The sequence below is a fragment of the Rhinatrema bivittatum genome, chromosome 1, assembly GCF_901001135.1.
Source record: "Rhinatrema bivittatum chromosome 1, aRhiBiv1.1, whole genome shotgun sequence".
Classification (NCBI taxonomy): domain Eukaryota; kingdom Metazoa; phylum Chordata; class Amphibia; order Gymnophiona; family Rhinatrematidae; genus Rhinatrema; species Rhinatrema bivittatum.
In genome coordinates this window covers 812901873-812973961 of record NC_042615.1, presented here as the reverse complement: position 1 = coordinate 812973961, position 72089 = coordinate 812901873, and positions in this window count along the sequence as shown.

The window sequence follows — 72089 nt, the reverse complement described above, 5'->3', positions numbered from 1 at the left end:
GCCAATCTGAAGGCCCGTAAAAGAGAAGAAAGAACATTTTTTGATAGTAATAATATTTGTCTGTCTTCCATCACACAATAAAAGAACCCCGCTATGCAACTCGTTCCAGGCTTTCACTCGCATTCCTAACGCTGTATTCCAAGGCTACTCGGTTTTGGTTGCTCACTCAAGCTACGAAGCTACTTCAGCTGCAAGCTAGATCTCTCAATCACATTCGGGTGGCATGAGTTTCTTTCTTCGTTCATTTCTGTGCTGTTGTGAAAATTCATTAAAATAGAAGAGTTACAATATTAGCCCCGGAGAGGCACATGTGGCTCCCAAGCTTCTGGCCGAATATTGCTGCTTTAATCTAGCCTATTATTTATACAGCCCTTTATAACAAAGCACTTTACAGGATAAAAACACAGTGGCGCAAGCAATTCCGATACGATGTCCAGAATATTACAAAGGAGGGAGCACACAGGGATCTGAATAATAAGGAGGTACCAAGGGACTAGACTCAGTGCGGGATACCAATTGCATGTGGATGATATCCAGGTTTTCTTTTTCTTCCTTTGCTGCCTACCTGGACCGAGGCGTTCAAAGCTGTTTGTTTGCTTGTCCGCGGTAAAATGCTGGCTAGCGCGTAACATGCTGGCTCTGAACCTGAAAAAGGCTGAAGTTAACGGTTTTACCGATCTAATCAACTGATTGTTTCCCCTCCTTTGTATTTGAGAGCTTAACTATTCCTGTGGTAAATCAGGCCAAGAGTCTGTGTTTAGATTCAAACCTGCAGATGTCTGCCCAGATCAAGCTCGTTATCAGATCTGGTTACTATAAACTTTGCCTGTTAAAGCCTTTAAAACTGTTACTGAGTGACCATGTTTTCAAAACATTGGGCAGGCACTAATACTACCAACTATGGACTACTGTAATGCATAGGGCTTGGCGTGCCTACCTCTTTATTTGCATTCTCTACAAGGAATGCAAAACTCTGCCGCCCACTTAATATCCAGGACAGGGTAAGAGAGATCATCTCTCCCCAGTGCTGAAGGAGTTGCACTGGCTTCCTACTGAAGAGAGAATTCAACTTAAAGTTGCATTACTGATGCATAAACTGCTAAAGCACTGGCTTCCTACTGAAGAGAGAATTCAACTTAAAGTTGCATTACTGATGCATAAACTGCTAAAACATAGACTCGGCCATTACCCTGGATCAAGCAAATTTTGCATGTTTACAAGCCCTCCAGCGTGCTTTGGTCATCTCAGAGAGGTCTTCTCAATGAGCCCGCTATGCATCTTGCCCTTTTGGCAGAATCACGGGACCGGACTTTTTCTGTGGCCAGTCCCGCGTTATGGAGTTCACTGCCTGTAGAGCTACGCATGATAGAGTGTACAAAGACTTTCAAAAAGCAGGTGAAGATATAACTTATTTAGGCTGGTGTTTTGCCCTTAGCTTTTTGACCTGTGGTTGAGCTTTTTTTTTTGGCAGATTATTTTGTATTGTTTTTTTGTTTTGTTTTATGTTTGTCTTCATTTTTAATATGTACTTTTATCATGAACCATTTAGAGCTGTGTATAAGCAAACTATATAAATACTTGAAATAAATCGTAATGATAAAATATTTCTTCACTGAAAGGACCCGCCTCCCAGTGGAGGCGATGGAAGCATGACCCAGTAATAGAATACCAGAAAGCCTGGCACACGCGCAGAGGATTCCTGGGTGTGACGACATGAAAGGAAAGCCGGAAATCAACTGGGCTCCATGCCACCGTACCAGGAAGTAAATTGGACAGACTAGATGGGCCTTACATAGCAATGACAGCAGAAAAGGACAAAATGGTCCATCCAGTCGGCCCAGCAAGCTTCTTATGGTCGTATCTGCCGCGCCGTGCAGGTTACTTCCATGTTTCTCTTAAGGTTAGCAACTGCTGCTCTCTGCAAATTATCCCCAAGCCTTATGATAACCCATAAAAAAGGTACTGTTAGCAATATTTTTACTGGGTGAGGAGCCTTCATGAAAATTCAGTCGGTGCTGCTTGACGAGCTTTGCTTATGGACTTATTTATTTATTTGCAGCTTTTATATACAGACATTCATTTAGTAACATCACATTGATTTACAATTAACAAAATTTAGCAACGATGCTTTACAAATGAAAAAATTGCTAAATATACTAACAAAACTAGTTACATCTGAAGAAAACGTCAAAGAGGTTAGCAGAGAAAAATTCAATAAGTCATTGATTAAGTCAATGATTAATTTCAACAAAGCAAATTGGACTTGGATGTAGAAGCAGCCCTGTGCTTTTTCTCTTATGTCTGCATATTAGTACCCCAGACCATAAAAGTCAGTGCCCCTTTTGGTTGCCATCTGAATCCAATTCTTCTTCCCGACCCCACCGTCAAAGCAGAGACCAATGTGGTAGTTGCATCAAAAGCATCAAGGCTTATTGGTTAATTTATTTAATTTTTATTTATTTAGAAGTTTTTATATACCGATGAACGTTGGGAACATCTCATCGGTTCACCTAAAACAAAAGTTAGCAACAGAAGCTTTACAGTATAACAAGGAACTAAAGGATAAAATGGATATAAGGCTAAGCAAAATTTTTAACAATTTACAGATATAAGGATAGGCAAAATTTTTAACAATTTACAGATTATATAGGGAGGCATGTATTAATGGATATATGGATAAGCATAACTTCAACAATGTACAGATAATAAAGGAAAGTGTACAGTAGAGGACTAATTTCCTTAACCTGGAAAAAGGTCAACCTTTCCTCCTCGCACGTCTGGATCTCTCCTCAGCGTTAGACACCGTGAACCACACGTTCCTTCTTCAGCGTCTAGCAGACATCGGCATCACAGGTTCGGCGTTCAACTGGTTCAAATCATTCCTTGAAAACAGGATCTACAAAGTCAGGATCAACAACAAAGAGTCACACCCAATCAGATCAAATCTGGGGGTACCCCACGGATCATCCCTATCACCCACACTATTCAATATTTACCTCCTCCCACTCTGCCATCTACTGACCAACCTCAAGCTAACGCACTTCCTATACGCGGATCACATACAGATCCTCATCCCTATAGCTGAATCACTCCACAAAACATGGTCTTACTGGAATAGCTGCCTTACAGCAATCAACAACCTACGCACCAGCCTCAACCTCGTACTAAACACTAACAAAACCGAAATCCTCCTAATAGCACCAGACAACTACATTCCGCTCAACCCTCCAATCTACTCCCAACTCCCCATCACATCTATCGACCACATAATGCATGTAAGAGACCTTGGTGTGCTACTAGACAACCAACTCAACCTAAGCAAATTCGTAAACAATACCACCAAGGAATGCTTTAAATTGCAAGTATTAAAAAAATTAAAACCACTTCTGCACTTCCGAGATTTCCACCTGATACTACAATCTATCATCCTCCCGAAACTGGATTACTGCAACTCACTCCTTCTGGGCCTTCCCGCCAGCACTATCAAACCACTTCAGATGGTCCAGAACGTGACGGCCAGGATCCTCACAAACACCAACAAAAGGGAACACATCACCCCTATCCTCCAGAACCTTCACTGGCTGCCTATTAAATTCAGGATACTCTTTAAAGCCCTCATGATGATACACAAGGCCTTACACAACATCTCCCCCCTCAACCTCACTTTCCAACTTCAACAGCACATTTCCAAGAGACCCATCAGAAGTGCGTACAAGGATATGCTACACACCCAGCTGGTAAAGACCTCACTGAGGAAACACGCCCTTTCCACTGTGTGTCCTCCACTTTGGAATTCGCTCCCTCCGGACCTCCGCCAAGAACCCTGCCTTCTGGTATTCAAAAAGAAGCTAAAGACTTGGCTATTCAGCCAAGCGTTCCCTGAGAGCTAAGATCTGATGAATTGAACTTTATAGACGCTGGTCCACCTATCCCACTGTATATATGTTTTGAATTGTACTTTATTTTAGTTAATCGGGTTTGGAATTGTAGTCCATCTGTTTCACTGTAAGTTCATTTTCTACCTGTTCCAATGTATCCGCCCCAGAGGCGACAGTTCAGTTCTCTGTAAACCAGTGCGATATGTATGCTATACAGGAACATCGGTATATAAAAATTAAAAATAAATAAATAATCAAGATCATTATTAACAATGAAGTCATTTTTACAAAAGAGAAATTATTGGCAGTAGGATCGGGAGTGATGGTGGGGAAGGGTGTCATGGGGAGGAGGTGTGTTGTTCAGGGAATGCTTGTTTAAATAAACAAGTTTTCAGGTCTTGTTTGAATTTTTTTGGGCATGCTTCTTGTTGTAGAGGGGGGGGGGGAGGAGTTTGTTCCACAGGGCGGGGGCAGCTAAGGATAGTGCCCGAGCTTTAGTGGAGCTTAGTTTAGATTCTTTGGGTGAGGGGATATGCAGTGTTGCTGTCTTGTAGGTCTGGTGGCATTGTGAAATGTAATTTGTTCATTAAACCAGTGCATATTTTAGCAGTGTAGAGCTTTGTGGACTAGTGTGAGGATTTTGTAGGTTATCCTTGCAGTGACAGGAAGCCAGTGAAGGTGTTGTAGTAAGGGGGTGATGTGGTCACGTTTGTGGGTGTTGGTTAGGATCCGGGCAGCAGCGTTTTGGAGAAGCTGAAGTGGTTGCAGCGTGTTTTTGGGTAGTCCTAGGAGGAGTGCGTTGCAGTAGTCGATTTTAGATAGAATGAAGGCCTGTAGGATAAGTGCGGAAGTCATTGAGGTGTAAAAGGGGTTTCAGTTTTTTGAGTAAATTTAGCTTGAAGTAACAGGCTTTGATTGTATTATTAATGAATTTTTTTGAGGGTGAAGTGGTTATCAATGGTGATGCAGAGGCTGCGCACCTGTTGATTGGAGGCTGTGGCAGAGAGGGGGATGTTTGATAGAAGGGGTGGGGGCATGTTTTGCGGAGCAATGTAGAGAAGCTCTGTTTTGGCAGCGTTAAGAGCAAGGAAATTGTTTGTCAGAAGAGTGTTAATGATTGGTAATGTGGAGTTCCAGGTCTCAGTGGCTTTGTGAAGTGTGTCATGTATAGGTATGAGAATTTGCACATCATCGGCATAGATGAAGTGTGGAAGGCCAAGTTTGGACAGAAGGTTACAGAGGGGGAGGAGATAGATTTTGAACAGAGTGGAAGAGAGAGAGAAGCCTTGTGGAACGCCTTGGGTAAGGGGGATAGGTTTAGATGTGTGGTTGCCTATTAGGACACTGAATTGTCTGTCCTGTAGGTAGGATTGGAACCATTGGAGAGCTGTATCTGTGATGCCAATGTCAGTAAGGCATTCTATTAGTATTTTGTGGTTGACAGTGTCAAATGCGGAGGAAATGTCAAGGAGAATCAGGATGTGTGATAGACCTTTGTCGAGGCTTTTAAGGATGTAGTCAGATAGGGAGACAAGAAGGGTCTCAGTGCTGTGATGTCGCCGGAAGCCATATTGTGACTGCGATAGTATATTGTTTTCGTCAAGGAATTCAGTTAATTGACGATTGACTGACTTTTCTAAGATTTTGGTTAGTAGGGGAAGGTTCGAGATAGGACGATAGTTGGCAAGGTCTGAGGGATCAAGTATGGGTTTTTTTCAATGTCGGTTTGATAATGGCATGTTTTGAGATTTTTGGGAACGATGCAAAGTGTGATAGATCTGTTGATTATAATTATAGTAATCCCAGGCCTTCTCTTAAGGGTAGTAACTGTGCAGGTTACCCTCATGCTTATCAGTTCCCCAGACCATAAAAGTCAGGGCCCTTGTTGGTTTTATCTAAATCCAATTTCCCTTTTACCCCTGCCGTTGAAGTGAAGAGCAATGTTGCAATTGCATAAAAACATCAAATCTTATTGGTTAAGGATAGAAACTGCTGCACTAGCAAGTTACCCCCATGCATCCTTTTTTTTAATTTCCATCCTCTAGCTTTTAGAATCCACAGTGTTTATCCCATGCCCCTCTGAATTCTTTGACTGCTTTTGTCTTCACCAAGTCCTCCGGAAGGGCATTCCAGGCATCTCTCTGCATGTTCAGTGTTACTATGACAGCAACGCCGGTAGCAAAAACAATGCTGGATGCACCAGGAGCTGGGCAATGGTCCCAAGCTCCTGGCAGTGGCAAGGGGTTTGGGGGGGGGGGGGGGGGGGTGTTTCAGATAAGATTGACAAGGGTGGGGGACCTACCTTACAATTCTAATTGTGAGGGAGGTGGAGGTGGGCAGGGAGGCTCAGCTGGCAGGACCAATATTTCTTTCACTGGGGTGGAGACTGGGAGGCCTGCAAGTTTATTTTTAAAGTTATAATCGCTACTTAACTGGCTATATGTTTTTGAATATATCCGGTTAAGGTTAAAGCTATCTGGGAACATAATCCCACATAACTTTGAAACCGAAGTGGCAATATTCAAACATAACCGGTTTTGTTTTAAAGTTACCCAGCTATGTAAGTATACCCAGATAACGTTATTCGAGGATATTCAGCGAGATGTTTATCCCGCTGAATATCCCCGAGAATGCATCCGGCTAACTTTAGCCAGATAAATTATCTGTTTTATCTTTTATAGATGGACTTCAGTGGCTAAATAAAAAATTAACTTGAAACCTAATGCAGTTTTGTGCTCAGCACGGACTATGCAACCGAGTCATCCGAGGCCACAGACACAGCCAGTGCAATCTGTTGAACGTGACGTTTCCTCTGATCCCTATTTATAATGTTTTCATCCATGCCTATGGGGCTTGCAGATGGGGGAAGGACTGCTCCCAAACCACCTTCCGTGCAGTCTGGAATGCTGAAATGTCACCCCATAGAGGGAGAACAGCTTTTCAGCACCGTTAGGGCATAATGTTTTGAAAACGCCCCATTTGTCAGTAACAACAGAGCAATAAATATTCATTATGGTTGTGCTTATGGTCTGAGGAAGAGCAGTATCTCTTCCCTGAGGTAGGATCATCCATTCTGATTACGCTGCAGGCCCTTGGATCTATCTAAATGTGCCAGTGCTCCAGTGATAAATGGGGCAAGGAGCAGGCTGTTCATAGGCTCATCGAATGCTTTAATTAAGTTAGCATGCAGATTAGGCATAATGCTGGATGGTTTTCCATGTTCTCTTCTGCCCACCCGCCAGCTTTTTCTCCCATTTATTAAACATCTGGTAACAGCTGCACATGTTTTTCTGTCTGGTGTGTGTGCTACCTGCAGGGCTTCTCTCTGACTCTTCAATTACAGGAGTCAAAATGTTATTAAATGTAGATGTATTGCCATTAAAATAACGAGAATTCAGTTTCCAGAGGGAAAATACAGCTTGAAAACTGATTACTTCCCCCGCCTCCCCCGAATATTTGGACGATTTTGTATATATTTGGGAGGTAAAATTCCTCCAGAAAGAGCATACGGCTTGTATACTGGTGGATAAGGGAGTGCTGTGGATTAATTGAAAACACTGCTCTACAGCCAAAATGCTTCCAAAATGAATGGAGTCAAACAACTAAATCTGGGCCACTGAGAATGGAAATGATGCCTAAAATTGATGATTGACTTTAGTTTTCCAGATACGTATGACCTTTGACTTGGGAATTGCAGAGAGTAAGCGAGTTAAGTTGGGTAGGGATCTCAAATTAAACCAGAAATGACTAATATCAATCTATGAATAAATCTATGTCTAGGTATATAAAATACTGCTGTTTCCTCTGCAAATGGGATAGTCGTGCGAGAGATTCCCACTATATCAAGAGAAACCTGCCACTCCAACAGTCACTGGAGCCTGGGAGGAAAAGTGTTCAGCATCAGGCACTTGTTGAATCCAGGGAAATCTTGTTACCACCCTTACACATCAAGCTGGGTTTGATGAAGGACTGTGTCAAGGCCATGGACAAAACTAAAGCAGCCTTCAAGTACCCCCTGGTGGTAAATTTCCAAGGTTAGGTGAAGGTAAGATAAAGGAAGGCATCTTTGGTGGCCCTCAGATTCGTTAACTTAGAGATGATGCATTTAACCATAGATTGCGTGGCAAGGAAAAGATGGCGTAGAGAGCCTTCCAGTTCGTGGTAACAAATTTTCTGGGAAACAAGGCAGACAACTACCAGGAGCTGGTGGAAAACCTCCTGAATGCATACAAAAGCCTTGGCTGCCACATGGCACTGAAGATGCATTTTTGCATTCTCAACTAGATTTTTTTCCACCAAGCTGAGGAGTGATGAGCATGGTGAGGATTTCAGCAGGACATTGCAGCAATGGAAAAACGGTATCAGGGCAAATGGAAAGCAGCAATGCTTGCAGACTATTGCTGAACAGTGGCAAGAGATGTTCCATTTAATGAATATAAAAGATAACCCAAGAGTAGTGTGATGCAGTGCAGCACTGCCGGGGGCAGGGACAGACAAGACACTACAAGGCGGCAGGTAATACTAGAGCCAGACAGCAGGGGGAGCAGGTGAAGGGGAGAAAAACTACAAGTCCCAGGTTCCTAGAATCACCACCTGACCTGGGGGGAGAGCCGGGAGGTGAGCAGCTGGCAGACTTTTAGACTAATGAGTCAGACACAGCTGAACCCATGGAGCTAGAGGAGGAGGGCGTGCCTGCATGGTGGCAATGGCCAGAAAAAGCCAGTGCCAGGAAGCAGGAGGAGGAGGAGATGGAGGTAGTTTCCGGGGGAGAGGAATCCTCGGGCTATCACATGGAAACAGAGTAGCCAGAAACAGAAGAGGTATAACTGATACCTTAAGCGAAGTTAGGGCTTGGGGGGCTCCAAAGAGCACGGTGGGTTTGCTGTGTAAGTAGGGCCGTTTGTGGAGACTTGGAAAGTACCTCTGACCCAGTACGGATTGTAAGGGAACTGGAGTGCTGGGGCGAGGGCAGGCTCATTTGCTCAGGCCTTGGGCTACCAAGGAAGGGCAGAGGCGAATGGGGGAGGTGACGGAGCAAATGTAATACACCCCTCTATTGTTTTATAAACTGCTTTGAAGAAACTCTCTCTCTCTCTCTCTGTGTTGTCTTTGGGGGATTGGGGGCTGTCTCACCCCCAACTCCCTATGAGGGGAACCCAGAAGCCCAGCAAAGCCAGGGCCAGCTGAGAACTGGACCCAGGGAGTTACATGCAGCTGACAGACTCCAAGGGTATCTAGGATTCATGGAAGGCCCGAGCCAGAGGCAGAAGAGCGGCACCCAGGGCAGCACGGGCGGTGAGCCTTCACAGTAGCCAAGTAGCCACTGAATAAGGATTAAACTATGTACATATATACAGTATATGCATAATAGTTTTTGGCTTTTTGTTTCATAGTACATAAGAACATAAGAACATAAGAAATTGCCATGCTGGGACAGACCAAGGGTCCATCAAGCCCAGCATCCTGTTTCCAACAGAGGCCAAAAACCAGGCCACAAGAACCTGGCAATTACCCAAACACTAAGAAGATCCCATGCTACTGATGCAATTAATAGCAGTGGCTATTCCCTAAGTATAATTGATTAATAGCCATTAATGGACTTCTCCTCCAAGAACTTATCCAAACCTTTTTTTAACCCAGCTACACTAACTGCACTAACTACCTTCTCTGGCAACAAATTCCGGAGCTTTATTGTGCGTTGAGTGAAAAAGAACTTTCTCCGATTAGTTTTAAATGTGCCCCATGCTAACTTCATGGAATGCCCCCTAGTCCTTCTATTATTCGAAAGTGTAAATAACCGAGTCACATCTACTCGTTCAAGACCTCTCATGATCTTAAAGACCTCTATCATATCCCCCCTCAGCCGTCTCTTCTCCAAGCTGAACAGCCCTAACCTCTTCAGCCTTTCCTAAATTTTATTTGTATAATCCTTTTGCTGATTTAATTTTTAAAGTGTTACATAAACAGGACAGGTGAAATATTATGCAACCATAAATACACGAAGATACCTAAGTTTAAAATCTATGATTAAAACTCTACTATCTTTGCACTATCTACTAAATCTCATGGAAACTGAAGCCAATCAGCTGGTTAAATTGTCATATTTTAATTCAGCACATCAACATTAAAAATAAATAGCACATTTTACTGCTGAAGCAGATGACTTTAAAAATTTGTATACCAGTGAAATTTATATTGATCTTGTTTTGCAATGCAATGAGCATACTGTCAATCACGGGAGGGATGCCCCTGCTGTCAATCACAGGAGGGAGCAGAGGGCTATCAATAAGATGGGGAGGAGAGAGAGCATTGTAATGCAGGTGTGGAGGAGAGTACTGTCAATTAGATGTGGAGGAGAGTGCTATCAATCAGGGAAGAGGAGAGTATTGTCAATCAGATAGGGAGAAGATCATTGTCAGCCAGAGCAAGAATAAGAATACCACTTTGAGGGAGGTAACATATATGAGTGCTCTCCTCTGTGGAGGTCTGCATGTGCAGTTAAAGGGAGAGAGTGGGTATTTGTGGGTAAGAATTATGGGTGCTCACTGTCCAGAAGTAGGTAATCCCTTTTATTGCTCCTCAAGAAGAACCTGGGATCTAATAAACTCTGGAATCAAGATAAGAACCTGCTAGAACAGGGGTCGGGAACCCATGGCTCGCGAGCCAGATATGGCTCTTTTGAGGGCTGCATCTGGCTCGCAGACAAGTGTCGCCATACTTCGCGGTTCCCCGCTGACCCAGCTCCTCCCCGGTCCTCCGCCGCCCGGGCTTAAAATGCTGTCAGCCCGGGCGGAACGCGGCAGGACAGCTGGAGTCAGCGGCACCGGCGTGCTCTCTTCCCCCCCCCCCCCCCCCCGGCCCGGAAGAGGAAGTGGAGAGCATCGGGTGCCTGCGCGGGAAGAAGAGACCACACTAGCGTGGTCTCTTCTTCCGCGCAGGCACCCGATGCTCACCACTTCCTCTTCCGGGCCGCGGGGGGGAGGAGAAGAGAGCACGCCGACTGGAGTCATCCGGGTGCCTGCGCGGGAGTCATCGGGTGTCAGCCGGGTGCCAGCGCTGGAGTCATCGCGCAGGCACCCGATGCTCTCCACTTCCTCTTCCGGGCCGCGGGGGGGAGGAGAAGAGAGCACGCCGACTGGAGTCATCCGGGTGCCTGCGCGGGAGTCATCGGGTGTCAGCCGGGTGCCAACGCTGGAGTCATCGGGTGCCTGCGCGGGTCTTCCCGCGCAGGCACCCGATGCTCTCCACTTCCTCTTCCAGGCCGCGGGAAGAAGAGAGCACCGGCGTGCTCTCTTCTTCCCGCGGCCCGGAAGAGGAAGTGGAGAGCATCGGGTGCCTGCGCGGGAAGACCCGCGCAGGCACGCTAGTGTCCGACGGGAAGAAGACTGTAGCGCGGCTCGGAGGAAAATGAAAATCTTCAACCGCGGCCGATGGGACTCCGCCTTCGCCTCCGCGAGGGCTGAAAATGAAGGAGGTTAGCGTTGGGAGGTGGCTGCTGCTGCCGCGAGTTCCCGGGGGGGGGGGGGAGAGAGAGAGTGAATGAGCGAGCAAGCATGTGTGTTTGAGATCCTGTGTGTGTGAGTGAGAGATTGCATGTATGTGAATGATTGAGAGCCTGTATATGTGAAAGAGAGTATGTCTGTGATTGAGATCCTGCCTGTGAGAGAGAGAGCATGAATGTAAGTTTACCATTGGGAACCTGTATGTGTAAGTTTGTAATTGAAAACCTGTTTGTTTGAAAGAGTATGTGTGTATGATTGAGATCCTTTGTGTGTGAGAGAGATCATGTGTATGTATGATTAAGAGCCTGTGTGTATAAGTAAGAGAGAGATCATGTGTGTCTGTGTCTGATTGACAGCTGGTTTAGGTGATGGAGCATGTGAGTATGTGATTGAGAGCCTGTGTTTAAATGAGAGAGAGAGACCATGTGTGTCTGTGTGATTGAGAGCTGATTTAGGTGAGGGAGCATGTGAGTATGTGATTGAGAGCCTGTGTTTAAATGAGAGAGAGAGACCATGTGTGTCTGTGTGTGATTGAGAGCTGATTTAGGTGAGGGAGCATGTGAGTATGTGATTGAGAGCCTGTGTGTAAATGAGAGAAAGAGAGGACATGTTTGTAAGCATGTGAATGAGAGTCTGTGTGTGAGAGAAAAAGACAGCATGTATTTATGTGATTGAAAGCCTGTGTGTGTGTAAGCGTGAAAAGATAGACAGCATGTGTGTAAATGTGTAATTAAGAGCCTATATAAGTGAGAGAGAAAAAACATTTGTATATGTGAGTGACTGAGAGCATGTGTGTAAAGGTGTGTCATTGAGAGCCAGTGTGAGAGAGAGCGCTGGTATGTGACTGAGAGAGGAGAAAGTTCCAAGCAAACCACCCCACCTCCTGCTAATTCAGAACAATCTCAGGACACCTGGATATCAAACGTTCCCAGGTATGCAGAGCAAAAAAATTTTTGTATCCTTATTATTTTTCATTACTGGATCTTTGTGTCTGCTATTTTGAAATATTTTGTTGGTATCTGGAAATGTTTTATATGAGTTTTTAATTATTGGATATTCCACTCATCAGCTGTTTCGAAATATGTTCTTTTTGTTAGTACAGTTTTACTGCTGATGATTTTATATTTCTTGATTTGTTTTATAAGGATGTGTGATGTTTCTTTTTTCCTTTGTTACACTGCATACAGAGACTCTGGCTTGTTGCAGTTTCCAATTCAGTTTTTTTCTGCATGCTTCTTGTTATGCGTTTTGGTCTCTTTATTCTATGTTAGGTGAGGGTCAGCACGTGATTCAGGTGAGGTTTTCTGCTGGCGTGTAGTTTCTGTGTAGGACTCTATAGCAGCCTGACTTGGTCCGTTTTCCTAATAGGAGATGTATTGGTGTCTTTAGGCCTGGTGTAATATTTTCAGAGACTTATTGTACTTTAAAAGTGTGATCTTACATAAAATGCACACATTTACTTGTATTTAGTTTTAAACATATTGTATGGCTCTCATGGAATTACATTTTAAAATATGTGGCGTTTATGGCTCTCTCAGCCAAAAAGGTTCCTGACCCCTGTGCTAGAACAACATTAGCAAGGTGTTAAGGCTTATGCTAGTGCAACCCAACCCCTACCTGACCCCTCTTTTCCATACCCCACACCCGTCCACCCTCACTATCATCACCCATGGGCTGAAATGCTAGAGACCATAAAACACCACATGAAGATGAGCATAAAAGGAGCTGTTAATCAAGGTTAGTGAATGATTAATATTGATTATAAATGGCTTCTGACATGTTTGAATTTTGTTTTTTTTTATTCTGGGAAATTATTGGAAAGTAAGTAGTTCTGCTCACCACATCTCAAAAAAGGTATAGCAGAATTAGAAAAGGTACAGCAAAGGGCGACCAAAATGATAAAGGGGATGGATTGATTCCCCTATGAGGAAAGGCAAAAGAGGTTAGGACTCTTCAGCTTAGAGAAGAGACGGCTGAGGGGGGATATGATAGAAGATTATAAAATAATGAGTGGAACAGAACGAGTAAACATTAATTGGTTGTTTACTCTTTCAGAAAATACAAGGCCAGGGGACACACAATAAAGTTACTGGGTAATACATTTAAAACTAATAAGAGAAAATATTCTTTTACTCAATGCATAATTAAGCCCTGGAATTAATTGCCAGAGGATGTGGTGAAAGCTATTAGTGTAGCTGCGTTGAAAAAAGGTTTGGACAAGTTCCTGGAGGAAAAAGTCCATTAACTATTATTAATGTAGATTCGCAGAAATCCACTGTTTATTCCTGGGATAAGCAGCTTGGAATCTGTTTACCCCTTGGGATCCTGCCAGGGACTTGTGACCTGGCTTGGCCACTGTTGGAAACAGGACACTTAGCTTGATGGACCCTTGGTCTGACCCAGTATGGGAAATCTTATATTCTTATGTAACCCTCATGTGTGGCAGAACTCGGTGAAGCAGAATTTGTATGATTTCTTACTTTTTCTTACTTCATTGACCCTTTTTTCTTGGATTAAACTATAAAGACACAGATAAACCTGAGGCATGACTTGCTCAGGATACAGAAATTAATACCAGTTGCGGTTTTGCTCTTTCAGCCTCTGTATTTGGATTCTTGATAAAGCTTAGAATCAACTCTTCCCAGGTTTGCGTGTCACTTATTTCTGTGAGGGATGGAGCGACAGGAACAGACTCTTAGAAAAGTGTCGGAGACTGTAGAAAGACGAAATGCAATGTCTTCTCAAGGAAGGAGGCAGGAGTTAAGAGGTCCCGAGTTGCAGAGAGAAGAGGAGAGTACCATATTAGTATGGCAGTGGCGGCAGTACATTTAAGAAAGGGGATGCCAGTACAGCAAAAATCTATCTGCAATGTCTGAGAAAGAATAAAGGGAGCGTATCTGCCCCGGAGGGGTGATCCGGGGCTCCTGGAGGGGATAAACTCTATGACCGGCATCACCAGAATTCCTCTGCTGAGCTGAGCATTTGAAGCGTTTGTGTACTTGCCTTTCCTCTCACCCCCCGAGAGAAAACAGGGGAGCCAAAATTAAATTAGCATGCCTGGCCAGTGCCGTCTGCCTCTAAAAGAAGGGCCAAGGACAGCAGAAGAAATCTCAGACCCTCTGCTAAAATGTCTGAAATTCCAGCTCCCAGCAGGCGAGCCACTGAGGGATAATAGGATTCTCTGCCAGATTTGCTGTGTTAAATGTGTGTTCGCTTTGCTGGGAGCCATAAAAATGTCCCCACTGTTAATTCTCCGAAAAGCAAATCGTGACAGTACTTGGGTTTGACGCACCCCGTGTGATAGGAAGCAATGAAGTGAGTGGAACGAGTCCCTAGCTATTTAGGTTAAAAGGAGAACGAGGCCAATATTTAAGCAACCCATCTTTCACTAGGGCCACCCTTGGGAGGTTGCAGAGGTGGTGAGCTATCCTGCTGCAGCCTCGGGAATGATCATGGTCCCCCAGGGATCACCGGGTGGGGGACCAGAGAATTCTCTGGGAGGCCCGGGGGGGGGGGGGGGGGGGAGGCTTACTGGGTTCCCACAAAGTCCAAGGTCCACCACACCTGAGCCTGGTTCCAAAACAGAATATTATAAATCCAAAATCTCTAAAAGCAGGAGAGCTCTTAAAATGGCTACAGTCCTAAAAAAAAGAAAACCCCCACACACGCAGCATCCTTACTCTTCAAATCAGCTCCTATAAAAATGAGAGAGATTCGACAAATCAACATTCAGCCACAAGGCCCAGCGTTCTTCAAAGTAAAACTTTTCCCTGGAGCTTCCCCAGCACAGACCTACACCCCTTGACTTCAAAGTTCTTCCCTCTGGTTGGCTATTAGGAATCTTTATCCTGGATTCAGTCTAATTCTTATCTCTAACTCCACCGACGCCTCAGGAGTCCTCAGCAACTCCCCAAGACTCCCTCATAAGCTTCTATTCAGCCCAGCCCCTTTATGGGAACGAAGCTCCTACTATACATAACCCTATTTACCTCAACCCATTGCTCAAATCCCTACAGGACGGATATCTAATCCCCCTTCCACCCCTCCTTAAGAGAGAGAGGATGTTTGCACTCTGCAAGAGCTCTGCCTGACCGAGCTTAAATGACCTCTGGATGACTAGAGAGCAGGAACCCGCTAGAAAAGAATCTTTACTGTCCCTTGGTAAGGTTACATTTAAAAAGATAAAAATGCGGACTATCCCCTTTTAGCCAGATAACGTTAAACTTAACTGCACCTGGAAGATGGAGGCCCTGAGGAAGATGCCAGCAGGTAGCCCAAATATCAGGGCAAGGGCAAGTAACAGATGCTCACTGAGAAACAAGGTATTATCATAGTTTCAGTACAGGAAGTCGACACGGGAAGGTTTCCCCTCTCAGCCGGCCTCTGGATCTCTCTCAGGTAAGGGGTCTGAACACGGCACAGAAGCCTATGGTGCCGGAGAAGGCACCAAGAAGAGTTCCTAAGGGGCCTGGGATTCTCTTTCAAAGCAATCCTCGATGTAGCCAAAGGGCTCCTGTGCAGCAGGCCCCTCCTTGATGCCAAAGTGGCAAGTACTTCTCCTGCTTTCATCATTCATGGCAGACCGAGAGCTCATCAGGGCTCTGTGCATGTCATCGGCATGGAGCGCACTTGGTGTGGGGGCAGACCAAGAGGCTATTAGTGTTGTCAGAGCGAGGTGCTGAGACACAGAAGCTAGAGAGTCCCGGAGATGGATGCTATGGCACAGGAGGAGCTACTGGCACCATGCATGGAGGGAGATGCTAATCTCTGGGAGTCATGGATGAAGGCAATGTAGAACACCTCAGAGCCAGCTGCCTCTAGAGCAGATGAAGCTGCTGTGGCACTCAGTTCTGCATCAGCTTTGCACAGCTTGCCTGAGTGAGGATTAGCTGATCTGAGTGTCTGAAGACAATGTCTCTACTCCAACTCCAGCACAGAGGCGTTTTCAACTAGTGGAAGCCCAGTTATCAGAGCACTTGAAGAATTTCTCTGCTTCCTGAAGCCATGAAGACTGAAGATGGAGAAAATATTCCTCCATATTTATTTATTTGCTTTTCTATACCGATGTTTATCATCCCATCACATCGGTTTAGAGGTATGCATAAAGCACAATATTAGCATAAATTAGAGGGTTACATCTAAAATCAGAAAGCAATTGATTGATTAATACAATAACTATAAAATAGATTAAAACAAACAAGGCTAAAACAAAGTTAAAAATTTAGTGCATGAATAACTATAAAAAAAGAAAAAATAAAAATACTATAAAAGACTCTGCTTTAAGGCTAGCATATTCATGAGGGTAAATATTAAGAATAGGCTTGCTGGAATAGCCATGTCTTTAAAAAAAAAACAAAAACCTAAAGTATATGGATTGGACTCTAGTCTTAAGTCTTGTGGCATGTTCCAAATAAGAGGGCCTGCTAAAGATAGTGCTCGGTCACGAATAGAGATAAGATGGGCTAATTTGGGTGATGGTACTGAGGGTACCATTGCTGGCAGAGCGAGTGATTCTTTTCGGGGTGTGAAAATGCAGAGAGGCATTGAGCCATTTGATATTTTGATTATATAATGTTTTATGAATTCGTGTTAAGCTGTTGTGCGATATTGGAAGCCAGTGGAGATCTTTCAGGATCGGTGTTATGTGATCCTTTCTTCGAGTGTTAGTGAGAACTCTGGCGGTGGCGTTCTGTAGAAGTTGAAGAAGCCTAAGGGTTGATGCTGGGAGTCCTAATAAGATGGTATTACAATAATCAAGTTTAGAGAAGATTAGTGCTTGAAGAACGGTTCTGAAGTCAGTCTGATGAAGAAGAGGTCTTAATTTTTTTAGAACTTGTAATTTATAATAATCATCTTTTATGGTTGTACTTATGAATTTTTTAAAATTTAGCTCGCTGTCAAGTATAATGCCTAGGTCTAGCACCTCTTGTAAAATCGGGTATTTCATTCGATTAATATTGATATCAGATAGGACTTTATCATTTAGTTTGTGACATATTACTAGAAGCTCAGTTTTGGAGGCATTTAGGGATAACCTCATTTGTGTTAAGAGTTGATTAATGGCAGAAAGGTATATTTCCCAAAGTTTGAGTACTTTATTTATGGATTCGGTGACGGGAATTAGTATTTGGACATCATCTGCATAGATGAAGTGTGTGAGTCCTAGGCCGGTGAGTTGTGGCCTCAACAGATTATCCTTCCAGCAGTGTGAGTTGGAGTTCTCCATCCAGACCCTGCCCCTATGTGTGAGGTCAGTGTACTGTGGGTATGTTAATGTAGACCAGAAGATATAATTGCGATGGAGAAGGAACAGAGAAGGGCGACCAAAATGATAAGGGGAATGGAACAGCTCCCCTATGAAGAAAGACCAAAGAGGTTAGGAATTTTCAGCTTGGAGAAGAGACAGCTGAGGGGGGATATGATAGAGGTGTTTAAAATCATGAGAGGTCTAGAACAGGTAGATGTGAATCGGTTATTTAGTCTTTCAGATAATAGAAAGACTAGGGGGGCACTCCATGAAGTTAGCATGTGGCACATTTAAAACTAATCGGAGAAAGTTCTTTTTCGCTCAACGCACAATTAAACTCTGGAATTTGTTGCCAGAGGATGTGGTTAGTGCAGTTAGTATAGCTGTGTTTAAAAAAGGATTGGATAAGTTCTTGGAGGAGAAGTCCATTACCTGCTATTAAGTTCACCTAGAGAATAGCCACTGCCATTAGCAATGGTTACATGGAATAGACTTAGTTTTTGGGTACTTGCCAGGTTCTTATGGCCTGGATTGGCCACTGTTGGAAACACAGTGCTGGGCTTGATGGACTCTTGGTCTGATCCAGTATGGCATGTTCATATGTTCTTGTTACCAGAATATAAGATTGGCCATTATCGATTCCTCTCAGGACAGTGTCTGTGAGAGAAATAAGAAGAGTTTCAGTACTGAAAAATTTGCGGAATCCAAACTGAGATGGGTATAAAATATTGTGTTTTTCTAGGTGCTCTGATAACTGCTGATTGACTACTTTTTCTATTAGTTTAGCCAGAAAAGGGAGAATGGATATAGGCCTAAAATTGGTAAGATCTGAAGGGTTTAGATGTGGTTTTTTTTAGAATGGGTTTGACTATGGCACATTTTATTGAGTCTGGGAAACTTCCGTGTAGCAAAGAAATATTAATGATGTCTGATAGAGGCTCAGCAAGTATGTCTGGTACTAATTTTAAGGCCTTTACAGGAATTGCGTCTGCTGGATGAGCTGCCGGGTTCATTTTTCTTATGAGGGGCTCTATTTCCATAGTGCATCTGCTCTGAATTCCGTGCCAGTACATATTTCTCCGCAGGAACTTCCAGCGTTAGGAGTTAGTTCTCACCAAGAGGTGATGGATTCTCTTCCTCCAGGGGAGTCCCTCCATGAGTTGAACCTGATTCTGATTCAAGACATTCAGTTCATAGGAGCCTGGATAGACTTGATTCAGGAAAATGCATTTCTTCCTGTCAAATGAGTGCATTGCTAATGGGCTTATGTAAGGGGACCCCCAACATCTGCCCCTTACTAGCAGTGCTTGGCCTTTAGTGGAACGGCAGTTGTGGCCTCAACAGATTATCTTTCCAGCAGTGAGAGTTGGAGTTCTCCATCCAGACCCTGCCCCTATGTGTGACGTCAGTATACTGTGGGTATGGGAATGTAGACCAGAAGTTCCTTTGATCATAGCACCACTCTGGCCACATCAGATTTGGTATTCATACTTCATCCATCTGTCAAATTAGTCTCCAGTTTCTCTGGGGATATATCTCTTATCCTCATTACACAGGAGGAAAGCAGGCTCTGCCATCAGAACCTGCCATCACTGGCCCTCATGGAGCGGATGGTGAACATATAATAGCTTCCTTCTTAGATGGAGGAAGTGCTGATTTCAGTGAGAGAGCTGTCATCCAGGAAGTCCTCTAGTTTCAAGTGGAAGAGGTTCTCGATCAGTTGCGGCACCAACCATCTGCATTCCTTATTCTGTGGTCCAAGGAACTTGCTTCAGTATCTATTTTTCCTCCTGTCCTCAGACCATAGCACCTCTTCTGTCAAAGTTCACCTCAGCACCATTGTGGCATATCATCAGCAAGTGGAAGGGGCTTGGATCTCTCTCCATCCTTTGGTATTCAGGTTCATGAAAAGACTTCGACATTCCACATCTCCAGCCAGATAATCTCCAGTGCTCCGGGACCTCAACATAGTCCTAGCTCAACTCGTGAAATCCTTTTTCGAATCACTTAAGTCAGTAGGTTTGAAGGTTCTTACTTCAAAAAAGTTGTTTCTCGCACCAGTCATGATGGAATGATGAATAAGGGAATGGCAGGCTTTGGTTTCATATTCACCTCTAGCAGTTTTTTCGAACAGGGCTGTCCTGTTCACCCTGAGTTCCTTCCCAAAGTGGTATCTGCATTCCACATGAATCAAGCTATTGTGCTGCCAGCATTCCTTCCAAGACTAGAAAGGAGAGCAGGATCTTCATTCGCTCCTTGGACGGCAAAAGGACTCAAGTGCACGATCGAGCATCTGAATCTTTAATGCCCTTTGATCCCAATAGATTGGGAAGGGCAGTTGCCAAACTCTGTCCAGCACAGTAATTCTCAACCCAGTCCTCAGGACACATCTAGCCAGTCAGGTTTTCAGGATATCCGCAAGGACTATGCATGATAAAGGGGAATGGAACACCTCCCCTATGAGGAAAGGCTGAAGAAGTTAGGAGAAGCGACGGCTGAGCAGGGGAAAAGATAGAGGTCTTTTATGAAGTGGTAAGAGAGGGAATTTGGGAGAGGACAGAGAAGAGAAAAGCATGGAAGGCAAGAGGAGGCAGAAGGCAAGGGAAACAGATGAGGGCTTTACAGGAACAGGAAGTTAGAGAGAGGGATCATAGCTGGAGGCAAGGTATTGGGGGATGGGTGAATGACGGAGGGCACTCCATTGGTAAAGATTGAGAACCATGGTACTAGGAGAAAAAAAAAGGAAGGCATTCCAAAACATAAATTGTTTCTCAAATCATTATTGAGTAAACATCAATTACACAAATGGAAAATTCTCTAGCACTGTGTAAATAGGCACAAGGTTCAAGATTTTGCCCCAGCTATGAAATGATGCACTTCGGTTAGCTCTATCTCCCTAAATCCGGCACTGGCTGGTGTTGCTAAGATACTGGAAATCTGCCATGAGCCTGTCCATTTATTCCATGTCTTCCACCTTCTCAGAAAGTGCTGGCATGCTGCACGTTATTATTCCTCTTGTGGAAGGTCTAAGAAAGATGAGATTATATAAATGGTAACATCTTCTTGAATAGCTCGTGTAATTTTCACAGCCAATTAAGTAAAGTGAGAGTCAGTATTGTAGGGCACAACTGTGGGAGGTAGTATTGTACTCATATTTCAAGACAGTGTATAAAGTACAATAGTCTAATAATTAGGGAATCATGTTGGCTTGGAGCTGGTCAGACTAGTTTCTGCACAGCTTCACTACTATTATCTTCTAAGCAAAAAAACCCTCTTCGTTTTTTCTCTTTCCTTTCCTCTTTCTTGGTGGGGAAGGGGTGTTATAAATCTGCTGCTCGGAGTTAGCAATCTGTTATTGAGCTCCTCCCATAGAGGGAGGAGTTAACAATCTGTTATCAATCCCTGCTGCTAGGAGTAGCAATCTGTAGAAACTACTCCCCAGGGCGGAGTTAGAATCTGTAATAAATCACCCCGCCACGGGGAGGCGTTGGCAATCTGTTATAAGTCCACCAGGGAGTTGGCAATCTGTTATGGATCACCCTGCCAAGGGGAAGAGCCAACAACTGTAATACTCCGTAGGCAGAGTTAGTGTTCTGTAGTGGGTTGGCTTCCCTCAGCGTGGCAGTCGTATAATACCACTCTAGTAGTGTAAGGAATGAACACTTGAGGTAAATTGGTGAAGCCCTGGGCTGATGGCAGAGCGCCCAAGAGGATATCCTGAGAGGGACCACCGGCTAGGCTGGAGTATGGAGACAAACACAGATAGTTCTTTATTAGACAGGAAGTAGAACCACCAGAGGTGGCAGTAGTGAGCTGATGTCCCTCAGATACTGAAATTGCGGTCTCTGGGTTGCTGAGCTGTAGAGAGAGACTATAGGTAGTGAGTAACAGGGTATGCAGGATACATAACCAGTAGTAGATGATACACTCACAATGGTAGATATCTGTAGTGGCTTCTATGCAACAGAGAGTCTTCAGTATATTCAGGAACAGGAGCCGTAGGCGAATGCTGGTTCCTAGATGCAGTCTGGAATGAGAACTCACAATATCTGTGTATGAGGTGGCTTCTGTACTAGAAGAGAGTCTTTGGAGGGTTTTAGGAACATAGGCCCTTGTGGAGCGAGTACCGGTTCCTATCTGCAATCTATAATAGTAATGCACAAGATATAGATATATGATAGCTTCTGATATGAAGAGAGTTGAGAAGGGATTTAGGAAACCTGGCTACATCAAAAATCAATAGCGGCAGAGTTCTAGGTCTTAGACCTCTCACAAAACATGGATCTGTGTCAGAGAAAACTAAAAGGAAGATATTTAGAAACGCTTGATCAAGCCAACAGATATTAACCTCAAGAATAGAGCAGTTAGATAATGCCCTGGCTGGTTAGATTTCAGGGACTGGTGCCCTTAGCAGGGCACATTCTTATTTTAAACTACCTGGGCTACACTGTCCACTAGGTAGGAAGAGGGAGAAGAGCAGAGTTGTGGGGACTCCTCTTGATCATGGAGAAGAAAGCCCAGGTTTGGTGGACTGGAAGAGATAAGATCACTGGATGAAGAAACCACTTCCAGCCAGGGAGGACCAGAAGGCAGGGCATAGGCTTAGCAGACCACTAATAGTGCCAGTAGTATTCTGGTGGATTTTGTTGCTTTTTGTTTTAACCAGTAAAATAATTGGATGATTTTGAATAGCAAATGTTAAACTAGGAACAGAACAGTGGTATTATGATAGGTAGGGATGGCCCACCTGATAATATGATGGAATTTGTTTATGGGAATATAAAGATCCCTATTGTTAAGGAAGCACAAAATGTGGGGGTCTTCATTGACTCACAGCTCATTTTAAAATTTCAAATTAAAAAAATTGCAAAATCAGCTTTTATTAAATTTAAGAGGATGAGGCCTCTCAAATTCTATTTGCCATCAAGTGATTTTTATTCCATTTTATAAGCTCTGTTGTTGCTTAAATTAGATTATTACAATTGCAATAATTAGGTTTACCTAATACATTTTTAAGAGTTCTACAACTGGTTCAAAATGCTGAAGCCAGAATGATAACAGGTGCAGAATATCATGATAGTGTCATTCCACTGCTTAGTCTTCTTTAGTTACCAGTTATAGAAAGAATTGTTTAAAGTTTTAACTTTTATGCATAAAGCTGTTTATGAAGATGTACCAAATGGTCTTTCGACAATGGTTACTTCTTATTTTGCCCCTAGACAATTGAGCTCTGCTACTCAAAACTTGATTATGGTCCCTTCCTTTAAACTTTTTAGATTACAGGACATGAGAAACTGGGCATTTTCTTCTGGAGGTCCAACGTTATGGAAAACACTAGAAAAAAATCTGCATAAGGAGACTTTTTATATGACTTTTAGAAAGCAAATAAAATCAATGTTTTACCAACAGATTTATGGTTAGAACACTTTCAGTCACTATGTTTATAGAAACTTTATTGCACTTTTTGTGTTTTATGTTTTTGAATGTCAAAATTTTAGTTTTTTGCCAAATGTGTATTATGTTTTTGGTTTTTTTTAATGTTGCTATGTAATCCACACTGAAAAGCAATACTGGAAGAGAGTACAGAATATAAGATTTTTACATAAGTAAATAATCACTGAGCGAAGGAACACCTCCCAATCAGGGAGGATCAGAAGACAAGCTATGCACCTAGTAGAGCCCTCTGGAAGGGTGTAGATCCATCAGCAGAATTTGGTCTCCCTAGGAGGGGCATTCACCCAGCAGCAAAGGTGCAGTGGAGCTTTGCTCCGTCCTAGGAAAGGTTTGTTTCTCAATGTCTTGGACTTATTTAGGTCAGTGATTACAATCTGCCTGTCATCAGTAGTAAGATCCCCTCTGCTCCCATGAAGGGACAGGCTCTGCAACATACTTCAATGCAATTTCTGTGACAAATACAGTTGTTCTGGTTAGCTGAAGTGAGTGTTATTTCTTTTCCTGTATAATACCTTGCTCCTCACAAACAGAGAATTCCACACTGATCAGCAAATGAGTGTCCAGGTGGCTCGTCTGGGCTTCCTAGACCCCCAAATCTCCTCCTTTGGTCCTGAGTATGTCTCATATCAGGCAGCCTACCTATTGTGCTTCTCAAATGTCCTGTAAAGTCTATCATGGCATATTAGTGAAAATCAAGAGACACAACATAGAAACATAGAAATGATGGCAGAAGAAGACCAAACGGCCCATCCAGTCTGCCCAGCAAGCCTCACACATTTTTTCTCTGATATTTATCTGTTTCTCTTAGCTCTTGGTTCTATTTCCCTTCCACCCCCACCATTAATGTAGAGAGCAGTGATGGAGCTGCATCCAAGTGAAATGTCTAGCTTGATTAGGTAGGGGTAATAGGGGTAGTAACCGCCGCAATAAGCAAGCTACACCCATGCTTATTTGTTTTACCCAGACTATGTTATTCAGCCCTTATTGGTTGTTTTTCTTTTCCCCTGCCGTTGAAGCAGAGAGCTATGCTGAAAATGCGTGATGTATCAGTTTTTCTCCCATGCCGTTGAAGCAGAGAGCCATGCTGGATATGCATCGAAAGTGAAGTATCAGGCACATTTGGTTTGGGGTAGTAACCGCCGTAACAAGCCAGCTACTCCCCGCTTTGTGAGTGCGAACCCTTTTTTCTTCTCCCCTGCCGTTGAAGTAGAGAGCTCTGCTGGATGTGTGAAGTATCAGTTTTTCTTCAGCCCTGCCGTTGAAGCAGAGAACTATGCTGGATATGCATTGAAAGTGAAGTATCAGGCTTATTTGGTTTGGGGTAGTAACCGCCGTAACAAGCCAGCTACTCCCCTCTTTGTGAGTGCAAATCCTTTTTTCCATATTTCCTCTTGCTGTTGAAGCTTAGAGTGATGTTGGAGTCACAGTAACCATGTATATGTTTATTGAATAAGGGTATTGTCTCCAGGCAGTAGCCATCATTCTGGCGAGTCACCCACTCTTCATTGGCGGCCTCTTGAATTTATGGATCCACAGTGTTTATCCCACGCCCCTTTGAAGTCCTTCACAGTTCTGGTCTTCACCACTTCCTTCGGAAGGGCATTCCAGGCATCCACCACCCTCTCCGTGAAGAAATACTTCCTGACGTTGGTTCTGAATCTTCCTCCCTGGAGGGTGTAGGAGAATGACCTCAGAGGGAATTCACAACTCGCCATACATTCTCAACATCACCCTTAATCGCATCCCTTGCTTGGCTGCATATAGCTGTCATATTGTACACTGTAGAGGGACAATACTTTAAACCACCTGTTCCCATTTGCATCCAGTTATTCAGTTGAAAATATCTATGTCAGAGAGTTATTGTCTATTTTAATACTAATTTTGACCTCATACAAATAATCTCTAAATCTGACCACAGCCACCCTATTTATAAGTACTATAAACTCTAATTCATGAGCAAGTTGGTTCCTTTCAGTCTTACGAAGACTATGGCTTGCATAAGTCAAATGTCTCAGTCCTTCTAGGTGTGGCTAGATTATAAATGTCCCCAACCTCTGAGACGAGCATCTATAAGCAACTCATATGGCTTGTCTGATTCAGCAAAAGCCAGTACTGGTGACTTGCAGATATACTGTATAATTCCCTTAACCTCACATTTTTTTTAGTCAGTCTTATACCAAAAGACTGTGATCCCCTAGAATACTTCCTCTTGTACTCTATACTTTTGCTTAGTTCATAGATAACCAAGCATCAAACTCAGCAAATGCTTTACAATTTTTGAATAGTTTTTAATGAATCACCTCTAGTAACACTAAATCCTTTCAATTATCCTCTGAAAAGTGGCTGGGGCCCTGGAAACTCCATGAGGAATGTGGTTGAACTAGTAAAGTTCTAGTGGAAATATAAATGCAGTCGTTTCCTTGTCAGATTCACTTATGGGCATTTGATAACACTCAATTTATAGGTCCAAGATAGAGAACTACTACACCCAGTCAGAAATTCAAGAGCATCCTCATTTCAGAAGGCAGTGGACTGAAGTGGTATGGTCAGAGTATTTTAGTCAACAAATAACCAAACAATTACATCCTTTCTCTTAACAATTACAATGAGGTTGGTATACGATGGTGGCATTCAGAGATAACCATGCCTACATTAGTTCTTCCAGGTGTCTTCTCACATTGGGTAAATTATCTGGCTATACCTTTCTTGGCCTTTGAAAATTCAGCCCAGCATTTCTAAATAAAATCAATCCCCCCAAATTAATCCAGAAATGTTAAAATGTTCTGAATATGACCTTTAGAGAGCTGGAAATTCTTAATGTGATGAACACGTCCAGAATTTCAAAGCCCCAGGACCTGATGGTTTCAGTTCAGAGATTTAAAAAAAATTTTGAAAATCATATTTGAAACGCTTTAGCTTCATTTTAGATAGAATCATTGAATCCTTCCTGTGTCATAGCAATCATAACTTTTCAGAGTTTTCAGATTTCTGCAGGCCAATATCTTTCCATTATCAGGACTATAAAAAATTATACTAAATTGCTTGCAGGAAGTCTTATAAATGTTCTCCTTGTTCTGGTTTACCTGGATTAGATGGGCTTTGTTCAAGGAAAGCATTCTTCACTGAATCCAAGAAAGCTATTGGCAGGACTAGAGCCATTAAATTCACTAAAAGGAATGTGATACGAGTCAGCTTAGATGTTGAAAGGATTGTGAGTATGTATATCACAAACATACCTGTTCAAGATGCTGCATAAATTTTGATCGCAAGGGTTAAAAGTTTCAACATTTCTAACACCAAAATTTTAGTAACCCTTACTTGGTCAGAGGCACACAACAAGAATATTCCCTTGCACCTCTTCTTCTTTTTTTTTTTTAGCATTGTCTGTAGCTCTCTGGGATCTTCATACCTTTAAGAGCATCTTCTTTTGCTTTTGCTATCTGGCCAAGGAACCATGTCATATCATGTGCTGTTTGGAATAATTTAAAATCAATTGCGATAAATTCAAGGCTTTACAAATAGGAATAAATGTTCAATAAGTGTAGAAGGAAAAGCTGTCTTTGATTTGAACCCCAGTAGTGTATATTAAAAAAAATATATTTGTAGACATATGTAGTGTAATTGGCCCTGTTCTCCTAAAATAAGTGGAAAAAAAAATCTGAAAACCTGGAACAATACATCTCTCTCACTGGGCATATCCAAATTATCAAGATGGACATATTGCCAATAATGCTGTATCTTCTTCAGGCTCCTTACCCTCTTTATGTGTAGTAAATTACAGCTAGCTTTCCTGGCTAAACGATTTTCAAATGTATTTTGGCAGGGGAAATAAAGGGTCAGCAAACAAACTGTGGCCAATATCTTTTTATTGGATTAACTTAAGATAATTTGTAAATTGACTTATTCCTACATAAAATATACTAAAAAAAAACTATAACTAATAAATTCTAAATCACCTGCTAAAAAGGGGAGGAAAAACACCTAAGGAAAAGAGCATAAAACTGATTTGCTCTCAATCACAGGTCTAAAAACCTTCTCAAAAAGTTGATTTTTTTTCAATTTTGAATCAAATTCAAATTTTAAGTGTGTCAAAAATAGTTTGAAGACCATGCCGCTTAACTGTATCGGTTGCCACAAAATGTCCAAAAACAGTAAGAAACCTGAAAATATCAATGAAGTTCAAACCTGAAAACTGAAGCTGATGTGGCCATCATCGTGATATACAAGCGGCATCAGGGGCGGTTCTGTGAAAATATAAAACACAGGGTCGGAAACTTTTAAAGAAGCACATGACACATTGTCATGTGAGCATCTGCACGTACCCCAGGGATGCAATTATTTTATAATCTGTGCACAGGTTATAAAATCCACTGAACGTGTGCTCAGTTTTAAGCGCACGTGTGTTCCTAAAGCGTAAATCGGGTTTCTACTGCACAAGTCAGGGTATTTTATAACCTGAATGCTTCCACACCATTGCCAGTTTCACCAGTTTGTCCACCAGCTCACCCAGTCAAGAGCTAGGTCCTCCAAATGCTCTGGTTTAATAGCCTGTGCTCCCCCAGTTACCCCAAACCCTTTAGAGACCCATCAGAAATGGCTGTTGATTTTTTATTTTTTTTTAAAGTTTCACCTCCTCCACAGCAGAAATAAACTTGTGTGTTACTGAACCTGAGCATGTGCTTCTCTTGGCCCCGCCCAGGAATGCCCAGACCCCACCCCTTTTTGAAACCGAGGGAGATGTGTGTGCAGCCAGAGATGTGCGCACAACTCAGGGCTTTGAAAATTTGGTCGGCGCATGTAAACCCGACTAGTGTGCGCGTCCCCTAATTGATGCACTTTAAAACGAGTGACAATGAATGTGGACATCTAAACCATAGGGTTTAATAATTCAGATGATGCTCACTCAAGAAATAGACATTTTCAAATCTTCAGTATAACAAAGCAACCACTAAAGACTCAAAAAAAAAAAATTGGTGTGCAGACTCAAGGCAAAAGAAAGTTATTTATACGCCATCATGGGATACCAGTGATCCAACGTTAGTCAATCAAAGAAGTCTACAAGGGGATTTCAATCAATGTCTAATGCAAAAGCTGGGAAGAATATCAGACACACTCATTGGCTCATTTTAATGTCAAAATTGCAGAAAGCGTCTTTCATTCATAAAAATATACCCCCTTCAAGCATGGCATTTAAACTCAGGGGTTCCGTTGTTTGGAATCGGAAAACACCACTTATGTTTCAAATAACATGTAATGCAGAGCATGGTCGCCTCCTCTCAGATCTCTCTTAACACGATCAATCACAAAAAAAAAAATGTAGCTGCTCAACGGAAGGTCCCTTCCATTTACAATGGGAAAAAAAAAAAAGGTGGTGTTTCGATTTATTGGATGGCACGCAGCTCCTGGGTTCCATCAGTTAAGTCTGTAAAGGTCTGCTCGTTTTTACCTATGTACACGAGACAGCAGGGGCACTTGAAAACACACACTACAAAAGTGAACCAGCAATTAGAAAAAAAAAAATACAGAGACTATGATGAATGATGAACTTGGTAGGGACTTGATGGGGGATATAGGACGTGTAGAAAGTCAATACCTATATGGACTAACACAACATACTGTTATGGTTGAGTGGTGTTTGGGTGGATTCTTGGGTACTGTGGCAGATGACCACGCCCATGGGGAGGAGCCCCGAGAGGCGCCATAGTACTGGGCTAAACGCAGACGCACAAACACAGAGTTTAGTTCTTTTATTAAACAGCTTGTTGTGTACCACCAGAGGTGGCAGTAGTGAGGTGATCCAGAGGAAGCAGTCCAGGGACCCTCGGCAGAGGAGACCCATCTCACCAAGTTGGTATAGGGAGATCCAGATGTAGGTTTTGCAGCCTGGCAAAGCTGTAGATGAGACAGACTGAGAATTAGATTACTCACTAGATGGTAGCTGTAAGGTTGGCGATTCCACCAGGCTGAAGTAGATGGTAACAGGCACTGAGGCAGGGAGAGCAGAGGGCCCCCGAGGAGCGGGTACCCAGGCTAGAGAATACCCCGAAGGGCAGAGAGGGCTTCCAGTGGCAGCACGGAAGCGGCAGAGTAGCTTAGACCGGACGGTAGCCATCTTCCCAAGGCTAGCGGGAGGAGCCGAGAAAAAGGTGAGGCAGAAGGGGCGAAGCCGTCTGACCCCGACGGACACAACACAAGAATCCAAGTTTGCAACTGACAATTTAAAACTCCTATTACAATATGAGGTATGGTGTAACCAAATGCTAAAAAAAATATCACTTTGCCTTTTTCTAAAGCCATGCACGAGATGGCTGTAACGCTATAAAATCTAATAATTAGCTTTGACAGAAATACAAGACATATCCATTAGAGATATGCTGCAAACGTTTATCAGAGAAATTAAAAAGTAATTGCAAGTTTGACACCTTTTGCCTTTGCAGAAAGCTTTGTGAAAAAATGTCTATTTTTGCAAACATTTTCACTGTCAAATAAAATGGGAAACATCTGGATGAAATAGGCCAAATAAAAACTCAAAATTTGCTCTTTTTTTTACAAAAAACTCAGTTTACCTTCTTTTTAAGGCAAAATGCTGTAGTTTTAGAGAATGCGGGAATAGGAATGGCCTAGTGCTCAGATCAATGGGACGAAAACCAGAGGGACCGCCTTCAAATCTCACTTCTCCTATTGACACTCCTTGTGACCCCTTGGGCAAGTCACTTTATCTTCCAATGCCTCAGGTACCCATTTACGAGTACATTTCCAAAGGGGTTCTGTGGAGAAAAATAGCATACACGTGCGTAAGTAGCATATATTTATGATTATGCTATTTAATAAGCATTGAAAGAATGCGCGTATTTCCATTTCATGCATACATTTTACCGGCACATAAGAGAGACAGCCTAGGGGCATTAAGGGGCAGGGGTCAAGGAGTACGCATGGAAGTTATTTTATAAGAGATATGCGGGTATAAATTAACAGACATCCATATAATTTTACACTTGCTAATTGACTTCACAAGCGCTATGCTAGACGCCTACACCTCCAATGTAGGCTCTTGGCAATCCCCAGATGCACTAGGGTCCAGGTCGCAGTAGGCCGCTCCCACAATCCGGGTGAAGAATGAAGAATCTTGAGGGCCCTGGAGCCAATAATTATTTTTAAAATTCGCTGGGAGGAGGGGAGGATCCAGGACTTTAAAATGGAGGGGGTTTGGCGGTGCTGTAGGCTCGGCTCAGTAGGGCTGAGCACTTGGCTTTCGCGTAGGAGGCAAGTGGGCCTGCAAGGTGTTTTTTTTTTTTCTCCTAGATGTGCCATTTAACCAGTTATATCCTTTTGAATTTAAAGTTATCTGACTAACTATACCCGGATGTTACGAGCGCGCGCGGGCGCGGTCGTCTCGGGCGGGTGGTGAGCCCTTGGGCCACGGCAGGACTCAAGGAGGAGCCCCAAGCCACACCGTGGTAGGTGAGCTGGGCAGGCATGGTGAGCCAGGCGGGTACAGAAGCAGGCACAGAGTCTGACCCTCAGCCGGACCTGCACGCCCATGGTAGCCAACACTGGGAAGTTGACTGATGAACGGTCCTCCGAATGTTCCCGGCCCTTTCGGACCTGCCGCAGGGAACGGCAATGGGCAGCAGGCCGGACAGAGGCGAGGGCAGACAGAGTCCTTTACACTGAAGACGTCAGACGGGGGCTGAAGCAGACATCCAAGACAGGCTGAAGCAAGACGTTGAAGAGGAGGGCTGGAAGGAGACATGGCACTGTCCCTCAGGGCGCCCTACTCAGCCCACCCACGGGACTGAGTCGCGGACCACCCCGTCCCAGACGCGCCCTACACAGCCCAGGAAGGCTGGTCGCGGACCACGCTGAGGAAGGAGGGTGCAGGGAAGACAAAGCGGAAGATCCAGGAGAACAGGAACTCCGATGCTGGGATACTGACATCCGAAGCCCTTTCAGCTGGCAGGCAGGGAAGCTCAAGAGCCCGTGGGACGAATCCCTCCTGTTGGCCACTCCAGGGCCCAACAGGACAGAAGGCTCAGGAACCAGACAGGACGTAGGGCAGAAGCGAGCGGAACTGGATCAGGACATCAGGAACACATCAAGGCGAACATCAGGAAGCAGACATCAAAACAGGACATCAAGGCAGAGACACTGGACAGGGACCCATCAAGGCATAGGCGAACACGGGGGACCTGGATCGGCAAGGTTACAGACGCCTGTAGAGCCCGATCCGAAGGCCAGTTGCAAATGACAAGGAAGTCCTTATATACTGGAGGTAGAAGGCAACTCCCTGGGAGGAGCTTGCCAGGACCGCCCACCGCTGGCCCTATAAATAAGGAGAAGAGCTGCGGGCCGGCCCCTAGGGAAGGGCGTCGCCAAACAGGAAGTCCAAACGCTGGCAAGCAAGCCACAGGCACAGCTAGGCCTCTCAGGCCCTGGAGCAAGTCCCGGATGGAACACAGGCCCTGGAGCTGTGTCTGCTGGGCCTCTCAGGCCCTGGAGCTGTGTCTGCTGGGCCTCCCAGGCCCTGGAGCTGTGTCTGCTGGGCCTCTCAGGCCCTGGAGCTGTGTCTGCTGGGCCTCCCAGGCCCTGGAACTGTGTCTGCTAGGCCTCTCAGGCCCTGGAGCTGTGTCTGCTGGGCCTCCCAGGCCCTGGAGCTGTGTCTGCTGGGCCTCTCAGGCCCTGGAACTGTGTCTGCTGGGCCTCTCAGGCCCTGGAGCTGTGTCTGCTAGGCCTCCCAGGCCCTGGAGCTGTGTCTGCTAGGCCTCTCAGGCCCTGGAACTGTGTCTGCTGGGCCTCCCAGGCCCTGGAGCTGTGTCTGCTAGGCCTCTCAGGCCCTGGAGCTGTGTCTGCTAGGCCTCCCAGGCCCTGGAGCTGTGTCTGCTGGGCCTCTCAGGCCCTGGAGCTGTGTCTGCTGGGCCTCTCAGGCCCTGGAGCTGTGTCTGCTGGGCCTCTCAGGCCCTGGAGCTGTGTCTGCTAGGCCTCTCAGGCCCTGGAGCTGTGTCTGCTGGGCCTCTCAGGCCCTGGAGCTGTGTCTGCTAGGCCTCTCAGGCCCTGGAACTGTGTCTGCTGGGCCTCCCAGGCCCTGGAGCTGTGTCTGCTAGGCCTCTCAGGCCCTGGAGCTGTGTCTGCTAGGCCTCCCAGGCCCTGGAGCTGTGTCTGCTAGGCCTCTCAGGCCCTGGAACTGTGTCTGCTGGGCCTCCCAGGCCCTGGAGCTGTGTCTGCTAGGCCTCCCAGGCCCTGGAGCTGTGTCTGCTAGGCCTCCAGTCCTGTAGTGCTGTCTCTCTTGGGCCTCCAGCCCTGTAGTGCTGTCTCTCTTGGGCCTCCAGCCCTGTGACTTTGAGTCTCCTGGGCCTCCAGCCCTGCTGCTACTCCTGAGCCCTGCTGCTGCTGCTGCTGCCTGCTGGTTCCAGCTACTGCTGCTTCCTGCTTCCGGCCTCCTGCTTGCTTTTTCGGCCACGTGTGTCCTAGTGGCCTCTTGTTTTGTCGCCCCTCCTACCTTCCCTTCCTTTGTCCCATGCTAGTAGTCTCCGGCACCCTCGCAAGGGGGCGCTGGGGTGCAATGGATTCTCCTTCCCTTTCTTTAGTTGTCTGTTTCTCCCTGTTTCTTTAGGGGGCGGGGCGGCCTTTGGCCGCCCCCCCCTCCTCCCCACCCACAATAGATGGCAAGCAAGCCACAGGCACAGCTAGGCCTCTCAGGCCCTGGAGCAAGTCCCGGGTGGAACACAGGCGAGTCCCTGGCTTCGGAGCGGCCTCCGGAGGAAGGTGAGAGACCACCTGTAGCGCAGCAACAGGGGGAATCGTAACACCCGGATAACTTTTTAACCGTTGATATTCAAAATCTTGCCAGTTAGGTTTAAAAGTTATGCAGGTGAAGTAGGCCGGATAACTTTAATCAGGCTTATTCAGCAGAATGTTTATCCCGCTGAATATCCAGGATTAAATGGCCTCCTGAATATGGACCTCCCAAATATTTTGAATGTTGCTACTTTCCTCAGTTCATGTGGAATTTCTGCTATTAAAGGATATGGCAAATAGTTTTGTGACGAGGTGGAACTGGCAAGTTATTTGTAAAACATTTTTCAAACATGCACAAAAGCAAGCGTGAGGTACATGCATCAAATTGACTTTGAAATTCGGTTTGTCATGTGAAGAAATATACGCGGAAAGCCTTACCCTTTGCAAAACAGAGTGCGATGTTATTCGTAACTTTTTGAAAACTCAGGTTATGCCCATATATCGTTAACATCTCTCCTCCCCCGGGCATGCCTCCATTTTGAGTTGGTAAATGTACGGATGCAATGTCCATAGTTTTATGCAACTCAAAATCCACATTGAGTGCACAGGGCCAAGTTCCACCCATAAATCCTTATTTTATGCATCTAAGTCTCAGGCAATCTTTTGAAAATTTAGACCTGTAATGTGTTTAATGTGTATAACTCAGATAGACTGACCAGATGGTTCGGGATCATGACATGTAATCAGATGAGCCAAGCCTGTTTAACTTCCCATACCAATTTATTCTGGAAACTACCGTCTTGGAATATACAGCATAGCACCTCCACTTTCCCACAATGACTGCACAGCCAGCAGGGATAAAATATTATGCAACCCTGGATCATTGCTTCTCAGGGATTTTTCCTCCCTGTTTCTTGTCTGGTCATTGCCGAAACAGTCCCGAAGCTAGAAGTGATGCATCAGGGCTCCCTTCTGGAACCCTGTATGACAGGCTCTGAATCCAGCCACCAGGTGTCACCCTCAGCGATGACCACGACTTCCTTCCCGGGGGCTACGAGCACCTCCTCAGCCGAATCCCCAGACCCAGCCGTTCTGAGATGCAGAAGGCCCAATCCGTGAATCAAACCGGAAACCTTCCACATGGCACTGCACCACTTTGCCATCAGGCCAGCCTGTGTTTGATCGTTTTAACTTCAGATGTTTTATGTCCTGTGCAGTTCCGAATCTCTCTTTTTAGTGTCCTGATCACAAGGACATTGATGCAATGAGCTGGTCCTGAAAAAACGTTCCCCCCCCACCGAGGTTCTGCCTTGCTTTTCTTTGTGACGTGTACTCTCTTATCCGTGTAGGTTTACTCTTGTCGTTGACCTCTGGACGCTTTCACCAGTGTGACATCCCTCTTCAGATCTTCTGCACTGAATAACACACACTACACTAGAAGAGGAGCACGAATAGGATCTCCTTGTGCTGAATGTCTTTCCTGTACGGGAAATTGTGGGGCCCTGGGATATGCCCTGGCATAGCTTGCAGGGTGGCACGTTGCAGGGATTTCCTGCATGTTCTTCTTTCTGAGTTTCCATTAGAAGCCTAGGGCCCAATATTCAGTGACGTTTGGCTGGTTAAGTATTTAAAAATCCTGCCGCGATCAGCGGGTTGCCACTTAGCCGGCTGAGTTTTTAGCTGGATTAAGTGAGGGGCGGTGCGGGGGCATTCTGGACCGGGGCCACTTGTCCTTTTAGTCTAGGCCTAAATCATTAAAACGCTATGTTCTTTCGCAGGAGAGGTCCCAATCTCGTGAGGGGGTGTAGCCGCGATAGTGGGGGCCCCCTCTCTGGAGAACACATTGCGGCTCGAAAACCTGTTCTTTTGTGTCGCGGCCAAACAAGTGCGATACAAAATACTGCGGCGAGCAGCCCTGTAACATGACGGCGGCTCCAACCTCATGGGACCGCCATCGTCTTAATGGGCTGCTGGCTGCCCCCCCCCCAAAAAAAACGCGACCAAATGAGAGGTAGAGCGGGGGCAGCCCAGACTCTCCGAAAATAAAAATAAAGTTACAGGATGCATGTGGCAGCCGCCCCCCCCATCTCCCCCGATAGTGGCAGCCCCCTAGCCCACCCGATAGCCAAGCCCCCTTCTCACTGCTCTCCCGGCAGCTAGTTTGCACTCCCCCCACCCCACCTGTTGGCTAGATCCCAGGCCCCCCCAATAGCCAAGCTCCTCTCCCCACCCCCAGCAGCCATATCCCTGCCCCCTCACTAGCCAAGCCTCTCCCCTGCCCCCAGCCCCCCCCCCCCGAATAGCCAAGCTGGAAGTCAGATTCCCAAACCTTACCCTAGTCACATGGTTGGGGCAAGTTGAGGTCGGCACCATTTTGGAAAATGGAGCCAACAGGGCTGTTGCGAGGGTGCATCTGTCCCCGACTTGGGATCCATGATAAGGTAAAGAGGGAATCTGGAGGGGGCCGTGGGGGAGGGGGGGTTTGGCTATCGGGGGGACCAGGAGAGGGGATCTAGCTTTCGGGGGTGCCTAGACTATTGGGGGGAGGGGGAATCTAGCTATCAGGGGGGCTGCCGCCTCCACACACATACTGTAAAAACTTTATTTTGGGGGAGTTGAGGCCACCTCGAAAAGGTGGCCCCAGATTGAGACAGGTGTCAGCACTGATCCCTACTAGACATCCTCGTTTGCCTGCTTTTTTTTTTTTGGCCGTCTCTTTAAATGTGTGGTGGGAGCCTCAGGTTCTGCGTTAAGAGTCCTGAGCCTTCCACCTCACAGTTACCCCTTTTCCCCCAAGAGGTGTTGTTACTTTATCGTGGCTGACCACCTTCTCAGTTGTCCGTGATAACATATTTGCATAGGATTTCCTATGCATAACCTGCTTTGCATCCATTTGCATTATCCATGCATGCAAATCACATGCAAAGAAGGTCATTGTAATAGGGGAGGGAGGCTGGGAGATGCAATATATTGTGCATTATCACATGATACACATGATATAATGGGCGCTAGAGCACTAATGCGGCTTGATGCATCTCCCGGTTAGCTGGATAAGTCTAGGACAGATAAACTTATTTGACTAACTTTAAGCTGGCCGAGTACATTCAATGGCAGCCAGACAGACTAAATATCAGACCCTTACTCCTCACTAGCTGTTGCTTCAGCTAAGTTGGTTGCTGGTCTCCATGAGGCTAATATCAGCCGAGTATTCTACATGGGAATTCTGTAAATTCTGCTGCTGCCGACATGTTTAGAATTTTAATCAAAATCTGGAGTTTCCTTAAAATGCAGGAGCAAGTTTATCAGAATTATGCAGCAGTTCAAACCTGGCACCAGATCTGTCAACTGAACTTGCCCGTAGGAGAAACACCGGTGCAGAGCTGAAGCCGTGTTTGCACCGGAACGAGCCTCTGCTAGATCTGCCCCACGCTCTTTGGATGGTCGCTTTCATCTGGCTTTAAGGCCATCGTTTGCTGGGGACTTTTTAAATAGGTTTTTCTACGTGAGCTGCCTGCAGCAACGTTTTTTGTTTTTTTTTTTTAAGGGTCTTTCATGACTAATAAATCCCTGAAGAGGTTTAGCATATTTGCTACCAAATTTCAGCAGCTGTGCTGATTTGAAGCCTTAAGGAGGCATGAAGACCTTCCAGCTGTCCAGGGAGGGAGGCGGCCGAAGACAAGAGTCCAGCCTGCAGTGACTTCACAGGCAGGGAGCAAAGGAGGCGCACTGGGTGAGGGTCAAGAGGTCTGGCCCGTCTATAACCGCGATGTTGCTGTGTGAGATCGCTGGCTGATCTGCCTGACCTGGGGGCGCTGCACCTGCTTAACTATTTAGCATCCTCCATAGACTGCAGTCTTCAGGAGCAATTTGACAGTCAGCTGAGGCTCAGGGAAGGGGCCTGATCAGGCTTGTTTGGCTTGAAGGAAGGTGCTGTCACTTATCTGCTGCAAATTGTTACTTATTCCCTGCAATCTCAAATCTATTTGAAGACAGATAAAGTGAAGTGTAGGGGGGGTGGGCGGGGGAGCATGGGTAGGCAGGCCTCCTGCACCTATATCCAATTCACAGCAGCTCTAAATTGTTGAAAATTGGAGGTCTTCTTGTCATCGTCTCTTGGAATATGAATTTTAACATCTGCTTTCTTCCTAATTATCACTGCTCCAGAGGAACTGGGAAAAAAAAAAAAGTCTTCGTCTATTCAGATAAAAATTACTTGGATTTCATCTGTGGAATCAGTGCGTGTGTGTGTGTGTGCGTGTGTGCTTGTGCTTTTCTTATTTCATTCCTGTGCTGTCCTCGCACCACATTTCCAGCGCGAACCTCCAAGACACTGCACCTCTACAGACGGGCTCTGCTTAGGCCAGATTAGCTGGGTGCAGACACACAGCGAATTTGACTGGATGAGCTCTCCAATTATTTTGTGCCCAGACCGAGCCGGTGAGAGACCTTGACGAGAAACTGACACAGCGCATCGCTGTCCACACAGCGGAAGTGCGCCCTTAGCCTTGAGTAACACACACACACACACACACAGTGCCTGGGAAATTGCAAGGAGCCCCCCCCCGTGACCGCAATGAATTAAAAGTTACGCACACAGGGTTTCGGCTTCTCTTTCTTCCGGCTGACAGGAATCCCGGTGCCCTCTCACCTGCCGGCATCACCTTCACCCGCTCGTGGGCTGAACGCCCTTCAATTTCGCACCTCTTCGGCTGCGCAAAGGGCTCAGACATGTTCATTTGAATGCTACGAGTAGTCCACATCCGGTGAAAGACTCGGCCCGGTTACTGAGTGTTTAATGCTGGTATATTCCCTCATCTGCGGTACTAGAGGTGGAAGACAGGGAAATGTGGCTGTAGTTTATGGGGTCCTGACCCGGCCTGAAGACATTAAAAAAAACAAAAACGTATTCGTTTCCTTTGGGACGTACCTGCTCCTTGGAAAGCATTTTAAACGCACCTCGAAATGTGCGCCTGCTCTTCCAAGGTCTACATAACAGAAGCCTGCCCATCCGTTCCAAAAACGGGCGTCAGAGTGTAAGCTCAGGGGCCACAAGGGGTGTTATTAAATGGGTCCAGAATCCAGGCCGGGTTAAGGGTTTGTGGGTTCTAGGTTTGGTAAGCAAAGGAGATGTGACTGATTTGAAACCAGATGTTTATCTGTGAAGAAATTTCTGTGCAATCAGCAGAGATTGAGGGGGGGGGGGGGGGGGAGGGAGGGATAGTTTTGCTTTCAAACCTTACAAGTCAAGAAAACAGCTTTATTTTCCTTAGCTCTGTTCCAGCCTGTGAGAGCATATTTTTACTAGTAATAGGAATACTCAGCTGCACGCAGGGAAGGCATTACACCTGGAGAAAACAGTCACAAAATGTTGAGGCTCTAATAGAGAGTAGGGATGTGAATCGTTTGACGATTTAAAATATCGTCCGATATATTTTAAATCGTCAAAAATCGTTAGCGGCGATATATAATAGGAATTCCCCCGATTTATCGTCAAAAATCGTAAATCGGGGGAAGGCGGGAAAACCGGCACGCCAAAACAACCCTAAAACCCACCCCAACCCTTTAAAATAAATCCCCCACCCTCCCGAACCCCCCCAAAATGTCTTAAATTACCTGGGGTCCAGTGGGGGGGGGTCCCGGTGTAATCTTCCACTCTCGGGCCACGGGTACGTTGATATTGCAAAATGGCTCCGGCCGTATGGCCATTTTGCAATACGGCAACACGATTCGAGTGCAGGAGGTCGTTCCCGGACCCCCGCTGGACTTTTGGCAAGTCTTGTGGGGGTCAGGAGGCCCCCCAAGCTGGCCAAAAGTCCCTGGGGGTCCAGCGGGGGTCCGGGAGCGATCTCCTATGCTCGTGACGTCGGGGGACAGGAACCAAAATGGCGCCGGCGCTACTTCTATCAACGCACCCGTGGCCCGAGAGTGGAAGATCACACCGGGACCCCCCCACTGGACCCCAGGTAATTTAAGACATTTTGGGGGGGGTTCGGGAGGGTGGGGGATTTATTTTAAAGGGTCGGGGTGGGTTTCAGGGTTGTTTTAGTGTGCCGGTTTTCCCGCCCTCCCCCGATTTACGATTTACACGATATTTAAAAAAAACAAAACCGCGACGATTCGATTCCCTCCCCCCCAGCCAAAATCGATCGTTAAGACGATCGATCACACGATTCACATCTCTAATAGAGAGTTCAACACTCCAGCAGGGGTCCAGGAGCGATCTTCTGCACTCAGGCCGTCGGCTGGCAGTAATCAAAATGGCGCAGATAGCCTTTGCCCTTACTATGTCACAGGGGCTACCGCTGCCATTAGTCGGCCCTGTCCCATGGTAGGAGCACAAGATGGCACCGGCAGCCAACGGAGGAAGGGGCAGGGAACACTCCGGGACCCCCGCTGGACCACCAGGGATTTTAGGCAAGTCTGGGGGGGGGGGGGGGGGGAAATTGCGATACGTTTCGCGACGCAATGAATACAACGAATCCGGCCATTCGCAATAAGTTGCAAACGAATGCACATCCCTAGTGTTTTCTGCCCCCTTCCAAATCAGCTATAACAACTTTAGAAGCGATATGGGACCTTATTGTGAGCTTTGGTAGCTGAAGGAAAGATTGCCAAAAAATATATATATCAAATGGTTTCCTGGCAACAGACCCTGCTACAAACCCAAGCATGTTAAAGATTTCGGGACTTGTTCGCGGAGACTGGAATATTTGGAAAGCCACAGTAGACACTTGACCCTGCGCTTTTAGAACTTTCCTAGAATTCTGGGTGAGGGAATATATTTCACCCTGAAGGAATATTTCCATGAAAATCTTGGATTTGATATGGATGAGACCCCATCTATAAATAAAGCCTTCTTTCTTCCTAACCTTAGCAAAAAAGTAGTCCTCCTCCTCCTTAAAGAAGGGCATTTGGATGTTATTTCTAAATTTAACACAGTTTCTCGAGGACTCGACTGCCGAGGTTATCGAAAGGTCTACCCTGCTCGTTTCCTTTATAACGGAGCAAGAGTTAAATGAAACAGTGAGGAGATATTTTAAAAAGTATCTCGTCTAATGTTCATGGTCAAACTATTTGAATATACCCTGATTTTGCCAGGGTGACAAGACAGAAGGCGAGATTTCCTTTCTACGAGAGCCCAAGTGATTGCCTCGGGCTCCTCATTTATCCTTAGGTATCCATGTAAATGCGGGATACGGGGTCAAAATGATTGCTGTGCTTTCTTTTTCTTTTCCTGAGCAATTAAAACCCTTCTTAAATTCCAGGAGTGTGGTAACAACACTTCCTCCTGGGCGATAGTGCTCCCTGATATGATCTAATAAAAGTGCTTTATCTACAGTCCACGTTAGGCTATTTCTGGATATATTGTGTTTCCTGTATTTCTCCCTAGGATTACAGGCCCTCCCCACCATTGTTTTCTTTTTAAAGAATGATGTATTAGCTCTGTGTTAGACATGAAGATGTTCTTGAGTAATTATTATATTATATAATAGGATATATTTTTCTTCTAATCATCATTCTGTTTTCAGAAGTGAGAGTTGTCTTGCTTGTGTTCAAATTAATAAAAAAAATAAAAAAATAAATAAATTCCCCTAACAGCTCGGGGGCTTTCTACTGTTTGTACAGGGTATCCAGCTCTGGCAGCTCTTCTTGGGTGTTCACGTACCGTGTGCCTTCCCCCCTACTCTCCAGCCTGGCCCTCACAGTGGCCGAGGGGCACGGACTGCGGACCTCTTTGGCGTCCGTCTGTACCGGCCAGCAGGCAGGCATCACTGTAACGTGACAGCCAGGGCTCCTCCTCTCTCCAGCACGCTGTGGTCACTGCCTTGGTAGTGTCCCCATTTCCCCGGCTGGCCCGAGAATCAGGAACCTGATCCAGAACTGAAGTTGGCTCTCCCGTGCAGCAGCACAGAGAGCTGATGCTGGGCCGCTGGGTCTCTGAGCTTGGGGGGGGGGGGGGGGGGGTGTGCAATTTTTTTCTCTTCTGGAATTTGCAGGAAATTAAATATTTGCAAAATTGGTGAAAGCAAAATATCTTTTTATACTCTTTTAACCCAACCCTTAAATCTGGTCCATGATGTGGAAGAAGATGTTGGATATCCTAAAATCTGCTGTTCCTCTGATACCAAAAAATATTCTACGAGAGAATAAATGGACCAATTAATCTGCTGAAAAGAGGTAACAGCCTGATCGCAGGGATGGCGTTTTAACCAATATTTTACAAGCCAAGGGCCTGATTGATTAAGGCTTTTCTCCCATTCTGTGACTGTCACTCTCTGACCACACCAGTCCCCTCTGATCACACCAGTGCCCCCCCCCCTTTCCTTTTTAGCTAGAGAAGGGGCCTAACCTTGGAGAGCCCACCTTCACAACCAAATCTGCACTGCCATACACTACCCCAGGCTAATCCCCCTCCCACCCCCCTTGTGCCTCAGGAGCTGTCCTCTCCAGTCAGTTGTCTGGGGGAGGTGCTGTATCGAATGGGATGTCCCTTTGCAGCTTCTACCCCAAAAGCTGGGAACTAGGGCCATCTGGTGGAGACCCATGGACTATCTACATGCACAAAACTGTTAAGACTCCCCGGAATGCCTCGTCCCTCTTTTTACATATGCAATATTAGTCATGGTCCCCGATATATGTGCACACATTGTGGTTTTCAGAATAGCGTATCCTCACGTGCATATGCTATTGTATGCACACATTTGCTTTTTTTTTTTTTTTTCACATGTGCTATCTTTTGAAAATTCACCTCACAGTGCAAAAAGTGTGTACTATTCAGTTGTTGGTGCCCACCCAGATAGCCTATGCTTTGTTCATCTAGCTGTAGGTTCCTTCCCCAGAGAGCTTATTCTTTTATTTTATTTGCCGTTCCTTGTCAAAATAGCCTAGAATGAGAGAATATACCCACAACACCAACCTCACATGCAATGACATTTTGGCAAGGCATGGCAAGAAAAATCAAAGCATAAGCTCTCTGGGGCAGGCACCTTCAGCTGAACAGTATGCACTTTGGTGCTGTGCATCTGACTTTGGCATCCTGTTCAGCTGCAGGTGCTCCCCTCAGAGAGTTTATGCTTTAAGCTAGCTATAGATGGCCGCCTCAGAAAGCTTGTGTTTGATTTTACTTGTCATTCCTTGTCAAAATGGCCTTGGATGCAAGAATATGCTCTCTGGAATGGGCACTTACAGCTAGCTGAAAGTGTAAGCTCCCTGGGGTGGGCACCTACACTTAAATAGTATGCCTATTGCCAAAGTACTGTTCAGCTGAGGGTTCCCGCCCTGAGAGCTTACACTGGAAATTAAACTCGTGGGTCCGAAGCGGAGTAAAACTAACATTTCTGGTGGCCGAAGTTATTCTATTGCTGTGCCCAGTCTGCTAGAAGCAGCTTGGCACTACCACACTGGGCACAACCATAGTATAGCACGGTCAACAGAAATGTGAGTTTTACCCCTACTGTGACCCAGGAGTTAACAATTCCAGAGTTAAGAAAACGTGCGTTAAACTGTCTTGCCCTTTAACGAACCTCCCTGCATTCCTGGAGAACAGCTAATGCCTTTTTTTTTACATGGGAGTCCTGCACTGTGGTTTCTATCCTCTTTAAGTGAAAGGACGCAACGTGTCCAGTTGGGAGTTCCACGCCCTCCCTGTAAAGATTTAACATCAGGTGTCCCCCGAGGTTCTGCCTTGTCCCCCCTACCCTTCTCAGCTTCTCTCTTGCCCTATTGGGATTAACGCTAAAAAGCATGGGATTGATAGACTACGGTACACGTACGCCAACGACACGCAGATATTCATCCCATGCGAGGCATCGGCTTGCTTTTCTGTTTCATTCTTTCAAGAACGTTTATCTATATAAATAAAAATGTTAAATAGTTTGTACCAAATCGCTAATCTCAGCAACCACTTAACCGATTGCTTTCAAATTTGGACACAAGCTTCACCTCACATACAGCAAGGATCTTCTACACTTACATTACATATATGTCACACCGGGGGCTGGTAAAAAAGTTTTAAAATTTGGTTCCACAAAACAGCGACATCTGGTGGATGTAAGCGGAAGCTCTTACACCTTGCACAAACGCTCACACCCCACACACACGTGACCAATGTTTGGGATTCACACACCCTCCGAGCAGACACAAATCCACCCTCCTCACACACCCCTGCACACATGCTAATTGTACTTATTTCACACATCCACAAAAAACCCCACTAAATACCAGCATGCTTCACCGGGAGGCCACTCACATGCCACATGTTTGCAATTCCCACACCCTACGAACTCACACACAAACACCCTCCTCACACCCCTCACGCACATGACTTTTCTACATACTGCCCTCAACCTCCGAACGCACGGAAAACTGCAGAATAGTTCGGGCTGCTCCAGCGGGGGGGCAACACCGCTCCGGGACACATCGCATACACTACGGCTGTCGGCTGCCAGCAATCAAAATGGCGCCGACGGCTCTTTCCCTTACTAGGACACTCGGGAACGCCAATAGCGGCAGCAGTCCAAGTGACATACAGGTCGATACAGTAAGGTCGAGGTAGAAACAGTGCGGCAGTGTCAGGCGCACCCTTCCTCCCCGCACGCACAGTTCTCTTCACTAACTCCCCGATACTCTCCTCTAATCGCATGCAGATGCATGCCGCGGCTTTAAAGCGTTAGGGAAGGGTTAGGCCCGTGCAACCCATTTTACTGTACAGGCGCTTAATACAGCGCCTATACAGTAACCTGGGTGCGCTGGTACCTGTCATTTCAAATGACATTTGAAATGACAGGCACCAGGAAGTGTAAAAATCAAAATTTTTAAATACCTGTCGGAGGGCCGCGTGGGTCCAGGCGGCCGGCGGGATCCGGGGGGCCGGTGGTCGCGTGTTAAATCTAGGCCGCAGGCGGGTGGACGCGCGTTAGTTTCAGACGGCTGCGTGGGTCCAGGCGGCCGGCGGCAGCGGGAGCCGGGTGGTCACGTGTTAAATCTAGGCCGCGGGCGGGTGGGCGCCTGTTCCAGGCAGCGGCGGCGGGGGGACACGCGTTAGTTCGAGACGGCCGGCGGGCGGCGGGTGGTCACGTGTTAAATCTAGGCCGGGTCCGCACAGGCGCGCATTCATTCAATGCCGGTGGGGGCTGCCACCGGCAGTGAATGAATGCGCGCCTGTGCGACCCCTGCGATTCGGCGCTCAAGGCGTGACGTCACAGCATGTGACTGCCTTGAGCGCCGAATCGCAGGGGTCGCACAGGCGCGCATTCATTCATCCAGGCGGAGGAGCCAGTGGCGAAAGCAGCCGGCTCCTCCGCCTGGATGAATGAATTCATTCACTGCCGGTGGGGGCTGCCTCTCCGGCAGCCCCCACCGGCAGTGCCTGTGCGGACCCGGCCTAGATTTAACACGCGACCACCCGCCGCCCGCCGGCCGTCTCGAACTAACGCGTGTCCCCCCGCCGCCGCTGCCTGGAACAGGCGCCCACCCGCCCGCGGCCTAGATTTAACACGCGACCACCCGGCTCCCGCCGCCGCCGGCCGCCTGGAACCACGCGGCCCTCCGACAGGTATTTAAAAATTTTTATTTTTTCTTCTGACAGGTTTTATGTGTCCCACATCATTACATTTTCTCGATCATCTCTGTATCGCTTTTTTTTTAAATTGTGTTTTATTGTTTTTGAGTGTCTTAAGCGGTGTCGATGGATTTGTTACTAGACTCACAGTCCTAACTCCTACTAGGGGGAGGCGGTAAACTAACACGTTACAGCCGCGGCAAAACAGTGCGTTACTAATGAGATAACCTGAGCGCGCGTTACGGTATCGGAGGGGAATAGCTAATTCCTTCATTATACAGCTAATTCGTTCATTTACATGCCGGGTGCGGGAAGGGTTACGCGTCTGTTTTAAGAAGCGCTACGGACGCGCAAAACTGGAGACTGTATCGCTGGTTTGCCTTACGCGTCCGAATTGTGCGCAGCGAGCTCATTACAGACGAGAAATCTTCAACTGAACTTTACTGTATCGAGCTGATAGTAAGGGCGAGGGCCCGTCGACGCCATTTTCTGAACTGGCAACCGGCGCACCTTCGCCCTTACTATCTGAGCGAGACGACTGCTCCCATTGCATCACCTCGAGGGCCCGGCGCCAATACTTCCATGCCGGAACGAACGCCCGCTCCACAGACTACCATTTTTGAAAGGTATCGTCGGGCCTGCAGGGAGGGGGGGGGGGGGGCGGCCAGGGGGCAGTTCCGAGATTCTGCAACTCTTGTGTGTTAGTCTATTTCGCCGGCCTGGGGGGGGGAAGGGAGGGTGGGGGAGGCTTATATAAACACAACGTTTCTGTGGGGATTACTTTGGGGTGCAAAGGGGGAGGGCACACACAAACACACACACAAAATGTGCACCATCTCCGAAAGGTTACAAAACAGCCCTCACCAGGTGGGGAGTCACTGAGGTGACAGTGAGGGGAGGGAGAATGAGGAGGGAGGTAACTGTCAGGGGAGGGAGAATGAGGGGAGAGGTGAGTGTGAGGGGACAGAGTTAGAGTGGGGACAGGGGAGGGAAGGGGGGGGGAGTAACCAAGGGGGAAGAGGATGAGTGACTGAGCAAGGGGAAGGGGCAGGGAGGGCAAAGAATCTGACTCAGCCACTGCAAAGCGTGGCAGGGGTCCGCTAGTCCAGAATAAGAGTGTGGCTTGCCAATAATGGTTTTGGCCTGAAGTTTTACGAAGACTGGGCTACTTTAGTTTGGAAGAAATCGCCCTGACACCATGATGTTTAAGAACATGCCATACTGGGTCAGACCAAGGGTCCATCAAGCCCAGCATCCTGTTTCCAACAGTGGCCAATCCAGGTTCTCTCTACCTTTGGAGGGATCTTCACTGCCTTTAGTGTTTGATGCTTGAAGTCCGGGCTTCCTATTGGACTTCCAGTAAACTATGCATCCTCACATATGACCCACAGCCCAATCTGCTTTTTATAAGTTAAAACTACTTAAGCCCTTAAGGCAAACAGGGTGATGCTGCAGTCCCTTGTATTCACTCGGCTGGACTATTGAGGTGGTTTATATGTAGGCTTACCTGACAAGATGTTGAGGGTGGTCCAACTGCTCCAGCAGGCCGCAGCACGGGTCTTAATGGGGCTTTAGTAAATCTGATCACATCATTCCGGTGCTTAATACTCTTCACTGGTTACCAGTTAATATCGGGTAGGATTCCGGCTGTTAGTTCTGGCACATGAACTATTGTATTCTGATTCACTGTGCTCTACCAGAAACTTGCCCGAGAAGTGTGAGCCTGCTGGGCCCTTGTGCTCGATGGGCCAGGCTCATCTGCGGGTACCCACCCTTCAAAATTTCAGATTGCAGATGACAAGATTCCTGGCTAAAAGACAGGAAACAGAGTAGGGTTAAATGGACAATTTTCTCAGTGGAAGGGAGTGGGCAATGGAGTGACTCAGGGATCTGTATCCAAAGATAACGACAAACCTTTTCCGTTGGAAAAAAATCAGCAGAACCAGGGGTCAAGATTTAAAACTCCAGGGAGGAAGACTCAGAACCAAGGTCTGGCATGACCTTCTGGAGAAGTGGTGAAGACCAAAACTGTAAAGGACTTCAGAGGGACGTGGGATAAACTCTGTGGATCCATAAAGTCTAGAGGATGTGAATGAAGAGTGGGTGGCTCACGGGAATGATGGCTACTGCCTGGAGATAATACCCTTATTCAATAAACTTACAAACGGTTAATGTGACTCCAACATTGCTGTAAGCTTCAGCGGCAATGAGGAAATGTGGAAAAAAGGATTTGCATTCACAAAAAAGCGGGGAGTAGCTTGCTTGTTACGGTGGTTGCTACCCCAAACCAAATAAGCTGATACTTCACTTTCAATGCATATCCAGCATAGCCCTCTGCTTCAACGGCAGGGGGGATGAATAAAGGTGGATCTATATTCAGGCAACAATCAACAAGGACTGAATTACATAGTCTGGATAAACAGATAAGCATGGGTATAGCTTGCTTATTGCGGTGGTTAATACCCCTAACTAATTAAGCTATTTCACTTAGATGCAGTTCCAACACTGCTCCCTACATTAATGGAAGGGGTGGAAGGGAAATAGAATAAAAAAGGTCACTAAGAGCCAAGAGAAACATAAGTATGTGAGAGAAAAAAAAAGTGTGAAAGCTTGCTGGGCAGACTGGAAGGGCTGTTTGGTAGTCTTCTGCTGTCATTTCTAAGTTTCTATGTATTGGGACCTGTGCTTTTCAATATATTTATAAATGATCTGGAAAGAAATACGACGAGTGAGGTAATCAAATATGCAGATGATTCAAAATTGTTCAGAGAAGTTAAATCACAAGCAGATTGTGATAAACTGCAGGAAGACCTTGTGAGACTGGAAAATTGGGCATCCAAATGGCAGATGAAATTTAATGTGGATAAGTGCAAGGTGATGCATATAGGGAAAAATAACCCATGCTATAGTTACACAATGTTAGGTTCCATATCAGGAGCTACCACCCAAGAAAGAGATCTAGGTGTCATAGTGGATAACACATTGAAATCGTCGGTTCAGTGTGCTGCAGCAGTCAAAAAAGCAAACAGAATGTTGGGAATTATTAGAAAGGGAATGGTGAATAAAACGGAAAATGTCATAATGCCTCTGTATCGCTCCATGGTGAGACCGCACCTTGAATACTGTGTACAATTCTGGTTGCCACATCTCAAAAAAGATATAGCTGCGATGAGAAGGTACAGAGAAGAGCAACCAAAATGATAAAGGGGATGGAACAGCTCCCCTATGAGGAAAGACTAAAGAGGTTAGGACTTTTCAGCTTGAAGAAGAGATGGCTGAGGGGGGATATGATAGAGGTCTTTAAAATCATGAGAAGTCTAGAACGGGTTGATGTAAATTAGTTATTTACTCTTTCGGATAATAGAAAGACTAGGGGGCACTCCATGAAGTTAGCATGTGGCACATTTAAAACTAATTGGATAAAGTTCTTTTTCACTCAACGCACAATTAAACTCTGGAATTTGTTGCCAGAGGATGTGGTTAGTGCAGTTAGTGTAGCTGGGTTTAAAAAAGAATTGGATAAGTTCTTGGAGGAGAAGTCCATTACCTGCTATTAATTAAGTTGACTTAGAAAATAGCCACTGCCATTACTAGCAGCAGTAACATGGAATAGACTTAGTTTTTGGGTACTTGCCAGGTTCTTATGGCCTGGATTGGCCACTGTTGGAGACAGGATGCTGGGCTTGATGCACCCTTGGTCTGATCCAGTATGGCATGTTCTTATGGGCCAGAGCATTCTCGCATGTGGTTCCAGTTCTATGGAACTCTCTCTCCCTCTCTCTCTGCTCCACTCCGCTGCGGGCTGAGGCGGATGTGTGGGTTTTCAGGAAACAATTAAAAGCTATTTCTTTTCCCAGTGAGGCGTGTGGGGCGATGTGGCAGTTTGTCATGTTTGCAATGATTATATATTGCTGCTGTAAGTGTAATCTGTTTTATTGTGCAGTTTTATAATGAATGTTTTTATGTATGTCAATCTGTACTCCCCACCGAACACTGTTATTGTTGGGAGTTGTGGAATATAAGATTTTAGGTAAATAAACCCGCGTTTATTTTAAGGCTGGTTTTCACTCCTAGTTTAATGCACATTTTTTTTTAAGATTTAGCACCTCTGTTACATGCCAGAGTTAACCTACCACAAAAGAGTGCATGATAAATCAGGAGTGAAAACCTCACTAACGTTCGTGCCTCTTATAACATTGGCTCCGTAGCGCCAATTCTCAAGGCCTCAATGGACAGGGACTGATCAGCTATGGGTAACAGAGAACGGGACTACCCATTTACTAGACTCCTTTACTGGACAATTACTAGTCACCCTCCAAACCAGTTCTCCCCTGCAGACAGAGAGTTATATGTGCTGAAACAAATGAGAAATATCGATGTGTCAAGCGGCCCCAAGGTGCCTGGGAACTTACAGCCAGAGTGACCACCACTAGCCTCTCCACTGAGGGCAAGAAAGGTCTGGCTGACCCAGTACACCAAACTGGTTCACATTTTTTTGTTCGAGTTCTCTTTTTGACTATAACAGCCACGCTGGCAGAAAAAAAAAAATAAATTGTACATAAACATCTGAGAAGCGTTTATACACAGTACCATATACTATCACCGTTGTAATTTGGCATTAGAAAAGCCCATTCCAGTGGAATATCAGTGTCTAGATGAGCTAGACACTGTGAAAGATAAAAATCTGACTTTATAACTAAGGCGGTGTTTCTCGGCCTAGCTGTGGCTTTTGGCACTTAAAATTAAGAGGCATTCCTGCTCAGAGTAAAGGGAAATAGATGCCCCTCACTGGTACAATATCTTGATTTGGAGTGTGTTTGCTGAGCAGGGAGCAGCTGAGCATATTAGACAGGATGAGATTCAAGCACGGATGTACTGCAGAACCACTGGCTTTCCGCTGGGCTCCCTTTTCATATGCATCTTGTCTGTTCCTGGAATAAATGTACTTCTGTAGGCAGATGACAGTACTGCTCTGCTCAGAAAAAAAATATATATGACTTCCCCCTTCCCTCTTTACTGGGCCGAAGTCTGAATTTAATAAAAGGAAAAAAAAACAAAAAACTGGCTGATTGCTAGTAGACTGCCTTGTTGTGCCATAAACTTAAAACCTAAAACAAAACCTTATTAAAACTTCTTCTTTCCTAACAGAAATATGCTGGCTGAGTTTTCGAAAGGTTGACGTCAGAGCTCAAGCTCAAAAGAGTTAGAGTTCAAATATCTTGGAATCTACATTAATTAGGACCTAAATTCTAATGACCAACCACCTCTGAAATGGTGAAACAAACTAGCAGTAAGCCAGCAGCCAGATGCACAAAAGGGGTTTTCCCCATGTTGTGTCTATGGTAAAAATGCACAGAGCAAGATTAGACTAAGAAGCTGTGTCAAGATAAAATAATGGCCCTGCAACCCTTAACTTCCAGCAAGTGATTAAGCCCTTGCTTCAAACCAGATATCCATGCAAAAGCCACTTTTAAAGGGTCAATGCTACTTTTCCCCACCAATGATCGCAGCACTTACTTTATAAAAAGTAGGGATGTGCTTTTGTTTGAAACGAAATGGTAAATTTAACGAAATAAAATAAAAGGAAAATTAGTTCTTACCTGATCATTTTCGTTCCTGTAGTACCACGGATCAGTCCAGACCATGGGTTAAGCCCCCATTCCAGCAGGTAGAGCAGACCAGAATTCTGAGGCTGCCCATATAAGGACGGAACCTACCCAGGAACCCTCAGTATAACTATTGTCAAAGCAGAAAAGGAATAAGATCAAGCAAGTACCAGGATAAATAACAAATATAATTAAGCTTGTTGCTGATTTATTGTTTATTGTAAACCGAGGTGATGTTATTAACGTGCCGCGGTATATAAAAAAAAATCACTAAATAAATAAATAAATAAATAAATAAAAAACAAGATAACAATTAAATGAACTGTGTGACTAAACGCTCTTGTATAACTACCCCTGATCATCGCAAAGATGCTTCCGGTGCCTAAACAGTAAATCCCAGAAAAATGATGCAGGAGACAAAATAGAGAAAAAACCTGTAAGAAGGCAAAAACAAGAAAAAAATTCGAGCGGACAGAATAAGAACGGGCGGGTGTCTGGACTGATCCGTGGTACTACAGGAACGAAAATTATCAGGTAAGAACTAATTTTCCTTTCCCTGTAAGTACCCGGATCAGTCCAGACCTATAGAGGGTGGGACCCAGACAGTCCCGCTCGAAGAACCTGTCGACCAAAGGAACCAAACGCTGGAGCCTGAACATCGAGATGGTAGTGACGAGCAAAAGTATGAAGAGATTTCCATGTAGCCACCCTACATATTTCTTGCGGCGACACCGAATGAGACTCCGCCCAAGAAGTCGCTTGAGAACGTAAAGAATGAGCTTTAAGGCCTTCTGGAACTGGACGGCCCTTGCAAATGTAGGCTGAAGAAATCGCCTCCTTCAACCAGCGAGCAATGGTAGCCTTAGAGGCTTGCTTCCCCCTGTTGGGACCACTCCACAGAACGAAAAGATGATTGGAAACTCGAAAATCATTAGTGACCTCAAGATAATGCAACAAGACTCACTTGACGTCAAGACGATGGAGATCACTATTACCAGAAGCCGCGAGATCCTCTGGTGAAAAGGTGGGGAGTTCAATGGACTGGTTAATATGAAAAGATGAGACAACCTTAGGTAAACGCCCGAGTCCGAAAAACACAAGAAGGGGTCTCTACAAGATAGAGCTTGAAGCTCAGACACTCTCCTGGCTGAAGAGATAGCAACCAGGAAAACAGTCTTGAGAGTCAAGTCTTTGAGAGTGGCACGACGAAGAGGCTCAAACGGAGCGGTGCAGAGAGCTCGAAGCACCAAATTCAAATTCCATGAAGGACAAATAAGACCGAACAGGAAGCTTTAAATGCTTAGCGCCTCTGAGGAAACGCACAACATCCGGATGAGAGGCGACCGGCCGATCCTCAATGGTGCCCAGGAGAGAACCAAGGGCAGAGACCTGAACGCGCAGAGAGCTAACTGAAAGACATTTGGAGAGACCACGCTGAAGAAAAGAAAGTAAAACCGCAACAGAAGGCGAGCGAGCCGAAGCACCCAATTCTTCAAAAATTCTCAAAAACTTTCCAGACTCTCACATAAGTAATGGAAGTTGATTGTTTGCGGGCCTTGAGAAGGGTGGCAATAACTTCATCTTTATAACCTCTGCGTCTTAAACGTCTCCGTTCAAAAGCCATGCTGCTAGACAGAAGTGATCCGCCTGGTCGGAAAATACGGGACCCTGCCACAGAAGATGGGGCAGATGACCGAGACGAAGAGGTCCGTCCGCCAAGAGATTCACCAGATCCGCGAACCACGGCCATCGGGGCCACGAGAATGACCGGACCTCGGAGTTCTATTCTCCGAAGAACCTTCCCCACTAACTGCCACGGTGGGAACATATAGAGAAGAACGTCGGAGGGCCAGGGAAGAACCAGCACGTCCACCCCTTCTGAACAATGCTCCCTCCACCGGCTGAAGAACCGGGGAGCCTTGGCGTTGGCTAGCATCGCCATGAGGTCCAGGTGAGGGGGACCCCACCTGTGCATGATTAAGTCCATCGCCTCGGGTGACAGCTCCCACTCGCCGGGGTCGAGATGTTGACGACTGAGGAAGTCGGCTTGAATATTCTCCTTGCCCGCTATGTGGGAAGCTGCCAGGCGATCCAAGTGCTTCTCTGCCCAAAGAAAAAGCTTGCTGGTCTCTAACGCCATTAGACGACTTCGAGTTCCCCCTTTTGTAAGCTACCGTGGTGGAATTGTCTGATAGAACTCTGACAGCTTTGTGAAGGATCAGAGGAAGAAAAAACATGAGGGCTAGGAGAACCGCTCGGGCTTCTAGACGATTGATGTGCCATTGAGATTGAGACAGGGACCAGAACCCTTGTGTCGTTTGAGATTGACAGACAGCTCCCCAACCGGAGAGACTGGCATCTGTCGTTACTATGACCCAAGGAGTCAAAAGAGGCATTCCCCTGAGAAGGTGAGCCAGGGAAAACCACCATTGTATGCTGGCGATGGTAGAGTCGGAGAGAGGGAGGATCTCCTGATACTGCTCGGATATCGGCTTCCAACGGGACAACAATGCTTTCTGTAAAGGACGCATATGAGCAAACGCCCAGGGGACGAGATCGATCGTGGAAGCCATGGTCCCTAGAACCTGGAGGTAATCCCACACTGTGAGAAGCGGTAGAGAGACAAAAGTGTTCAACTGATCCATCAGGTTGATTGTCCGCGAGTCTGAAAGAAAAACTTTCCCTATCCGAGTGTTGAAAAGTGCGCCCAAAAATTCCAGCTCTTGCGAGGGCTGAAGAGTTCTTTTGGAATAATTTATTATCCAACCGAGAGATGTGAGAAGGGCTAAAACTCTGTCTACTGCGAGCGCGCAGAGAGAGACAGGCTTGGCCCTTATCAACCAATCGTCCAGGTAAGGATGGACTAAAATCCCTTCTCGGCGAAGAGCTGCTGCAACAACTACCATGATCTTGGTAAAAGTGCGGGGAGCAGTGGCGAGACCGAACGGGAGAGCCCGAAACTGAAAGTGCTGACCTAGGATCTGAAAACGAAGGAATTTCTGATGTTCCTGACGAATGGGGATGTGAAAATAAGCCTCCTTCAGATCTAGGGAAGCCAGAAATTCTCCGGGACGAACCGCTGCAATTACCGCCCGCAGAGTTTCCTTTTTGAAACGGGGAACCCTGAGGGCCTGGTTGACCCTTTTGAGATCCAGAATGGGATGGAAAGAATCGTCCTTTGGGAACAACGAAGTAAATTGAATATTGGCCAACACCCCTTTCGTGTACCGGAACGATTGCCCCCAGTTCTTGAAGATTCAACAGGGTGTGGCAAACCGCCGGTCGCTTGAAACGGCCGCAAGGGGAAACGATGTAGAGATCTGGTAGGTGACTGGCAAAATCTAATGCGTAACCGTGCTTTATCACATCGAGGATCCAGAGGTCGGAAGTTATTTTGGCCCACTCCTCGAGAAACATAGAAAGACGCCCACCTAAGTTTCGAGCGGAGGAATGGACCGGCCAAATCTCATTGGGGAGCTGACTTAGAGGTGGTGGACTGCTGATGGCCATTTCGGAAACCTCGACGGCCACGAAAAGAATGGGACCAAGACTGTGACCTGGATACCCCTCCCCTGGGAAAGGATCCGGGATCTGTTAACATAACGGCGATTCCCTCTAAAGCGAGAACGAGTCGGGAAAAAAAGACTTCGACTTTTGGGACGGTCCTCTGGCAGCTTATGGACCTTGTTTTCCCCGCAAGGACTGAATAAGCTGTTCTAGGTCCTCACCAAAAAGCAACTTACCCCTAAAAGGAAGATTACCCAACCAAGTCTTAGAAGAAGCATCAGCAGACCAATTGCGCAACCAGAGAAGACGTCTGGCAGAAACCGCAGAAACCATAGCTTTAGCCCAAAGCAAATCATATAGTGCATCCGCACCATAGGCTATGGCACCCTCCAAACGTTCAGCTTGCTCAGCCTCTGCAGATGGGAGGTCCTGGGTGCTAAGTAACTGCTGCATCCACCTAAGACTTGCCTGCTGCATGAGACTGCTGCAAATTGTCGCCCAGACCCCAAGAACCAAGACTTCAAAAATACGTTTTAAATAAAATTCAAGTTTATGGTCCTGTACATCCCGTAATGCTATGGCACCCACCACCGGAATGGTAGTGCGCTTTGTCACCGCGGTGACAGAAGAATCAACTTTGGGAATTTTTAACATGTCCAGGCAGTCCCCAGGGAGCGGGTATATAGTTTATCCATAGCTCTCCCAACACGGAGACCCGTCTCTGGAGATTCCCATTCCCTGAGGAGGAGCAAGCGATGCATAGGATGAAAAGGTAAAGTACGCGGTAAGGCCCTAAGTCTCGCCAGGACCGGGTCCGCGTTTGGCATCATCGCTGCAGCCACAGAATCATCTGGGGGGGCATCAATTCCCAGTTCTTGAAGAACGAAGGGAATAAGAGGCTCCAACTCTTCCCGCCGAAATAAAAGCAGGACACGCGGATCATCACCCTCTAAGGGGGGGGGAATGGAATCATCATCATCATCATCCCCAACATCAAGCGGGTCCAAAGAAGGCGGGGGAGGAGGGTCCGCCGCGGGAGGGGGGGCTCCAGGGACTAAGCGAACTCTAACAGGGCCCTGAGGGTCCAAACCTACCTCAGGGGAAGGCCTGGGAAAATTAGGAGGGATTGGAGTGGGGGGGGAACAACAGGAGGGGGGTCCACTTCCCTTTGCAGACTGGCCAGATAAGACTCATGCATTAAGAGAACAAATTCTGAAGAAAAACAGGCCCGGGCCGAATTTTTTGAGGGGGGGTGGGGAAGGTAAGGGGGGGTCAGAGCCAGCATCCCGAGAGCGAACCGGGCTCAAATCGGGGGGAAAACGTGAAGAAATTGAGTCTCCTGCTCCCGGAGAAGCAGGAGAAGGATCAGAAAAATTCATCCCGGGACGAAAACGGCTTGGCAGCACGGCGGGGAGTCCTTCCCAGAGGTTTATTTAATGGTGGTTCGAGAGAGGGGCCCTCACCCCCCCCGAAAGACACCGAGAACATACCCCCTCACGGGAGAGTCGGGAGACCGACTCTCCACAGGCAGTGCAGCAAAATGGCCACGGCATGAAGCAGGAGCTGCTATGCAATCAAAAAAGCTGAGCTGGGAGCCCCAGAGGAGCTAGGCGGGAGATTGAACCCCGCTCTGTCCTCAAACAAATGTAGTTACATTTGTTTGAGGACAGAGCTGCCTTGTTACTTAAATAACTTTTATAATGTTTCTCCTCTTTATTTTTATTTTTTATTTTTTACCAGAACTTTATAGATAAAAAATTACAATAATAAATCTCTGTGGAATATAAGCAATAAAAAGTCTTTATTTTCTTCACCGAGTCAGGGGCATGTACATCATCCCTGAAAAGCACATCCGAGGAATGGGCATCTCGGGGCACGGCAGCAGTGGGGAGAGGGACTGGCACCACCAGTATCACCCACACAGGTCACCGGGAAGGGAACCTAGGCTGATAATAATCAAAGGGCAAAGCCCCCCTAGGAACCCCAAGAGCGAGGGAGACAGAGGTGTCTGCTCTAAACACAGTCAGTGAGAAAAAGTTCTCAAAACAAATTTTTTATTTTTTTATTAATAAGAAGTAGACAAAAAAGGTACTTGCGTGAGCTTGCCCCAAAGAAAAGAGAAGACAGAGAGGGCAAGCTGAGATGTTCCACCTGCTGGAGACAGACGAATACTGAGGGTTCCTGGGTAGGTTCTGTCCTTATATGGGCAGCCTCAGAATTCTGGTCTGTCTCCACCTGCTGGAGACAGACAAACACTGAGGGTTCCAGGGTGGGTTCTGTCCTTATATGGGCAGCCTCAGAATTCTGGTCTGTCTCCACCTGCTGGAGACAGACAAACACTGAGGGTTCCAGGGTGGGTTCTGTCCTTATATGGGCAGCCTCAGAATTCTGGTCTGTCTCCACCTGCTGGAGACAGACAAACACTGAGGGTTCCTGGGTGGGTTCTGTCCTTATATGGGCAGCCTCAGAATTCTGGTCTGTCTCCACCTGCTGGAGACAGACAAACACTGAGGGTTCCAGGGTGGGTTCTGTCCTTATATGGGCAGCCTCAGAATTCTGGTCTGTCTCCACCTGCTGGAGACAGACAAACACTGAGGGTTCCAGGGTGGGTTCTGTCCTTATATGGGCAGCCTCAGAATTCTGGTCTGTCTCCACCTGCTGGAGACAGACAAACACTGAGGGTTCCAGGGTGGGTTCTGTTCTTATATGGGCAGCCTCAGAATTCTGGTCTGTCTCCACCTGCTGGAGACAGACAAACACTGAGGGTTCCAGGGTAGGTTCTGTCCTTATATGGGCAGCCTCAGAATTCTGGTCTGTCTCCACCTGCTGGAGACAGACAAACACTGAGGGTTCCAGGGTGGGTTCTGTCCTTATATGGGCAGCCTCAGAATTCTGGTCTGTCTCCACCTGCTGGAGACAGACAAACACTGAGGGTTCCAGGGTGGGTTCTGTCCTTATATGGGCAGCCTCAGAATTCTGGTCTGTCTCCACCTGCTGGAGACAGACAAACACTGAGGGTTCCAGGGTGGGTTCTGTTCTTATATGGGCAGCCTCAGAATTCTGGTCTGTCTCCACCTGCTGGAGACAGACAAACACTGAGGGTTCCAGGGTGGGTTCTGTCCTTATATGGGCAGCCTCAGAATTCTGGTCTGTCTCCACCTGCTGGAGACAGACAAACACTGAGGGTTCCAGGGTGGGTTCTGTCCTAATATGGGCAGCCTCAGAATTCTGGTCTGTCTCCACCTGCTGGAACGGGGGCTTAACCCATGGTCTGGACTGATCCGGGTATGTACAGGGAAATGTCATGTGATTTTTTTTCCCCCATGTTTCAAATTTAAGGTTTTGCTGCCATCAGAAACATAAAACGTTCCTGGGCCCTCTTTCTGCCACCTAAGACCCTGTTTTACCATGTCCGCGACTTGAAAAAAATCAGAGCCGAAGTAATGCCCGTTCGCTCCTGCCCCACTGCTGCTACTTGTGAATGATGCCAGCTGACCTGAGGTCATCGCCATTTTGAATGTTTTGTTTTCCATATAAGAAAACGTCATCTGGTGCCATTCACGATCAGCAGCAGCGGGGCAGGGTCAACTGGGGGATCCGTCCTGCCTCGATTTTCAAGCTCCGGATAGGGTAAGACAGATCTGAGGTGATGGGAGGTAATGGGAAGAGGGTCAGGGAGGGGAGGGAGAATTTTACTTGACTGTATTCACAGGGAGAGGAAATTTTGTTTCATTTTACTTTGTTTTTTTTATTTCCCTTTTTAAACAAAAGAAACAAACAAATGAAACAGGCATTAAAAAAAACAAACGAAAAAAAAACGCAAACTAAATGTAACACAAAATGAAATGAAAACATTCCCTATGCACACCACTAATAAAAACCACTTTGCATACCTCATTGGCTAAAATATAATCCACAACTTGCACACCATCTCTCTTCCCATCAACTAAACCTTGAACTTGCACCTTTACTCCCTTTCTCTCAGATTCACTCTTGCTACAAGCAGGAAAATCCATATTATTATTCCAGCATCTTACGTGCTGATAGATACTAGATAATCTAAGGAGCATCCTCAATACTTTAGCTAATACAAATACTCCTATTTCTACTTCTGGTACTGTTATTTCCATATGGGGGTTATTTTGTACAGCCAGCAAAAATTAGATGGCAAATACGCAGAAGGAGGATGTCAGGGAGTGTAAGGATCCTCCTTAAAAAATCTTAACACAGCCACAAAGGAATTCTGGTTGCAGGGTGTTTCCCCTAAGGAAAGAGATGGAACAGGAGGGCCCAGAAAAGGAGGAGGAAGCCTAGGAAAGGCTAGCACTTTCTAGCTGTGAATTGCAGTTCTGACTTTTGCTTTTGAAAACTGCTAAGGTAAGCAATCTGTTTATTTTTTCTGTAAATAAAAACATTTTATGAGAGAATAGCCAGAGTCCAGCCTGAATCTTTCCTCTGGCCACCCAAAGACCGGTCACAGTGTCACAGGGGATAGCTTTCAAACAACTCCGCCTAATGGAGTTCTATGTGCCATATACATACGCACATAGATCTACAATAGTATTTTATAAACTGCATGTATATAAAATCCGCATATCACTGCAACATATATGAGTATGCATGCCTAAATGTGAATACATACAATGCATTGAAAGCAAGAATTTCCATGCATTGAATGTGCATACTTTTCCTACTATTTTAGAAATGTGTGTACTTGTGAAAATAAAGTGGGACTTACTTCATAAAACCTGACTTACGTGCATAAGTTAGCATATTTTAAAACATGTGCGCTAATGTTGTTTAGCCCAGTCCTTCTCCACATCGAGACCTTCCTATCGCGCGCCCCGTCCGCATCTGGCCCGCACACGGGCCTGCTCACCTCTCTGGCTCCTCTGCAGGTCCCGGGTCGGCCTCCCCAGCGGCAGCTGCGAGCGCCTCCAGGCCTCGGCGTCCCGCGGCTGCGGTCGCCGGGCCTTCTACTGCACGCCAGGCCTCACCATCCTCCGTGGCATTGGCCACGCCCCTACACGCGCGTGGACCGCCCCTGGCCTCTTGTAGGGCCAGGGGCGGGTCCTAGCTCCGCGGCGCGTCCTGATTGAAGGAGCTACTTAAGAAAGTTCCTGCCTGCACTTCCTTGCATTGACAATCGGGTCGGCACTGTATTGTGTGCTAGATTGTCACTGCGTTCTAAAGCCTTGTTCCAGTCTTGTTCCAGCGTCCTTCTATTCCAGTATCCTCCTGTTCCAGTGTCAGTCTGTCCAGTCTCCCCAGGTAGTACCCTTGGACTGTCTCTCTGGTACTGACCTCGGCCTGTTCCTTGACTATTCTGTCTGCTGCCTAGATCCTGACCTCTGCCTGCCTTGTGACCTCATCTGACCTCTGGAAACTGACCTCGTCTCCTGATTCTGGCTCTGTCCATTGTCTTGTCATCGCCTACGTTGTTCTGGTCCTCCTTGCTCCATCTGAACCACAGTCTCGAGTCCGACCGCGCTCCCTTGCTGTCCGTGGGCACACCTGTCTACTACCTCTCCCGGAGACCCTGCGAGGCCCGGGTCCCTTCGGGCTCCACCCGGGGGGGGGATCTCGGGCTTCCAGTGGTGAAGCTCATCCTAGCCTCTGTCTCCTCCAGTGCTCCGCCCCCTGAGAACAGGTGCTTCCTGGTCCCTACCAGGGAGCCGTTCTCCACTGCTCCAGGACAAGGGTCCACCCCCGAGCACAACACCTCCTGGTTCTTCAACCTCAACACCTCCCAGTTCACCCAGATCTCCCACCCAGTGAAGAGAAAAAAATCTAAAAATGTTTGCAAAATAATTAGCAGGTGTAAAATTATGTGCATAAGTTGCCAAATGCATGTGCACATTGCACAAATGTCTTTTAGAATAGCAAAATTACGTGTGTAACTCTTGGACCCAGACTGCCCCTACACCCCTCTCCCCTTTTTTACATGTGTACATATGCACATGAAACAAAGTACATGCGGACTTTTGACTTTTATAAAATAGCCATTGCGCAAGTACAGGCTACATCTGCGCATCTATGCTAATTTTTACTTGATATCATATCCCTCCTCAGCCGTCTCTTCTCCAAGCTGAACAGCCCTAACTTCTTCAGCCTTTCCTCATAGGGGAGCTGTTCCATCCCCTTTATCATTTTGGTTGCCCTTCTCTGTACCTTCTCCATCGCAATTATATCTATTTTGAGATGCGGCGACCAGAATTGTACACAGTATTCAAGGTGCGGTCTCACCATGGAGCGATACAGAGGCGTTATGACATTTTCTGTTTTATTAACCATTCCCTTCCTAATAATTCCCAACATTCTGTTTGCTTTTTTGACTGCTGCTGCACACTGAGCTGACGATTTTAAAGTATTATCCACTATGACGCTTAGATCTTTTTCCTGGGTAGTAGCTCCTAATATGGAACCTAACATTGTGTAACTACAGCAAGGGTTATTTTTCCCTATATGCAACACCTTGCACTTGTCCACATTAAATTTCATCTGCCATTTGGATGCCCAATCTTCCAGTCTTGCAAGGTCTTCCTGTAATGTATCACAATCTGCTTGTGATTTACTACTCTGAATAATTTTGTATCATCTGAAAATTTGATAACCTCACTCGTCGTATTCCTTTCCAGATCATTTATAAATATATTGAAAAGTAAGGGTCCCAATACAGATCCCTGAGGCACTCCACTGTTTACCCTTTTCCACTTAGAAAATTGACCATTTAATCCTACTCTGTTTCCTGTCTTTTAACCAATTTGTAATCCACAAAAGGACTTTGCCTCCTATCCCATGACTTTTTAATTTTCTTAGAAGCCTCTCATGAGGGACTTTTTCAAATGCCTGCATACATTATGCCAGTTTTGAAAGCCAAGTTACACACATAAGAAAACACCCGACGAGGGCCTATAACCTTTTCATTTTATTCCTATGGCTCGGGAAGGGATAAACCATGCTCTTCGACAACAGTGGCCTGTGATTGGAGATTGATTGTCATGTGACTTCTTACAAATAATTTAAAATCCATTTCCATGAGACCAGGACTCAGCCACATTTTGAAGGGATAATGGAGGTCCTCATCCGCCGTTTTTGTTCCCAGTTGCTCGACGCTACAGTGTATTTTGGCTTCTCTTTTTATGTATTTGGTGTTCAAGACATTTCGTTTCATGTCACATTCATTATTTCATGGATATTTGTTTGTTACCATTGAATTCAATAGTCCAGAACAGCACAGTGGGCTTTGCTCGTGCTGCTGGTAAGACAGGTGAGGCTTTGTGTATCGGTTTGAAACAACCAGGGATGGTGTTCAGAGCTTTCTCCTGATGTACTCCATTACAGCGTGGATTTCCAGTGGATCATCAAGCACTTAGTTATGTAAAGGGGTGCTAAAAAGAATCAGTGGTATGCAGGTTTTAAAATTACCCTAGTCCTGAGCCTGGCAGTAGCCTGGAGTAGGGGGGTCTGATGCGCAGGGATCCTGTCCTGTTCCGAAGCTGAGGAAATAGCACTGGCATCTGGGCAGTGCGGTGCTGCCAGGAAAATAGCAGCTATGATGTTGAAGTGCAAAAAAACAAACAAAAAAAGGAATAGCAGGGCTTGAAAGTTGTCTTTCCCACAAGTAGGGAAACTCATAGAGGGGTGAGCTGAACAGACGTAAAGGCTGCACTAACCTCCTGCACCTAGAAGAGAGAGGCAGACAGCACTGGGCCTCCTCTAGCAGCCGATGCAAGTTAAACTGTGATTTTCAGTGAGAGATTAGCAGCGCTGCTCAGTGAGCTCCTGCACCTAGAAGAGAGAGGCATAAGAACATGCCATACTGGGTCAGACCAAGGGTCCATCAAGCCCAGCATCCTGTTTCCAACAGTGGCCAATCCAGGCCATAAGAACCTGGCAAGTGCCCAAAAACTAAGTCTATTCCATGTTACCATTGCTAATGGCAGTGGCTATTCTCTAAGGGGTGGATTTTCAGAGCCCTGCTCGCCTAAATCCGCCTAAATCTGGGCGGATTTAGGCGAGCAGGGCCCTGCGCGCCGGTGCGCCTATGTTCAATAGGCGCACCGGCGCGCGCAGACCCCGGGACTCGCGTAAGTCGCGGGGTTTTCCGAGGGGAGCGGGCCCGAGCCGCGCGGCGTTTTGGGGGCGGGTCGGCAGCGTTTTGGGGGCTTTGTCGGGGGATTTACGCCTCCCTCTGGGAGGCGTAAATCCCCCGACAAAGGTAAGGAGGGGGGTTAGACAGGGCCGGGCGGGTGGGTTAGGTAGAGGAAGGGAGGGGAAGGTGAGGGGAGGGCGTTAGAGGATTCCCTCCGAGGCCGCTCCGATTTCGGAGCGGCCTCGGAGGGAACGGGGGTAGGCTGCGCGGCTCGGCTCGGCGCGCGCCGGCTATACAGAATCGATAGCCTTGCGCGCGCCGATCCAGGATTTTAGCGGCTACGCGCGTATCTACTAAAATCCCGCGTACTTTTGCTGGCGCCTGATGCGCCAGCAAAAGTACGCCTATTCGCGCGGTCTGAAAATCTACCCCTAAGTGAACTTAAATAGCAGGTAATGGACTTCTCCTCCAAGAACTTATCCAATCCTTTTTTAAACACAGCTACACTAACTGCACTAACCACATCCTCTGGCAACAAATTCCAGAGTTTAATTGTGCGTTGAGTAAAAAAGAACTTTCTCCGATTAGTTTTAAATGTGCCCCATGCTAACTTCATGGAGTGCCCCCTAGTCTTTCTACTATCCGAAAGAGTAAATAACCGATTCACATCTACAGCAGTGGGCCTCCTCTAGCAGCCGCTGCAAGTTAAGCTGTGATTTTCAGTGAGAGATTGGCATTGCTGCTCAGCATTCCAAGTAGCGTGGAACATGAAAGGATGAAGCTGTTACCTGGTGAACCAAGATGATGTACGCACACACTTATCTGTCTGCTGTTTCTTCTTCTTTTTCCTTTCAGTCGATGCCTCTTTTGTTGTCTTCTTTTTTAGCTACTACTCTATACTACAAATAACATAAAGAGAGAGACTATCTCCCTGCAACGGACCTTCTTCCGCAAGCTATGGGCAGTGTGTTCCCTAGGTGAGTGTGTCCACGAGGTCTTATTGTTAACTGTGACTGACTAATTGGAAAATAAATGATAAGTTATATTCACCCTGACTTTAGACAAGGGCTATGAGCCCAGTGACATCATCGGAGAGGGGACCCAGTAATTCTTCTTCAAAGCTGGGTCAGCTTAGAAGTGGAAGAAAAGCCTGGTGAAGTTGCTTGGGAGCAGGAGCACTCTACTGTGTCTCAGCACCAGGGCCGAAAAAGTTGCAAAAGAACACAATTACATGGACAAGGGCAGAGGGAAGTAATTGTGTGAGTGCATGTATGTATGAATGAAATGTAACATTTGATAATGAGTACCAGTCAAGGTAAGAAGAAAATTCAAGATAGACAATAATAAGCTGACTCTCGGAATTTAAAGTCTGCTAGGTTAGGCTGCTGAGTGATTGGAAGCACGTGTGCTCCAAAGAGAAGAATGCAACATTGTTATAGGGTAATATTGACACGCATGCCTGTCAAGGGTAAAAGAGGCTGCTGGACAGCCAAGGTTACTTTGGAGATAAAGTAACCGAATAAAATATTCCTAGGAGAGTCGGAGCAAACTCTGATAAGAATCCACAGTGAACTGTTGAGGTCCTAAGGAACAAAAGATTTGACAAAGAAGCACGGACTGGTGACCTAAGAATAATAGTGTGCTTGTGTGAACGAGACAATTACTAAGTAGAGACCTGCCCTTGTCTAAAGTCAGGGCGAATATAATTATCATTTATTTTCCAATTAGTCAGTCAATAAGACCTCGTGGACACACTCACCTAGGGAACTCACTGACCATAGCTTGCGGAAGACGGTCCGTTGCAGGGAGGTAGTCTCTCTTTTTATGTTATTTGTAGTACAGAGTAGTAGCTAAAGCCTGTGATGTCAGTGTAGCGTCGGTGTGCTATGGAGGAGAACCAGGCCCTAGAATAGGTCGGCTCAAAAGTAGCAGCGGGTAACAGCAGCAACAGCTTCAGTGTCTTAAAAATGTTTTGTGGGAAGCCAGGGATTGTTTGAAGAGGAGACGTTGTGATCTTCACTTGGAGTGATGGTATAATAAAATGCCTAAATGAATAAATAAATAAATCTGTATAAACCCTGAAGAAGGAAGTTTTTTTCCCCCCCAAAAAGTCACAATCTTGGATAGGAGAAGAATTTGTTTAAAAAAAAAAAAAAAACCCACCTCAGAGAATAGACACATGTGTGCTCTTGGAAGCCTTTCACACCATCCTGGAAGATTTAACTTTTCAGATAAGTGCAGAGAGCTTTGTTATTTCTTGTGTTCCTATAGAGACTTTTGAGTTTCATGTGCAACAGAAAATTTACTTAAAAAATATACAGACTCACATTTAAGAAGTATGGAGACACATTAAAACGTTGAATGGCCGATGACTGCAGCTCTGAGCACCTTCAAGGGACTTTGGAAGATGGTTTTCATTTTGTTAGCCCTATGCCATATGATGGTCATTAATACAATATGTGTGATACGCGAGTTATTTTTCTATCCCAGGTTTATCATGAGAAGTGAGATTGCGTACTTGATTTTGATTAACGATTCTTTCACTTTTTGGGGTATTTTATTTTCCCTTCTGCTTCTGTCACTGGGAGGGGGTGACATAAACGTATAAAACCTTCTGCACTCAAATGAAGCAGAAGGCTTTTGAGGAGAGGATTCAAAGGTCTGGAGTCCTGCTGGTATTTGCAGCCAGATAGGGCCCTCTGGCCTCCACAGAGAGAGTCCGGACAAGTTTGAGGGTGAGGATTCTAGGAGAGAGGTTCCTGGATGTCCAGGAGTTGAAGAAGAGGGTCCTGAAAGCTGGGGGATGAGTGTTCTCGGAGGTGCCAAAAGAAGGGCAGCCCGGCTGGGAAAATTCACCGGAGTCAGTGACGGATTAAGCTAAAATCATCCCGAGACGCCAGCAGGGGAAAGAGACGAGGAGCCCAAGGAAAGTATTAAAGCTACCAAACGGACACTGGGTGGGACAGAATGGAAGGGGTACCAGTCCAGAAGAGCTGACCTGTTTTGGGGAAGGAGTGCGAAGAAGGTGAGAAGAGATTGTGGGTTTTTTTTCTTTTTGACTGGTTTGCTGTGGTGCACTTGGACTCTGCGTTTCACCCTGCCACCAGTTTTACAGTAAAGGGTTTTATTTTGAACAGCGGCGCTGGTGTGGAGAGCATCTTACTAGGCCCTTGACCGAGTGCACAACCCTAAGGACTTTGAAAAGACTCCTACCTTCCCCCCCCCCCCCTGCCTGGGAACCCCCAGGAGGTCATGGGACCTCGCGTGGACCCTGGACCTCCTCTTCTGCCCCTGTGCCCAGGAAGAGACACAGTAAAAAAAAAAAAAAGTTAAGGGCAGAGCAACAAACCGTTTTACATGGTTAACATCAAACATCAGACCCCGAAGAGAAGTCCAAACCGAGAGCCTGCCACTCCTCCAATGTGCACAATGGGTGCTGGAAAACCACAGCAACCCTGTCTCAGGCCTGTCCCCAAAGGTAAGGGCTTCACGCTCGGTACCGGGGGGGGGGCTTACGTCCTGGACTCCCTATCGCGCATCCCTAATGCATGTCCTCCATTGTTGGGGAGGGTGGGGAGAAGGCGGAGAGCTTCACTCTCAAACCTATCCACATTTGTGGACACGCAGAGATTTACGCTACTGTTTGGCAAACCGTGCGACGGGAGCTGGGCAGGTTAGAAAACACCGCCTAGCTCTGCTCCAAAAAAGGACATGTGTATGTTCCATTACGGGCAAACCATTCCAATGCAAGGAAACACACACGTGATGTACCTATTTTATAAACATACACAGGTACATTTTAGATGCATAAAAAAAACTATGACATAGTAACCCTAATTTATACGCGGAGGTGTGCCCTGTTTTGAAAATACTTACTTGAAATCACCAATATGTGGACACTGGCGCCGGTCCGGTGCAGTCCATCTCCTGTTCTCCTAGACCCTGGAGCACTTCACCCTGAAACCTCCCCACCCAAAAACTGCAGATAACAGATAAGCCAGATTTCACGTGTACGAGTCAATGACCAGAGGGTAAATGTGTATGAATAAAGTCGGGCAACGTATACGCGTGCATCTCTTACAACACAGCAACCACTGTGTGTACTTCTGAACTCCACCCAGGAACGCCCCTAGCCCCACCCATTTATTCTGCCAGGAAAATGTACTCATGAAATGGAAAATACGCGCACCCCCTTGACATTTATAATATTGCATGTAGGCATGTGCATGCTACTTCCTTGCATATATGCTGCTTTTACAGGTGAAACCCCTTTGACAAATGTACTGCTGTTATTCTAAGTGCCAGTCAAGAAGCTGTTCCATCATTCAACTTTACCCAAGTAGTTGATCAACATGAATAATATTGGCAGGGGATACAGATTTCTCTGGTGATATCCATAATGCAACCGACAGCAGTAAATCTGGGAATCTCTCTCCTTGGATGGAACTTGAAGCTGCCCTGGGCAAAGTGGAAAAGATCCTCCTATCCCCTTAGGGTTCCCCCTGAAATCTTCAGTTCTCTGCTCTCCTCTCTCGAGTACCTTGCGGGCACCACCACAGAAGGTTTGCTAAAGGGGAGAACCAGTGTGGTGGCTCTTTTCCTCTTCTCTCCTCCCAGTTATGGTACCAGCTCTGTATCTACTCCTTCCCCAACCAATTGCCAGTGGAATCCCTCAGACTGAGGGGGACGACCCCCCCTGATTTAAAAAAAAAAAAATCAACTATCCACTCTTCTCTCTAGCGGGTCTATCCTGTACCGAGCGGTAGGAAGAGCTGCGTTAGTGCCTGCGGCACCTGCGGTTGCCGCACGCGCAGTGCAGCTCACCTACCGCTCGATCCTGAACAATAATTTTATGTAAATGTAAACCGCGTCCGTGAAGCCTTAGGCCCGCGCAACCCATTTTACTGGATAGAGCGCCTATACAGTATCCTGGGTGCGCGGGCCTAAGGCTTCACGCCACGCTGGTATCTGTCATTTCAAATGTCATTTGAAATGACAGATACCAGGAAGTCGGGACTGCCAGTCCCCTCCTCCCCTCCTCCCGAAGCAGGGCGCGAAAAGCAGCCTTATTCCGGGAGGAGGGGAGAAGAGACACTGACAGCGGCGAAGCAAAAAAAAAACCCTTCTAGTTCCATTACTTTTCTACATTCTGAAGTTTTTCCAATCATTTATTCTCTTTCCTTATATGGATCCCTCTGAACACATCTAAGATACTCCAATTATCTAGTCTGCGCTCTGTTCTATAGCCAAAGGCTTCATGCTGCACCAGAAATTATATTAAACACAAGAGTCACTCAAATACTGCACATTATAACAAAAATTAAGAAGAAACATGAAAGCAAAATGGACAAGTCTCACAGGAAAACGAATTCGAAACTCAGAGGCCGCTAACAAAGAACACATTTCATTAAACCAGCATAGTGCCTTCGTCAAGAGCCGGGCGAATCTTGCACTCCAAAAGAAGTTCAGCGTTACTCTCGACGTTTTGGGGTGCAAACCCCAAAAGTGATCTGTCAAGATCCCAAAAGTAAGTCGCTTTTGGACGCCTGCACAACTTACTTTTTTTTGCAGCCATCAGCAGGAACACATGGCGATCGTAGCTCCCGTAGCTCCTCCCGACGAAGATGGCCGCCTGCACGGGGGAAAGCGTGCAATTGGCCGTTGAAGATGTGACGTCACGACGTTTGGCGTCACGGGATGTGACGCTACGTCTTGAGCGGCCAATTGCACGCTTTCCCCCGTGCAGGTGGCCATCTTCGTCGGGAGGAGCTACGGGAGCTACGATCGCCATGTGTTCCTGCTGATGGCTGCAAAAAAAAGTAAGTTCTGCAGGCGTCCAAAAGCGACTTACTTTTGGGATCTTGACAGATCCCAAAGTAAGTCGCTTTTGGAAAAAACCCAAAATTGTCGCTTTTGGAAAAAAATCAATATTTTGAAAAAAAAACAAAATTGCTTTTGGTTTTTTTTCGCTTCGCCGCTGTCAGTGTCTATTCTCCCCTCCTCCTGGAGCAAGGCTGAAAAAGCAGCTCCGGGAGGAGGGAAGAACTGACAGTGAAGCGGCGAAGCAACTTACTTTTTGCAGCCCCCCTCCGGACATCGGAGGGGGGCTGCAACGTTTTTTTCGCTTTTTTTTTTTTTTTTGCTTCGGGAGGAGGGGAGAGGACTGGGGCTGCCACGGAGACCGGCACCCATGATCGCGGCCGGGGCAGGTGAGCAGGGGCTGGGGGAAAGCTTGCCACCTACCCTTACCCCTGCCTCTACCGCAGGGGTCAGGAAGGCGGTAAGTTTGCAGGTTAAACGCGCGACAAAACGGCAGGGAAAACTAGCGATAGTCGGGGCGCGGGTTACGGGATGCTAGGGAATAGCTAATTCGCTCGTTTGCATGCAATATCCATGCCGCGTGCGGAAGGGGTTGGCCGGGGATTTTAGGACACGGTAGGAGTAGGTTATAGTGGATTCGGGATCGCAGGAAGGGATAACGCAGCCGGAAAGTGAGTAAAACGCGGCTTAGGAGCAGGGTACACGCGGCCGCACTTTACAGGATAGACCTGTAGGGTAGGAAAGGTGATTGAAACTTAAAAAAAAAAAAAAATCACACAATGAGTAAATCATTCAAGCTAAAAGGGAGGTAAGTTACCAACCACTGGATGTGAATGGGAAATAAATCTCCTAACTCACTAAGATTCCTCAACCAAGGGAACTAAAAGGAAAAGCTCCTACCTTCTCAATGCCAAACTAAAAAAATCCACACAAACACTGGGAGATGGTGAGGGGGGGGGGGGGGGGGGTCACGAGCAGGAATAAACCATTGCAGGAGCCTCCAGTGGGGAGCAGAGGAATCACATTTACCAAAGGTGCATAAACAGCACGGATAATACTGAGAAGGGGGCTCATTTACCAAAGGACGCACACTGCACCGAAAATGCTGAGAAGGGGCTGATTTCGAATGTGACTGTGAAAATGCAAAATTGGCTCTAGTTTTTTTGTAATATGCGATAATATAATTACATCTTGAATTGTATGCCAATAGTAGGAGACCTACAGTTAATACCGTTTGAAAAATGAAGTCATAGACTACGTCTTAGATTTCTTTGCTTGTCTCTTGTACACCTGTTCGGGAGCATCTCTGCAGAGTGTCCAGCAGTAGTCAGCCAGCATGAATATTTCAAATGCTCACCCTTTCTGACTGAGCTTCATATAGACTGACGTCAGCTTACTCAGCAGCAGCAGGGCAGTAGAACTGCATTGCATCAGAAAATGATGTAATAAACTGGATGATGTGTGCATGATGGGATTATGCAATATGATGCAATATTACATCATTCTGGGCTTGTTTACAGTCCTACTGGTTAAATTTACATGACTAAACATAGAAAGTGAACTATATTAAATATCTTCAAAACGAGAGCCAATAAAAACTTTTCATGGTCATATTCGTGTTCAGCACATCAAGATACTACAGAGTAGGACCTTTTTAGGTCAGTAACACTTTCATCGTTGCCCAGTGTTTCCCAAAAAGTGCACGCAGCACTGATAACAATGGGAAGGGACTGATTTATAAGAGACACACAGGGCACTGATAACACTGAGAAGAGACTGATTTACCAAAGGAGCGCACACTGCACCGATAACATAGAAAAGATATTGATTTACTAAAGGAGAGTGCTCAGTACTGAACAGTCTTACCTGTCTCAAACAGTACAGCTCCTCACTGCTGTCTGCTCATTGCACCTCACTCTAGGCCGGCAGTCCTGCCTGCCCCTCCTGTGCCTGTCACACTCACCCATCATTCTCAGCAGTCTCTCTCTCTCTCTCTCTCTCTGCCTCTAGGCCTCCGAGAAAGGATGGAAGGAAGCAGGAAAGGAGAGAAAAGAAAGCCAGAAGAGAGGAGAGAGAAGAAATTGAAAACAAGAAGGGGTGGAGATGAACAGAGAAAATCAAATTTAAAAAGAGGAGAGAGAGAACAAAATACTATAAAGAGGTCAATTTTGAAAGTCACTTACCTTGGCAAAATGGCCCTACTGGAAGTTTCCCTCTCTCCAATGCAGCTATAAGCGGACAGGCGACTGCCATAGCGCCCGTGTTTTTTTGCCTCCCTAAAACAAGGCACTCCTGGGGGGCATCTTGAGGTCAGGGGAGAAAAAAACAGAGCACGTGTAATCAGTTTTCTAAGACCTACCCCTATCCGCACAAATAGCAGGGCCAAAGCGGACGGGCTTTATCCTCGCTAATATTCAAACAGAAACAATGCGTGTCCTTTCCCTTTGAATACACAGGGAATGATGGAAAGTGCTGGTAGAAAGAAAAAGGAAGACGAGGGAAGAAAGAATGGGCGCGAGAAGAGAGAGGAGAGATTATAGGAAAGGACATGCATTTTCTTTGCAACTCCCCCCCCCCACAAATATGAAAAGACAAAAGCGGAAGAGGAAAGACAGAAAAAGGAGATGCGGGGAGGATAATTATCGGAAATATTTCTTCTTTCATTTTTTTTTTTTAATAAATTGCCCGCCCGATAAGCAGGTAAATTCCCGGGCCCATGCCCTGTTTGCACGTGAGCTGCGCGGTTAGAGGGTGGAGTCAGAGGAAGGGAGGTTTAGATTTGCACGCGCAGGTTTGACAATTCAAACCTAGGACATCAACTTTCCTGGAAAAAAAAAAATGTCGGCGCACTAAACTGCAGCTGGAACTCGTGCTATGTACGTCGGGGGCGGGATAACTGTCCACGTGGGCGTGCGCGAGGGAAGCCGGCTTGGGGGTACCTCATCCCGCGCCGCTTTGCCCGCTAACTTACGCGCGATGTTACATTACCTCCTTCCCCCCCCCCCCCCGAAGAAAAAGGAAAATATTTTAAAGAATGAAAGAGCGAAAAAAAAGAAACCAATACAAACTGAAAAAAAAAAAAGAAAGAAGGGCGAGGGTTTTAGAAGAGGATGAGAAAAAAGGAGAATGAATGAAAGTGGGCTAGAGGCACAGGGGCAGCCGGAGGTGATGGGGTGAGAGGGGCAGGGAGGGCAAAGGCTTTGCTGGAAGAGGCCACGTTTTGTGTTGTGTGTGTGTGTGAATCTTTCCCGGCTTCTATGCACGGCCAAAGGGGGACTCTCTGTGAACGGGCGGGAGAGCATTCACTTAGGCTGCTTTCGCCTTGCAAAATTGGCTCAGCTTTATCTGGCCGCTTTTAAAAGCGTTTCAGGCCCCGGGCACTGCAGAGGTTTGGATCCTGCTCGGGTATGGAGGAAAAAAAAAATAAAAAAAAGTGTGAGATTTGTGCGGTCCGCTCTGAAACGCGTTCTGGAAAGTATTTAACCCGTGTAATTGAAAGAAAATGTAAAAAAAAAAAAAAAAAAAGATAACCGGGGTATGCTTTTAATGGTGGGTAAAATGATAGCCGGGGAACCGCGAATCAGAGCGCTGCCTGCCAAATGTGGACATTTTATATGACTGTCACTGCACGGATCTCCCGAAGTGACGGTACGAGCCAGAAGAGACAGATAGACAGAGAGAGAAAAGTAGAGAGATATATATTATGGGGTAGATTTTAAAAAGCATTTACTCGAGCAAAACTGGTTTTTGCTCGAGTAAATACACTTTACTCAAGTAAGTGGGCTTTTCAAAATTGCTACAATATATGCCATTGAATTGTCCATAGGATTTACTCAAGTAAGTGCACTTTACTCGAGTAAATAGCTTTTAAAAATTGCTACGATAGTATGTCACATTTACATGTGTAACTCCTTTGAAAATGACCCCCTATCTGCAGATGGCTGCTAGCCAGACCTAGGTAAATTAAAGAGGGAGGTCACATCGTACAAGGCAGCTCAGCTCATTCAATCATCATGTTTGTGTTTCTGCCCCCGCCCCATAACTTTTGATCTGTTCTTCCTATGTCATTCTAATCTCTGCCACAAATCAATAGGATGCCTCCTGACCCCCGGCTCGCCCTTTTCATCTGCCCTCCAGGGATTTGACACTTTGAATGACCTTTTTTCCTTTCCTCTAGGCCGGGGGCAGAGATACCGGCGCGATTCAGTAAAGTCCGCGGGAGCGCGCGCGCACAGGCCACTCGCCTGTGCGCGATTCAGTGTTTAATTGAGGCCCGGAGCAGCGGCTGTCAGCGGGTTTGACAGCCGACGCCCACTGACAGCCACGGGCTCGGAAAACGAACGCTAGCAAAATTGAGCGTCCGGTTTTCAACCCGACAGCCGCCGGCCCACTTTAAATTTTTTTTTCTTTTTTTATCCTTCGGGACCTCCGACTTAATATCGCCAGGGTATTAAGTTGGAGGGTGCACAAAAAAGCAGTAAAAAAAGCACTTTCCCGGTGCCTGAAGAAATTAGCGCCTACCTTTGGGTAGGCGCTAATTTCTGAAAGCAAAATGTGCGGCTTGGCTGCACATTTTGTTTTCTGAATCGCACGGGAATACCTAATAGTGCCCTCAACATGCATTTGCATGTTGAGGGCACTATTAGGTTCGACAGGTTGGACGCGCGTTTTCGGCCCCTTACTGA